The sequence below is a fragment of the Ambystoma mexicanum genome, chromosome 6q, assembly GCF_040938575.1.
Source record: "Ambystoma mexicanum isolate Mex_15411 chromosome 6q, UKY_AmexF1_1, whole genome shotgun sequence".
Classification (NCBI taxonomy): Eukaryota; Metazoa; Chordata; class Amphibia; order Caudata; family Ambystomatidae; genus Ambystoma; species Ambystoma mexicanum.
Genome location: NC_090937.1, coordinates 914,482,418 through 914,554,506, shown reverse-complemented (window position 1 = coordinate 914,554,506; position 72,089 = coordinate 914,482,418).

The window sequence follows — 72,089 nt, the reverse complement described above, 5'->3', positions numbered from 1 at the left end:
TGTACCTCATCACCTTCAACTTGTAAACAGGGCTCCCCAAATGCTTTAATTGCTATATGGCATATAATTAATGGGACATTTGTCTAAATACTCTGGTGTCATTGTACTCACTTTCGGTTTGTCTTTGAAAGCCCCGGACAGACTTCAGGCATCACCACCAGATAGGTTCTTCCTTTCAGTCTGTCCACCAGCTCCCAAAATACCTCTCAGGTTTTCTGGTTCTGCCTGGGTTTCCCTCTATATGCAGTTCCATCTAGAAAGGCTCTGTTAGGGAGCATTTCCATAGGCTACTTCCAAATGGAGTCTAAATTAGCTTTTCTCCCATTGGAAAGGCCTCCTTTCTTTTTTGCTATCCCAATCCTCCCCCTTCTTCCTATGTGTTTGAGTTTAAATAACCAGGAAACTCCACTGATGCAACATCATTTTACGCAACATTTTTAGAATTGATAGAGCCTAAAAGAGATTACGTCACTTACACCCACTGGGCTCCTCCTCCTTGCTTCGATTGGCTGAATTCTCTGTGTCATAAAGTGATGTGTTAGCTATGGGGTAGCACTCCCTTTAGGAATATGGAATCAAAATTGTATTGGGATATTTATTTTTCTTATCATCCCGCTATGTGATGTTAATAAGAAACATATATATATATATATATATATATATATATATATATATATATATATATATATATATATATATATATATATATATTTATTTGTGTGTGTCCCAAGGGGACTTTACAATAAGAAAAGTCTTTGTTTACATTTAGAATGTCTTAGAAGGGCGGTATCCTAGTTATTTTAGCAAATGCGTTGTGTGCTCCAAATGTTTACTGTTGCTAGTAACCAGGTTGTTCGGTCTCCTCCAATTAATCTACACCACCATTTTTCTTCGTCCCACCCGCGTTCTTCCGCTAGTAGGTGGTTTAGGACTTGTGTCTGAGTTGATGATTTTTGGGGCACGACGTGAGAAGGTGGCGGATTGACTCAATATGGTTGTCACACAAGCGGCATTTGTTTGTTTTTGAAAGCCCTCTAATGGCGCGGATTTCATTTGTGTCCAGAAGATTGAGCCTTATTCTCAGTAGAGAGTTTCGAGCCGCCCTGCTTGGAAATGTTCTTATGTAACTCATTGGATCATTTAAGTTACTAAACGGTTGAGGAAGTTGTTGCAGCAATTTGTTTTTTGTAGCTGTCTCTTGTGTTTCGATCCAGTCAGAGTTTTTCAATTTTTTGGTTACTCTTGATGGGTTTGTGATGAGGTTGTCTTCATAGGAGGCAACTGACTCCAGTAAGGCCCTGTTGGCCATTTTCCAGTCAGATAACATTTTCACTCTGTCTGCTTGTATTTCTTTGTTTAGCAGACCATAGAGTTCTTTTCCTTCCTCTGTGATGCATTTTCGGTATAAACGCAAGCCATTTATGTTTACTGTTGCCGAGAGTGATAGGAGGCTGAGTTCCGGCCGTATGGCTGCCAATGAGTGGATTGTGGGAGGGACAAGACCGCTTTCCAGAACTGCCCTTCTAGTTTTGGCCAGAGTTTCTTTGGTAATAGGGGCATTGCCTCTGCTCCGTAGGTGATTGAAGGGCCGACCTTTTTCTTATAAAATTCGATAACAGGGATGGTTGAAAATTTCCCAAATTTCCTGTGAGTCGCCTTGCCCTGTGCTGTCAGCTTTTTTATTTTGTTTTCAAGGTTTTGTTGCATCGAGGCTTCCTTATTCGTGCTGTCCATTATCACACCCAGGTATTTGTATTCGGTTACTTTTTCAATTTCTGTATCCTCTAAGAACCATCTAAATGTCTCGTGTCTTTTTTTCTTGGGTCCCCCCTCTAAGAACATTATTTTGGTTTTGTCTTTGTTTATGTTCAAGTTGTTTTCTGAGGTATAGAGGAGCAGGTTCGTTAGCTGTCTCTGGAGGCCGATGTGCCGATATTTCAATGTGCAAGAATATTCTAAATCTGGAAGCATCCTTTATGTTTTTAATAGAGTTATTAACATGTGTGAATATATTATTGTCATACATTTTAGTATATCATTTTATATGCATGTAACCCATGTTTTCCCAAAACAGGCCATTGTCCTTGGTAAACACAGATTTTCCATTTGCCTTTTAAGTATTTATCAAAGTGAATGAATATTGTTGTCTGGTAATTCCTGTTTCAATAAAGCTGATACTTGCACAAAAATACAGATTGGGTGAACCAAAGTTCATATCTTACATTCGCAGTATTAGAAAAAGATACATGGGATATATTATGTACCACGTTGCAGAAATGTGCTATTTATGCCTTTTTATTCATAATGTTTATACATATATTTCAGACCTCTCCTATTGTTTTGTAACTAATTCTGACCATCATTTCCTTGCAGAAAACGAAAATACAAGTTGTAAAGTTTTTATATTCCCCATTTCACACAGTAGCATAAATAAAGAAGTTCTTTTGAATTAGCTAATTTCATTTCCTGTAAATCATTTGGTCTTGTGTTTACGATTAATAACATCATATTTTAGTGTAAAACCATTCTTAGTTTCCATTATTAAATGATGAGAATTACATTTCATCAAATAATACATAGCTGTGGTCTGGTAAGTGTTTGCTTGAGTTACACAGGCTTTTGTCTTCAGTTGCAAAACCAGTGGAAAACAGATCTCTTGGGATTGGGAGGAGCAGTTTTTTTTGTTTTACAAAACTGCTTTTAAAAGGACATTATTTAATTGTACTAACATTGCAAACTGGCTCTTTTAAAAAAAATGACATCTATGGAATATATTTAAATGTTTAGTGATTAATTAATTCATGGATTTAATACTCCAGACCACACAATCACACCCCATAATCTGGGACAAGAAACATGCTCCTTTTAATCTAAATATCATGTTGTATATAAAATAATGAAACAGCAAATTAGATTGAGGCAGCCTGTTTACAGAATTAAAAATTCATCCTGCCTATTGTTGTCTCACTCATTTGTGTCATGCCAATTCACACAAACATCAAACAACAATTATGAAACAGTGGAGTATGTCATGGTATTACCACCAGGGCAAATATTTCCCTTGTCCAAAAGAAAAAATAAATTTTCACTGCATTTTTGAACCTGGGCAAAGTCTGCCCTAGTGCTAATATGAAAAGGTATTAGCAATAGGTCAAACTTTGCCTTGGAGCAAAAATGCTTTGAAAATGTATTGTTTTTGCACTAGCGCAATTTTGCTCTGGTGCTAGCAGCATGCCGAACTGCACTTTTCATGGTGCAAGGGTTTTCTAATTTGCTGCAGTGTTTTTAGAAATAGGGCACATTTTGCCCTAGTGCTAATACCGTCCATTTCTGCACTTGCACCAGTGTCAAGTTTCTGTAATATGGCCCAGGTGTTCAAATTTTCATTATCAATCACAAAGCACATAAACCTTTTACCTCATCACCTTCAACTTGTAAACAGGGCTCCCCAAATGCTTTAATTGCTATATGGCATATAATTAATGGGACATTTGTCTAAATACTCTGGTGTCATTGTACTCACTTTCGGTTTGTCTTTGAAAGCCCCGGACAGACTTCAGGCATCACCACCAGATAGGTTCTTCCTTTCAGTCTGTCCACCAGCTCCCAAAATACCTCTCAGGTATTCTGGTTCTGCCTGGGTTTCCCTCTATATGCAGTTCCATCTAGAAAGGCTCTGTTAGGGAGCATTTCCATAGGCTACTTCCCAATGGAGTCTAAATTAGCTTTTCTCCCATTGGAAAGGCCTCCTTTCTTTTTTGCTATCCCAATCCCCCCCTTCTTCCTATGTGTTTGAGTTTAAATAACCAGGAAACTCCACTGATGCAACATCATTTTACACAACATTTTTAGAATTGATAGAGCCTAAAAGAGATTACGTCACTTACACCCACTGGGGTCCTCCTCCTTGCTTCGATTGGCCGAATTCTCTGTGTCAAAAAGGGATGTGTTAGCTATGGGGTAGCACTCCCTTTAGGAATATGGAATCAAAATTGGATTGGGATATTTATTTTTCTTATCATCCCGCTATGTGATGTTAATAAGAAACATATATATATATATTTTTTATTTGTGTGTTTCCCAAGGGGACTTTACAATAAGAAAAGTCTTTGTTTACATTTCGAATGTCTTAGCAGGGCGGTATCCTAGTTATTTTAGGAAATGCGTTGTGTGCTCCAAAATGTTTACTATTGCTAGTAACCAGGTTGTTCGGTCTCCTCCAATTAATCTACACCACCATTTTTCTTCGTCCCACCCGCGTTCTTCCGCTAGTAGGTGGTTTAGGTACTTGTGTCTGAGTTGATGATTTTTGGGGCACGACGTGAGAAGGTGGCGGATTGACTCAATGTGGTTGTCACACAAGCGGCATTTGTTTGTTTTTGAAAGCCCTCTAATGGCGCGGATTTCATTTGTGTCCAGAAGATTGAGCCTTATTCTCAGTAGAGAGTTTCGAGCCGCCTGCTTGGAAATGTTTTTATGTAACTCATTGGATCATTTAAGTTACTAAACGGTTGAGGAAGTTGCTGCAGCAATTTGTTTTTTGTAGCTGTCTCTTGTGTTTCGATCCAGTCAGAGTTTTTCAATTTTTTGGTTACTCTTGATGGGTTTGTGATGAGGTCGTCTTCGTAGCAGGCAACTGACTCCAGTAAGGCCCTGTTGGCCATTTTCCAGTCAGATAACATTTTCACTCTGTCTGCTTGTATTTCTTTGTTTAGCAGACCATAGAGTTCTTTTCCTTCCTCTGTGATGCATTTTCGGTATAAACGCAAGCCATTTATGTTTACTGTTGCCGAGAGTGATAGGAGGCTGAGTTCCGGCCGTATGGCTGCCAATGAGGTGGATTGTGGGAGGGACAAGACCGCTTTCCAGAACTGCCCTTCTAGTTTTGGCCAGAGTTTCTTTGGTAATAGGGGCATTGCCTCTGCTCCGTAGGGCCGACCTTTTTCTTATAAAATTCGATAACAGGGATGGTTGAAAATTTCCCAAATTTCCTGTCAGTCGCCTTGCCCTGTGCTGTCAGCTTTTTTATTTTGTTTTCGAGGTTTTGTTGCATCGAGGCTTCCTTTTTCGTACTGTCCATTATCACACCCAGTATTCGGTTACTTTTTCTATTTCTGTATCCTCTAAGAACCATCTAAATGTCTCGTGTCTTTTTTTCTTGGGTCCCCCCTCTAAGAACATTATTTTGGTTTTGTCTTTGTTTATTTTCAAGTTGTTTTCTGAGGTATAGAGGAGCAGGTTCGTTAGCTGTCTCTGGAGGCCGATGTGCCGATATTTCGATGTGCAAGAATATTCTAAATCTGGAAGCATCCTTTATGTTTTTAATAGAGTTATTAACATGTGTGAATATATTATTGTCATACATTTTAGTATATCATTTTATATGCATGTAACCCATGTTTTCCCAAAACAGGCCATTGTCCTTGGTAAACACAGATTTTCCATTTGCCTTTTAAGTATTTATCAAAGTGAATGAATATTGTTGTCTGGTAATTCCTGTTTCAATAAAGCTGATACTTGCACAAAAATACAGATTGGGTGAACCAAAGTTCATATCTTACATTCGCAGTATTAGAAAAAGATACATGGGATATATTATGTACCACGTTGCAGAAATGTGCTATTTATGCCTTTTTATTCATAATGTTTATACATATATTTCAGACCTCTCCTATTGTTTTGTAACTAATTCTGACCATTATTTCCTTGCAGAAAACGAAAATACAAGTTGTATAGTTTTTATATTCCCCATTTCACACAGTAGCATAAATAAAGAAGTTCTTTTGAATTAGCTAATTTCCTTTTCTGTAAATCATTTGGTCTTGTGTTTACGATTAATAACATCATATTTTAGTGTAAAACCATTCTTAGTTTCCATTATTTAATGATGAGAATTACATTTCATCAAATAATACATAACCGTGGTCTGGTAAGTGTTTGCTTGAGTTACACAGGCTGTTGTCTTCAGTTGCAAAACCAGTGGAAAACAGATCTCTTGGGATTGGGAGGAGCTGTTTTTTTTTTTTTTTTTTTACAAAACTGCTTTTAAAAGGACATTATTTAATTGTACTAACATTGCAAACTGGTTCTTTTAAAAAAAATGACAATTTTTATTTCTAATATTCCTTTGCATTATATATTGTAGTCATAATATAAATGTACACATCTTTTAATGAGCAAAACACATTCTCAAAATCCAGAATAAACATATCAATTATTAGTGATAGGAGGAAATTGTCTTGCAGTCAGAAAACCATAACAAAGTTCAGAAATCCAGATTTATGACCTTATTTTGATGACTTTGCTTGCCAATCATAGATGGATATGTGGTTTAGGATTGAAAAGCAAGTACACATTTGAAAAAAAGGGAAACAGGAAAGAAAAAGGGTGTGGAAAAGGGAGCTGGAAAAAGGAGGGATGCAGGGGTAACAGTACGGGCAAATGGGGGAAGGGTAGGTGGGTGAAAGGTAATTAAGAAGAAATTAAAAAGTCACTAAAAGTACAAAGTTGAACACTTTGTTAATTTCTTCTTTTAGTCGTAAAAATGTGTCTATCACACATTTGACATATAATCCGGTTATCATTCAAAGAAGATACAAAGAACAGTAGTAAACGCCAAAACTATTGGCATTGCCAATGCTTGTTTTGTCATGTTTTCAAGTTAGTTAATACTGTACATGGGGTGTTTGATTAAAGTGCATATATTTTTATAGAAACTTGATTGGTCATTCCTTTATTTTGGACTGTTATACTTCGCTGTTCGGGTTGTTACTGAACCACATTCACACCACTCTTGAGAGTATGGCCTGCACCCACCCAACATTACCACAAAAGGCAAAGGAGGTATATCTCGTAACCGTGCCTGTTTTGCCTTTATGATTCTATTGGCTCTTGTTTGGTAGAAGGGTGAGGGCCAAGTGGTTTCTTTAGCCTCTACTCATCTTTGTTGTGGGGTGCATTTAAAGGCCCCAAACAGAAGTCCCTTTCACCCGAACAGCATTTAAACACTGCAACCAAAAACTGCCTTGTTTTACTTTTATTTCACATGAGTGGCAAGAATTTTAACACTACAACCAAAAACGGCCTTGCTTTACTTTTATTTCACATGAGTGGCAGGAATTTCCATACTGCAACAGAAATGGCATGGCTTTTTCTTTTTGTTCTTGTAAAATTAAAAGAACCATGGGGAAAGGGTTCTACCCATCATTATCAATAGACAAGCAGCAATGTAAAGTCACCCAAGAAGGAGGGATCAAAACATCCTGTGACCTGCAAAACAGGGTTTTTAAACATTAAAAGCAAAAACGGCCTCCACGTGTAGTTGCAAATAAAAAACAGCTTTAAAAAGCCACAATGGAAAAAGATATCACTGCTCACACATAAAATGTCAGGGAAGCAGAACAGGATGTGGGGGGACCAAGCTAAATGTATATTATGTTTCACCCACAAAACTCCAGTCACATTTGAAGAGACACTTACTTCAGGATAAACCTGTTCTGGCTGAGGCTGGAAATTCACAATGATAAGCCCCACTTCCAGCTGAATATCACACCTCTCCTCTAATCACCCCACAATAAACTATGATGCTTCTGGAGGCGTCAGAATTCCCCATTCTGCAGAATGGCTGGCAGTAGACCAGGGAGTTCAGAGAAGGCAAAATGTGGCTGAAGCATAACAAGAATGTGTGAGTGATTGTAGCAGCCAATTCAAAGAGTCCACACTAATTTCAATGGGACACATACAAATCTCCGGTCATAGGCTGAGCCCAGAGGAAGACAGATGGCTGTGGGGTATGAAGCGGCCCTCCCACATGTTGAACAGACACTCCCAATTGATATTAAAAGACTGATTTCATTTTTAGGCATGTTGCACAGCAATCAGAATGAGGCTTAATTTCATTTTGTGCCATTTTTCATGTAATTTACAGAAGGTTTTGGGGATATAAATTGCATTTGCCTGGGACTTTGAAGGCTGTAATGGCCAGTTAGACTAGTTTTCTGGCTGATCTGAACATGTGACAAATGTAACAGTTGGTAAAAAGATGGAAAATGAAATTAGGAACATGCTTGATCATTTGCAGATTCATAATTGTTGTATATTTGATGAAAATGACAGAAATGTGCCACATGGCTATGTTTATCTAATTCCCCATGATCAACTAAAACCACATTATTGTTTCATATGGCATTGGCTAGTATAATTATGAAGTTATGATACATAAACAGTTTTTACCAAAAGTTGTAATGAGAACAAAGAATGGCAATAAATGCAAACAGACAGATGGTGCTCTCCTCCCCTGAACCAATCCTGACAGGGGCGGAGAGAGGGATGGTAACTGTCCAATTCGAGCAGCAGGGATAATTACAGGATACTCCCCCTAGATTGTAAAATTAGTGATGCCATTTCTGCTATATAAAGTGGGACTGTACTAGGACTCAGGACAGACACATAGGGCCTCATTATATGGACGGCGGTAAGGGTTTACCGGTACCGGTAAGGGCACCGGTACCGGTAAACTCTGATGCCTTACTACGAGGACCCTTTGCAGGTAGGTACTTTAACGCAGGCGTTAAAAACCAACCCGCAAAGGGACCTTGGTGCTAATTACGGTACCGCAATTTGTGGCACTGTAATTAGTGCCTTCCCCATTCCCATAGAGCCCTATGGGGCAAAAATGGGAATGGGGAAGGGCAATGGGGGAAGGGAGAATTACCGCCCCGCCAACCTTGGAATAGGGTGGTAATTCCCCTTTCCACCAAGGCGGTGCCGGTATTTTACCGGCATGGACCAAGGTGCTAATAGCACCTTGGTCTCCCGCCTACCGTGTAATGAGGCCCATAGACACAAAAAAAACCTGGGGGGACAGAAAAGGAGAACGTAGAGAAGGCTGCTGAATCTTACCATCTTTGAGAGTGCAGTGACCAGACCCTTGCCCTTTCTTTCCAGAGTGTCCTGAGATGGCTTTCCTGAATCTTAAACCAAAGTTTGCTATGTAAGTAGCAATACCCCCAGCTCTACATTGCATAAGCCCTTCATTTTTGTATCAGTGCATCCAATATCCCAATTGAAACCCCAAATTGCCAGTGCAATTCAGTCACCTCCCCATATCCCCATATAAAAATCTCTTGTTTGCCTGTGTATGTTAGCATATCTCCCTTGAAAAACCTCTAAGTTGTCTGTGTAAATCCTTAGTATTTTTTTAATTGCCCCATTGAAATTCACGGTTCAAGATTGTTACAATTCAAAATCAACCATCTTGTTCTTGGTGTTTTTATTTAATTGTTATAGTCATTAAAGTGTTGCCTCAAAAGAATGATTCCTCTTGTAACTAAAAACCGAATTTGTATGTGTATTGTGTGCATTACCAAACAAATTTCTATTTGCATCTATCCTATTAAACCCAAACCGTTGTTCCCAGTGTGAGCAATCCATTTTGCCTAGAAGTCTACCGGTTATGAGCCTCTGTCCTTGTCATTGAAAAAAGATTTTCCTATTGTAAGTTAAACCCCTTCCCTGAGCTGCCTGTCATTGTAAGCTTCAGTATAAACTAATTTCCATTTGCCACTGTATTTTCCCTTTGCATTTGCTTTCTTCCAGGAACTGAGTTCCCTACTTCATGTCTATTTTGCCCTGGTGTGCCGATTAGTATTCTCTTATACTTTGCCTATCTCCTAAGTGTAAGCAAATTAATTTTCTTCTATTCTGTCTCCTAGCAGTTGTGAGTAATAATCAAAATCCCATTCTTCCATGTTGCTCCAAAAACGGGTTTTCACTTTCTTTGCTGGCTTCCCATCTTGTGGTGGTGGGCTTCACCCCAAATCTCTCTTCTGCCTTCGACACGGTCAACCATACCACCCGGCTTCTCAAGAAACCCACTTCTCCATCCTTCTTGTCTGGCTAACTATCGCCCAATTTCCATCACTCCCTTTTTGGGTAAACTCCTGGAAAAGCTGTCTGTCTCTCAGCTTAACCTTCATTCCGATGCTGTTGGTTCTCTCCATGACCAGCAGTCTGGCTTCAGAGCTGCCAGAAGCATGGAAGCTGCTCTCCTGAACATCTGTGAAGATCTGCTATCCAACCTTGACTCTAACATTCCCTCTGTCCTCATCCTACTCGATCTCTCTTCTGCCGTCGACACGGTCAACCATACCACCCTACTCAACCGTCTCCGTGATAACCTGGGTATCACTGATCAGGCTCTTTCATCTCTGATCGACCCTCTCAGGTCCAACTTTGGTTGGTTCCATGTGTTAAAGTCACGGCAAAAATGGCTGTGGACACAAAATATCGCTGCAAAAAGGCTGTGGTTTTGCAGCCGCAATCCATGTAAAGGATGCAGGGCACAACCCAGCAACCCTCAGTCCCATTATACCATTTAAGGGGAGCCAGGGACACCCCCACAATCCCCGCTCCCCTTAAATGGTGTAATAGGGTACACCTTTAACGGGTCAAACCACTGCATTTTTTATACAATTTTTTGTACAGGCGACATGTCTGCCACGATTTTATCACTGCATACCCTTGGGTCCTTCCTGTCATCTGTCTCCCTCTCTACCTGTGGTGTTCCCCCGGGGGTCTAACCTCTCGCACTGGCTTTTCAACCAACACCTGGAAACTCTCGCACACTGCATTGCCATTTTCTGATGAAATTTCTAGTGCTACGCTGATGACACTCAACTCATTTTCAGGTTGCCCTCAGCCACCTCCTCTCCTTCTCTCATCTATGATTGCCTAAGTGCCATTCAAGATAGGTGTGCCGCCAATCATCTTTGTCAAAATGCCAACAAGACTGAGATCCCCCTCATCGGTACACCTTCGCCATCACCTACCCTCACTCTCTGGCTGGCCTCCCCTAGCCCTCCTCCTAGCCCTACCTGCGAGTCTAAGAACCTCGGGGTCATCTTTGATTCCACACTTTCCTTCTCCGCCCACATCTCTGACATCTCCAAAAAGTCAAACTTCCTACTGCACCTCCTCAGAGGTACTCTTCCTTTCCTCTCCTTCCACCCTAAGCTCATTGTCTCCCAAGCTCGGGTTCTCTATAGTTTGGACTATTGTAACAGCTTCTTTCTAAATCTACCTGCCTCTACTCTCTGCCCTCTACAACTCATCCAGAACAGGACTGCGAGACTTTTCCTTGGCCTCAAGCCCTGGGATTATATCTCTCCAGCTCTGACGTCCCTTCATTGGCTCCCAGTGGATGCAAGGATTAAATTAAAAACCCTCTGCATTGTCCACAAGGCTTTCTGGGGCCTTGGTCCAAAATACCTTCAATTATTCCTCTATAAATACCTCCGCTCTCGAGCTCTTTGCTCCTCTACCTCTAACTGCCTCAGGGTCAGTTGTTTTTCGAAGAAATGAGCTGGAGATAGATCTCTGTCTTCGGCAGGGGGCTGCCTCTGGAACAGCCTCCCTTGCCTCTGAAATTTGAGGAGAACCATCTCCGGCGCTGAAAGCACCTCAAGACCTTCCTCTTTTTTTACATTTTTTATTTGTGTTTGGTTTTTCACAAAAAAAACCTTTACAAAACATACATAAGTTATCACGCTAGATTATATTTACAAGTAATTAAAATTCATCAATTTATACAAACATGATAAGAACAAGTGAATACATACAACACATAAACATAGACCTTCCTCTTTGCTTCTACCTTCGCCTCCCCTCTCCCCTTCTGATCTGTTTCTCTCTCGGCACTGTGCACCTTGCCACCCTCTGTACTCCGGGCCCAGGTACCTGCTCACCCTGCCACCCTCCTGTACTGCTTCCAGGCCACCCTTTGCACTGGGGTCTGTATATGTACCAGTACAGTCCCCCACCTCCTTTCTTCCTTTCTTTTCTCTCTGCACTTATCAGACATACCCTGTCTGCTGCCTTAAATCCCATAACTTGCCACTTGCTGGCTGCACTTCCACCATTTATTGCCTTTATTATTTATTTATCTATTTAATTTAGTATTATTTATTGTGTTTCTCCTCTGCTCCGCATTTTCCACTTCTCCCCCTTCCATGCACCTTTTCCCTTTTTCCTTTCCCATGCACTTGCGTGTTCTCAATGTCACTGCGCCTAGTATTATCGTTGTTTTGTTCTCCATTGTTCCCTTCCCTTGCCTTGTCGCGCTCTGAAACACTTGTGTATAAGTGTGATATAAATAAAATATCAATATCAATATCTGATTTTCCACCTACATGCCTACTCTTGCCACTGCCTTCCATCCTAAGGAATCAAGTTTAATTGATGTTTGGGAGGAGAGTTGCAGGGGGGAGTTCTTAACCGCTGGTGCTATCTCCTTGTGGTAAATTGCTCTTTTTCTGTACTGCCATTAAAAAAACAGAATCCACGATAAAAGTATATCTTAACCTGATGGCTGTGTAGACACTATTGCATTTTGTGTTGCCGCAACATTGGTGGCTGTGAAATTGTTTGATTTTCCTTCTTCATTAAAAAATACATTAAAAAATATCTTATTGATACACACCAGCCTGGTTCATAGTCCATTGTGACATGGAGTGTTTGTGGAGGTTGGGTACGAGACGGGTTGGAGGCCTCCTCAAAAGAATCTGTCGTAGATTCAAAATAAAAAGTGCTTTATTCTGCACCACATCCATTGTAGGGGAAGGAGTTCCCTAGTTGGCGTGTGCCATGTAATAAACCATGACAAAGTGGGGGCTCGTGCCGGGATTGAGAAAATTGTTTTCAACTGTGTTGGTGGAGAACAGCAGACTACCCATTGAAGGTATTGTTACTTTTAGTGGATAGAAAGCTTGCTTGCATTGTAAGACGCCATTCAAAAACTTGTACCCTAGCTATCAGGGCTGTGTCTCAAAATAAAGTATTGTAAGCATAAACTAGGCAGGAGCAGGGTGGAGTTTTTGCCCTTCCATAGACAACCCACCAGATGCAGAACATCTTTCACAATGAGCACCGTGGAAATTAACATAACTAGGAAGCACCTTCTGTCCAAATTGTTCCTCAGAGGGGAATGGGCAGAACAAAAAAATGACGCCTGGCAATCTAGAATGATGCAAGAGGTGACCCCTATAAATATGGATGTGTGGCAGGACAGTGGACTGTTACATCAAGCCTTGACAGCATTTTATATGACGCAGAACATCAAAGATGAGAAAATAAAATGGTCCAACTCACTGCATATCTGTACTTCCACATTATAGTTATGGAAGAAAGGTACCAGGAGAGTGTAACCTCTGTGCAAAGTCAGTCTGAGCGTTCAGATCAAACACAGAAAGATTTAAAGCAGGTAGAGGAGAAAGTGCTACAGAGCCATCATTCAACTGCTAAAAGATGAGTTGGCAGCACAGCAACAAATTAATTCTGAACGAGAATCACGATTCTCTACACTGAAAGAGGAGTGCCAAGAAGGGGTTGAGAACCTTAAAGAGAGTCAGCTAAAATTGAGTCAACAGGTGACGTACAATATAATTTTCTTAGAGGATATATGCGCTTTGCAAAACCATATTAAGCAATTAAAAGAGGAGAATAATCAGTGGATTATTAAAGAGGTCCATTCCCAAACAGATTTTGACCAGGAGTGCCAGAAGTTGGGCGCTATGAAACAGCAGAGAGATCACCTTAGTGAACAGAATAGAAGGCTGTGTCAGGAAAAAGATTCCCTGTGACAGGAAGTGTGCCAGTTGAAGGCAGACCTGGAGAAAAGAGAGTCATGCTTGCAGTTACTGACAGACATAAAATTATAGAATGAAAAATTAATGTGAAAACTGCACAGAGTGAGGAGATTAACCTCCTGCAAAAGAAGAGGTCTGAGTGTTCCCAGATCCTGCAAGAGTTACAGAAAGAAAGTGAGGCCCTGAATGAAGAGAACATGGGACTCTAGGGCCAAGTAGTAGCACAAGGTAAGGTCATAGAAGCCAACCAAGCCCTGATAGCAGAGTACAAAGCTCAGGCCTTTGCATACTATCATGAAATAGGGCCTGAGAAAGTGAAATCAGAGAGATTAGAGAAGGAGTGTGCTAGGGTTAATAAGGCATTGGGGAACCCAGAACTGGTATCGAACGGAAGGGCAGCCCCTAATCATGGTGTAGGGCCCTCTGTACCAGGGGCCTCAAGCCAACTTACCACCATGTATGCGCAAGACACTGCTAAATTCACACCTATGAGTTCACAAGAACCAGGAACCATGGGGCAGCCAGACTTAAGTATGTTTAGCATGACTGAGCTGGAAGGCCGGCCCCAATCAGAAATTGATGGACGTGTATTACTGCTTAGGTTCAAAAATATTTTGGAAAATGTATCTGACCAGCAGCACTCCTATGAAGAGAAAATCAGGGAATTAGACTGGCAGAGACATTCGCTACAAAGGGACCATCTGGTCCACTGTGCAGATAAAGAAGAGTCTGAGTTTACGCCCCAAAAGAGCATCCTGAAAACGTCCACCCGTTCAGGGAGGTGGGGGGAGTACTCCACCAACCCCGGAAGGAGGGATGAGTTGGATGAGTACTCCCCTGTGCGAAAGAGGAAATCCAAGGGAAGTGACCCAGGGAGCCTACAATACAACATGGGAGAATAGACCAGGCCCCGTCATTCTGGGAGAGACTCCCAGTCTCACAGAATCAGGGAGCGCCTAGATGATAGGGACCGAACCTCAAATAGCAGCAGCTCTGAGTATGAGGGTGAATGGACTCAGGTGCAGCGGAAGAAGAATCATGCCAAACAAAAAGAGAACTTTGGTAAAAGACCCCATTAGACAAATAAAAGCCATTAGCAACTACATGACCCTTTGCCATAAAAATGCCAAGTACTCAGTCTGGGAACATTTGGAGTTGTATGACCAGATGATGATGTCATCTGTCATAAAAAATTACCAGAATTCTATGGAGTTTGCCAAGTGGATATTCTCCCAAGAATACTCCAGCTTCTTTGCTGGGCTGGAGTTTCAAAATAATTCAAGGTAGTCTACTTACAACGTGGCCATCTTGAATCACTTCTCCGTGCACCAGAACCCCCAGGAGGCTCTCAAGGCGGCCTACAATCTGCAGTTCGGAGAGGATCATGCACTGAGAGAGTTTGTCCAAGTGTTGAAGCAGGCATTTGCCCAAACCGCTAGACGGGAGCGCACAAACAGTAGGGAGTTCATTAACACCTATTTCCATGCCCTCCCTAAGTACATAATGACACAACTGGTTGGGGACTTCCACGAGGAATGGACCCTGGACTGGGTAATAGAGCAAGCTACCCGGATCTATTAGGTCCAAAAGCCTGTGGAAAATAAGAATCCCCCCAAAATCCCAAACCAACCAACACCCCTGTGTTAGGCCCCCCATTTTGGACCTAGAAATGGGGGGCCTAAAAATACACCTCCTCCTAACAAACCAAACCAGAGGCAGAGAAGACCCTCTTACCAGTCCCAAGAAAGTGGTAGCAGGCAGGGTACCCCACAAATGTGTCACCTGACTCTGCCGACTACATTAGCCCAAGGTGTAAGGGGAACAGACCCATCTTGGGGTACATATGGACTCCCCCGGCTCAGTGGGGGATCCAATCAAGTAAGTACGGCCCCAGGAAACGTTCCACCAAACCTCCCTCCAAACTTCCCTCCAAACTTCCTGCCAAACTTCCCTCAGGTGGGCAGTAATCTTTCACCCTCTACTTTATTCTTCCCCAGGTACCCTCCAAACCCCAACATTCAGAACAATCCTTCTCTCTCTCGCAGCTTTCAGGAGTATAGACCCCTAAATCAGGGGGAAGGGAGACCAAGAATGGAGGGCTACTACGGAAACCCTCAATACCCAAGCTATGCTGGTAGAAGGGACAGTTACCCTTCCCGAGAGCAGCAAAGATTTGACCCGAGACCCCTGTATTAGCCAGAGAGGGTGTCACAACTGGACGCCAGGTCCAGAGCTTGACCCAAGACCTGAGATGCATGTTGAGGGCTCAACAGGGCCCTCAAATGAACATGGCTGCCCAGAACAGTGTGATCCAAGGGTCTGGCACCCCAGAACAATGACGGGGAGAGAACCCCGGCAACCAACAGGTTCCAGAGGAGGAGGCTCGGGAGGAAGGGGGATGCAAAGCCCTAGAGGAAGCTTCTTTCCTCACCCGTGAAAAGCCCCTAGAAACCTCTGAACCTGAACCCAAATCTCCTACCCCTGAAAAGCTGCAACCTAGGGAACAGAGGGTAAGTAGGAGAAACCGAGGGACAAAGAAGACCCATCTTGTGGAGCAAGTCAGCGTCCTCCTTTTTTAAGGGAAGAATCCCTGGAGAATTCTGGGAAGAAAGTCTTTTCTTTCAAGGATGGGGGATTACTCCCCAAAAAAAATGGGCCCAAAAAAGACCCTAACATAGACTGGGTAAGTATGGAGGCTGACCCAGACCACAAATCCTTGAATCACAAAAATGTCACCCCCAATGACTCAGAAATAAATGTTGGATCCTCCCACCAAACCAGTTCAAGTGACTGTCTCCAGGAAAAGGGGGACAGCACCGAATCAGGGGAAAAAGGGGATTCCCACATCCCCCAAACTGGTTCAAGTGACTGTCTCCAGGTAAAGGGGGACAGCACCGAATCAGGGGAAAAGGGGGATTCCCACATCCCCCAAACCGGGTAAAGTGGCTGTCTCCAAGAAAAGGGGGACAGCACAGAATCAGGGAAAAAAGGGGATTCCCAAACTCCCCAATTCTCAGGCTGACAAATTTTCTTCAAAGATTCCTGAACTCCGAAATAAAGAAGTTAACCACCCAGCTGGCCCAAATGAACATTTTCTTTGCCCCCTTGAGGAGAAAGAAGGTAGATTGTATGCTCCATCAGGGTGCAAGGACAGTGTGCCTTTTCAGCTCTGGTGGATACAGGATCCCAAGCCACCCTCCTGTCTAAAAGGGCATTTGAGCAAATCCATTCAGGAAGTTCATGGACAACTCCAGAACTTCGACGGAAATTACATTTCCATCGAAGGGACTGCAGATCTGGAGATCAAAATGGGGCGACACAAGGTGAAACACCCGGTTATAGTCTTCACTCCATAGGGAACCCCATGTCTCCTAGGGATTGGCTTCTTATGGAGGTTGTCACCCCTAATAGACTGTGTGAACAAGGTCCTCTGGACACAGACTAACCGACCAATAAAAAACAGAGCACCAACTATGTAAGCTTAAATGGCACATGTCTTATGGTTGAGCAGCAGTCTGACAAAAGTGAGTTCCACTTTAGAAACAATCAGGTACCTGACATAACTGTAATTGCTGTAGGAGGACAAACTGGTGATGGGAACCCTTCTCCATTCTTGAAAATTAACCTTCCTACCAGTTTTAAGTGGCATTCCACACTGAAAGGAAATACCCCGAAATATTATAATATTATACTGGCGAAATATTATAATATTATGCTGGTGAAATATTATACAATTTGAGGAAATCGCAAATCCCATGATAAAAAGTAATGAAAAACCAGCTCAAAGCTTGGCTGATATTCAGAAAAGGGGCGAACAGCTGTTCCTCCCCATTCAGGTAAATGAGGGGTGGAGGGCCTGTTCTCGCCAAAGTATCGTGAATAATGGAAAAAGCTTCATAGCGAAGCATTATTCAGGAAACTTCCAAAAGATCAGCCCATTCCCACATTTTAATCGATTGATAACTGGGAAATGGCCTGGAAAATTCCAATTCCAAACATCTCCTGCCTAGCAGGTGCATGCTAAAAATGTCAATTGATGATAAAAGCATAGAGCATAATTGTTGGGTTGTGCGAGATGTCCCCTCTGCCTTCTACTTAGGCAGTGACATTCTCAATCGATTCGTAATTAATTTGGACTCAAGTCATTGCCAAGTCTGAAGGTGGCACTAGAGAGCCCGACTGTGATGGCGGCTCTACTGTGAGCTCCACACAGAGCACCTGAATAACCTGTAAACACTGCGTCTGAGGTGGTAGAGAAGACTCACTGACACTGGCAAAAGTCTCCCAAGTCCCTCCTGACCCCAAGTCGCAAGTAAGATGGTGTGAGAGGATCCCCAGCAGTAAAAAAAACAGCAGCTGTGCCTGGGTGGGAGCACAGCCTCGGCTGTGGGGGAGAACCAAAGGGTGACCCGAAGATGGCGGTGGCATTCAGGAACTGGCAAGCACCTCAGACCCAGTGTGTGACTACGAGGGTGTGGGCCGAGGAAAAGCTAAGACACCAGGACCGTAACACAGACAACACTATCACCAGGACAAGCTCTGTGGTGCTGCAATGGCGAATGAGGAGGTACAGCAGTCTAACCTTCGGAACAGCGCAAGAATCAGCTGATGCCCTTGCGGGGCATCCTTGTCGGCCAGCAAACTGAAGCAGGCGACGGGTGCTGAATTGTTGGGCGGCTAGCATAGTCACTACAGCTGCCTAACAACACCTGTATGCCCTGTCAGAGAGACGAAGGGTGGAAATCGACAGACGCACGGATCCACCCGGGCTGACACAGTGTCCCCGCCGCATACCTACCCAGAGTGGAGGCAGTGGGGAGCCTGTTCTAATCCTACAAATACACAGTGGCAGGCAAGTCCACCGGAGTGGGAGTGAAGCCGACGGGGGCTTGTGGGCACGCATGCATTAAACAGCATCAGGGCACCGTCCAAGCTTAGTCAGCAGCCCGGTAGACTCAGAGTTCATCCGCCCACCAAACATTGAAGCAACACAACTGGAGAGGTGAGCTCCCCTCTTCCACCCTCCTTTTCCTGTGCAAGCTGCAGCGCTGGATGCATTGTCCACCGAGCGGCAATAGCGGCTCTGAAACAGCTGCAGATGGTGGGGAATCCCGGCTGAAGATCAGCCCAGTACTGACAGGACCCACTGTACATCTGGAATGATTGCTCCCCGTAGCCCCTTCCTGGTGGCGGGATTCTTTGGATAAACCCAGCAGGCTGTTGTGACTCCTTTGTGCAGGACCTAGTGTTGGAGGCAGTTTGGAAGCCACCCCAGGGTTCCCCTGTGAAGCCCACCCCTAGGGCAGCCCGAGACTGTTTGGCCACCCGCTACCACACAGCCCCTCCACACTGCAGCACTCTGTATTAAATCGTAACAGCACTCACACACACAACGTCGCCTGAAACCAGATGCTGCAGAACGGTACAGTCTCATAAAACAGCAGCCACAGCAGGCAACACGGTGGCAAAAGGCCACACCAAAAGTTGACATCCAGCTGCAAGATAACCCAACCCAAGTAGGGGGAAAATAGGAACGCCGTCCACACAGCAAGCAACCCACAGCATTACACACACTTGATTAATCTCTTGGCTGGTGGTGCTCAAGTGACCCCCTCACAAACAGCTTAAACTCACCCATTTCATGACTCGCAGGGGCTTAGCAGAACAAACTCAAAAGAAACACCCAGGTACTGACAGCGACTGACCAAGTCATGGTGCAGTGGCGCACAGCGAGTGATATACTCGTGTGACTGTCAAAACAATAGACGAGGTTCGGTGTGCCAACCATCCAGGATGCACCCCAATCAAGCAGCTTGCGGCAGCAGCAAATGAACACCACTCCTATAAAAAGCTCTCCAGGAGGACAATATTTAACACCCGGCCTCGTTAAGTCAAACGTGGAGGGCAAAGAAATGGAAACACTACAGCAATATCCCAGCATTCCAAGCACAAGCGACGGGGAGCCACCTTATACAGTCACCTAAACGAATGGGGTATGAAGAATACTAATTGGCAAGCTGCCACACGTGCAGAGCACTGCAAGTGCAAGTGAGAACCCTGCAACTGGCGCAGCCCGTGGGGCAAAGTGGCACAAATGTTCCTCAATATGGCGATTCTGATCAGTCAACTGCCAGGACCTCCTGCCAAAATCGTCGCCTGGCCTAATACTCCCCCAAAGAGGGTGCGAAACAAAACCCCAGGCTTATCAGTCCTCATTTAATACCTGGTGGCCAGCTGGGTCAGCACCTACGGCCACAACCCGGCAGGGCAGTTCGACACTTAGGCTCAAAAACGCTGATCCTACAACAGATTACAGCGGTGGAGGCTTGAACTCCCTCAGCCGCCGCGTTCCTGCCCTGACTTCCACTGAAAATGGGAAAGTGGACAAACTACAACATAAGCTTAACTTTGAGAGCGGACCCTCTACCATTACCCCCAGACCACAACCCCTGCCGGAATCCACTGAGACAATGGCAGAGCCTGAAGAAAGCGCAGCTCAGGCCCTGGAGATGGATATTCAAGAGATTCTGTTAGACCTTAAGGCCGGCATCGGAAACCTTGACTCCAAATTCGACTCGCTGTCCTCGAAGGTCGATTTGCTACATCACTGGCTGGATAAGCCTGCCGACTGTCTGGACACAGCAGAGCAGAGGATCTCCGGGTTGGAAGACGGGAGCACCGCACTGGAGGCCAGATTGTCGGCACTGGAAGCCCAAATAAAAATGGTTGCGGCCAAGAACGAGGATCTAGAGGGGAGAACCTGCCTTAACAATATCGGTTTGGTCGGGGTGAGAGAGCGTCAGAGCCTTCACAAAATGGACAAGTTTGTGAAAGCCTCACTGTCTCATCTGTTTGTAGTTGAAAGAGCCCACTGAATACCTTACACTCATCCGATTTCAGGAGCAACCCCATGTACAATCATTGCGCGGCTTCTCAAATACAGAGACCGTGACACAATTCTGCGGTTGGCCAGAGAAAAGGGAAATCTTCAATATGATGGAGATCACATTCAAATATACCCAGACTTTTCAACAGCGATGCAGGCGTCACAAAGGTCCTTCGCACGGGTGAAAAGACACCTTAGAGAATGCAAAATACAATACTCTATGCTCTTTCTCGCAAAATTCTGCATCCAGCACGCGGGGCGAACACATTTCTTCACTTCACCAGAAGCCGTAAATTAATTCCTCGATGAGATCAGCGGCCATCCACCCTGCAACAATCTGAGACCCAGGAGGCAGGACCGAGACCGGAGAGACCTGCCCTGAAACAGATCAGTAAGTGACAAATAAGGTAGCAATACTAGGAATACTAGTTATTGAAACCGTATAAGCTTGTACACAGGGAGGAGCAATGACGCAAACAATGCTAGCAAAGTATATACTTTAAATATATGTCTTAAAACACCACAGAGGCACCTATCCATTAGTTAAAAAGGGAGCTTGCAGTCCCGGCTGGGCTCTAGCGCCCCGAGTTCAGCAATGTATAAGGGATCTGGGTTAAGGGTGAGGGTATCACCAATGAGCGGGTTATGATATGATATGATAGGTTATTTATAACACGCTTAATACTCAGAGGTTTCTAAGCACACACCCAGGGATCGAACCTGTGTTGCTCCGTGTCATCTTGCTTCCAAGGCAAGCACGTTGCCGTTGAGCTATCCTCTCTGCCTGTGGAGGAGGGATAAGGGGAGGCACTCAGGAGAGGGGAAACAATAGGTGGGGAAAGGGAAGTTTAAAAGTAGTTATTTTTGTTGGCAGTCCGGTCCTCACCAACTCACTCCACAGACACATCCCAGAGAAAAGGCAGTGATCATCTACATCCAGAGAAAAATGACTGAAAAGTCCCAAATCGCATTGAATAGAAACACCAGGGTCAGATAGAGTTCAAAATAGCAACATGGAACATAAGACGGGGAACAACCCAGCCAAAATTCACAGAATATCCCAGTATCTTAAAAGACACTTCGAAATGGTATTAATACAGGAAACACACTTAACCCCATCCTCTGAGGGTAGATGGGGTGCACAACGGGGATGCCACTGATATTACTCCTCCTTCTCAACCTATGCGAGAGGAGTAGCAATTCTGATCAATAAAGGAGTGCAGTTCCTGCTAATATTAGTAGCAAGAGACGAGGCAGGGAGGGCACTACTAGTGCACAGAGTACTCGAGGGGGTACTGGTCGCTATAGTGAACTCATACGGCCCAAACAAAGACAGCACCAACGTGTTTGACTGGGTAATGATGCCTATTCTTAACAGAGTTCAGAATAGCCACGATCATCTGGGGGGGATTTGAATACCACCTTAGACCACCTGTGGGATAGATCAAACACGAGCCCAGGTGGGAGGACCAAAGCTAGCCTCCAGGTACAAGAAATGTGTATGGCATATGACTTAATTGATGTATGGAAGTACGGTCATAGGGAGACCCAGGACTATACATTCCACTACTGGGTCCATGGCTCCAGCTCCAGGCTGGACTATTTACTGGTGTCCTGAGAAGGGGGATTTCGCTGGGGGGAGAGCTCTATTCTCCCTAGAACTCTTTCCGACCATTCCCCAGTGACCTTTGAATGTATACCTGAAACGATTGGGAGGGGAAGATACTCTGGGAGGTTTGAGGGAGGAGCGCTCCAAGATCCAGTGTTCGCCCAGGAACTGCAAGCTGAGATTCAGTCCTTTCTCACACTGAACATGGGATCAGTCTCTTGGAATGGGGTCCTACTGGAGACCCTCAAATGCTATGTATGAGGGATCTGTATGTCCAAAGAAAATGGAATCGGGCGAGTCATTCAAAGGGAACTCGCAGAAGGAGAAACCCAGATTAAAGCAAATGAGAGGGAATATGCTGAAAACCCAGAGCCTCAAATGATAGCCCGGCTCCGGGAGGAACTAAACAAATTCCGGGGCGAACGCAGACTGAGAAAACCAGTTCTTGGTGCAGGGACACCAAGTGCGTCAGTACGGCAAAGGCCAGAAAACAGGAGCGCTCCAGGCACGGCTGATAGCCTCTGATAGACAGCCCACTATGGTAGAAAGTGTACAGAACTCACACAGAGACCTTATTCACGCTGAAGAAGACATTGTGTAGGTGTTCTGCATCTTATACCAAGAGCTGTACAGCTCTAAATGCCCGAGAGACCCCGAAGCCCTGCATGACTGCCTAGAAGAACCGGGCTTCTACTGGGTGGAGGGAGACATAAGAGAATCCCTCAACAAGCCAATCATCTCAGAGGAAATAATAGCAGCAATCAAAGAACTCCCAGGTTCCAAATCACCTGACCCGACGAGCTGACTGGGGAATTCTATAAAGCACATGCCCATACCCTGGCACCTCTCCTCCTTTTGGTGTATGAAGAGGCATTGATGAATGGAATGCTACCCCCCACAATGTGTGAAGCAAATGTGATATTGCTCCACAAACCTGGGAAACCCCCCCAAGTGTTGCGCCTCCTATAGACCAATCTCATTAATAAACATCGATAGCAAAATCTTTGCTAAAATCATAGCAAGCAGACTACTTCCATTGATGCCCGGACTGGTGTTAGCAGACCAGGCGGTATTCTTACCTGGGCGAAACACATCATTTGTTATCCAACACCTCTTTGGTATCATGGAGGCCCTGAACCCCTCCACTGAGGCTGTTGCAGTCCTTTTAGACGCAGAGAAGTCCTTTGACTCTGTCAAATGGCCTTATCTCTTTGCAGTCCTTCGGAAATTGGGACTCGGGGCCAACTTCATCAGACTGGTTTCACTTCTATATGGGGATCCTCAGCCAAAAGTACACTAGGGAGAACACAGTTGAAGCAATTTGCAATGAAAAGAGGGACCAGACAGGGCTGCCCTATCGGCTCTGCTGTTTGCCCTCATGATGGAGCCACTTGCCGCAGGCCTGAAAGACCAACAAATTGAGAGGGGGCTCACCCTGGGCCAACACAAACTAATCCTATCATTATAAGCCAACGATGGGGCACTTTTCGTCAGCGCCCCAGAAATCAACCTGAACCCAGTAATGTGGGAGGTTCTCAGGTTCGGGATAATCACGTGACTTAAAATCAATCATAGTGAGTCAGAGGTGTTCTCTCTAATGGCAGGGACCAGGGAGTTCTGCGATGAATTTGAATTTCGGTGGGAGTCCTCCGTTGTAAGGTACCTAGGTATAATGCTATCCAGAAATCGCGATTAATTGTTTCGTGATAACTATGGGAGAACCACTGAATTGCTCCGTAGGAAAATAGTGAGGTGGCAACACCTCCCCCTCACACTCCTAGGTCGGGTATCCCTTGTCAAAATGATTATATTACCCAACCTCCTGTATCTATTCGTCAAAGTTCCACTATTGCTGTCGGGAGGCTTCTTTCAGTGCCTGCATGACTAATCTTGGACCTGATATGGGCCGGGAAACCAACAAGAGTAGCCCACAACCGAAGAGAGGGTTCGCCTTACCAGACCTGCAGCGCTATTATTGGGCCGCACATGCACAATTCCTGGGACACTGGTACGGCACCCACTTTGTTCGCCCACATGTTCAAATTGAGCGTGATCTGATGACTCCGAATCTGTTACGGCAGCAATTGTATGCGAGCTTCAGGTCCAACCAAACACACTGAATGTAGTTCTGATTATGTATAAGATATGGAAAAAGATAGCATCCAAAAGCAAGGTTGCCAGCATATACTCACCCCTTCTCCCGGCAACACGTATCCCAGGAGTACCCATATCGCACAAACGGGTGTATCTGCAGGGAGCGGACAAAATCAAAATTGTGGCACTAGGAGGCTTGTTTGTGGACGGAGTGTTCAGCACATCCCAACAAGCACGAGAGCAGAAAACCATCAAAGCCCTTGATGTATTTGTGTATTTTCGGCTGCGACACACACTTAAGTCCTTATTCCCCTCGTTCCCAGCACAACCACCAATATGGCAGTTACTCCATGGGGTGATCCAAATGGAAGGGGAAGGATGGGAAGGACGGTTAATTTCATGGATATACAGGTACCTGGTGGGAAACGAGACGAACAGGTCGGAAGTCCCGAGGAGGAGGACTGAAACTACATACTTGGGCAGGCCCAAAAGGTCTCTCTTAACTCGAGATACAAACTGATACATTTTAACTATGTCCACCAGGTGTACCATACTCCAGCCAGGCTCCACAAATGCTGTTAGTCCATCTCTGATGTTTGTTTGTTTGTTTGTTTATTTATTTGGTAATGCGCTCCGAGCCCGTGGGCATCTGGGCGCAGCAGTACAAGAGGACTCGAAACTTAGTTACAAAGCCTGACACAGGCTATTACAGAAAAACAGTGGTTGGTTACAGTAGGTGATACAATGCATATAAAATATCAAGTTTAAACGCAAAAAGAGCAGCATTATAACAGGTTGTGCCGTTTCCACTAGGGTGAGGGACGTTGCATGTCGTTGTTGTGCAGCCATTTGAGAGCGTAGGATCTGAATCTTGTGTAGGGTAAAGGGCATCTAAGGTCGGGTGGGAGTGTGTTCCATGATTGTGCAGCTCTAACTGGGAAACTTGCACCGCCCGCTGTGGTAAGTTTGAATCTGGGGACTTCCAGTAGGAAGGTATTGGCAGATCTCGTCAGTCGGTTAGAGGGTCTCCAGTTGATTCTTTCCGCTAGGTAGGGGGGTGCTTGATTGTTGAGGCATTTAGAAGTGAGGGAAATAGTTTTAAGAAGGATTCTGTCTTTTATCTTTAGCCAATGGGCTTCAATCCGGTGCTTGGAGATGTGTTCTCTGCGTGGGATGTTCAGAGCTGCTCTAAGAGCGTTATTTTGCAATCTCTGGAGTTTGTCAGTGACCGACTTGTTGGCACCTGAGTATAAGGCGTTGCAATAGTCGAGTCTGGACATGACAAGGGCATTGGCCAAGGTGAGGCAGCTGGCACTGGACAGGAAGGGTCTGGCGGCACGGATGAGTTTACACGTGTAGGTGGTTGAGGATCGAGGGAATTCACTTGCTTTTTGAGGGTGAGAGCTGAGTCAAGGTAAAAACCCAGCGTTTTGACCTCGCGCATAACCTTAATAGTTTTGTTATCAATGTTAAATGAGGTGTAGTCCGGGGTGAGTTTGGATAGTTTGTGGTCTGAACCGAGGAGCAGGATTTCAGTTTTATCGTCGTTCAGGCAGAGGCCATGTGTGGCCATCCATGCTTGAATGAAGATGTAAATTTTATTCACCAGAGCCAGGTCCACTTCGTAGTTGCCCGAAAGGGGTATGAGGATCTGGGTGTCATCTGCGTAATTAGTGTAGGTGACGCCCAGACTGTCCAACTTGTCGAACAATGGCTTGGTGAAGATATTGTACATAGTGGGTGAGACACAGGAGCCCTGTGGGACTCCACATGTGATTTGGATGGGGTCAGCACAGGTGGTGGAGGAGAACACTCTCATAGTCCGGTTGGCTAGAAAGGATTGGACCCAAGCTATAGCATCTCCTGTGAAGTTGGCAGCCAGCTTGAGGTGGTTGCATAAGACTGCATGGTCCACCAGATCAAAAGCTGCTGACAAGTCCAGTAAGAGTAGCAACGCTGTTTTCCCGTTATCCTTAAATTCCTCAATTTTGGTTTTGAGATCTATCAGGGCAGTTTCCGTGCCATGGAGAGGGCGGAAGCCCGATTGGCGTGAGCCTAGTAGATGATTAGCTTCTAGGTACTCTTGAATTTGGAGATAGGCTACTCTGTCGATAATTTTTAGTAGGAAGGGCACCGTGGTAATGGGCCTATAGTTAGTCGGGATAGAAGGATCGAGGGTTTGTTTTTTGAGAAGGGGGAGGACCCAGGACTCTTTTAAGTTGGCTGGCACTGTGTTAGATTTGAAGGATGAGTTAATAAGCTTTGAGATGAAAGGGGCTAAGTCTCTGGCAGCGTCCTTTATTATTTGAGCTGGGCAGCTGTCGCCCTTACAGTTAGAGGGCTTCAGTGAGAGGATGGCCTTTTCAGTGTCGATGATGGAGATCGGTTTAAAGCTAAAAGGGGGGATAGTGGTAGGTTCAGTTACTGGAGGCAGTTGTTGATCAGTAAGAGAGAGGGCGTCTTTTTTGTTTGTTATTTTAAGTTGGAGGGTGGAGATTTTGTTTGATAGGGCATTCTGTATATTAGTGCACCATATCTTATCCTTTGGGACCGTGTCAGATGGTTGGATAGGGGATTCCAATTCCCGGAGGATGGCAAATAGTTCCTTGGTATTCGATTTGGCATTGGTAATTCTGTCATTGAATACGTTTCTTTTGGTGTTGATGATTTCAGACTTGTAGTGTTTTGTAGCTTGGGTTAGCTTGGCTTTGTTGTCGTTAGTGGGCGAATTACGCCAGATGGTTTGGAGTTTTCGTTTCTGCTTTCTAAGGTCCTTAAGGTGGGGGGTGAACCAGGCGTTGAGGTGGGCTTCTTGCTTAGCTTTGCGTAATTTTGCAGGTGCAATGGTGTCTAGTGCGTGAGACATAGCTTTGTTAAAGGTGTCTACTGCATGCAACAGATGCAATTATGCCCCGGCGAGCTTTCTCCACCTTGCCTAGGAATGCCCGGGAGTTAGCCAGCTCTGGACAGCGGTTTTGGCTAAGAGCTCAATAATTGTTGGAGAACCACTGGAATTGATCGCACTTGTAACTAGGACACTAGCAAGGTTGCTGCTTGTGTTGGCACGCAGGAGAGTGGCAGTGTCCTGGGGAGAGGGCATCCACCCTCTGTACGACTGTGGCTCCAAGATGTTGCGTATTGTCACGACATGGAGACAGCAATCATCCAAACTTTACCCCTTCATGCATGTCCCCCAGACACTTGGGGCTGCTACATTAACTATCTGCTGACAACTGCGGACCGATAAAGAGTCGAGAAGTGAAGTGAATCGGCCAACCTCTACATAGACTAACAATGCACTGCAAATGTAATGATTGTAATCGATGTGAATATGAGACTACAGAGGGTGGGGGGAGTGCTGGACGCCTTGTTGTATTATTGTTGTTCTTGAAAATAAAGTATTACAAAAGAAAAAAGTAATTGCCAAGTCTGGTCCCAACGGGGGGGTAACCCCCTGGGCTTTGACAATCCTGAAAGGGCATTTCGGTCAGCTCGATTGCTGCTGTATGCAGTTGAAGTTCAAACTGGAGAAGGGGTCACCATCCCAGGACTGGTCTGGCCATTCACCATACGCCTAGAAATTAAGAGAGCAGGACTTGTGGCTGATTAAAGAACCCAGTGAGGGTAGAGTCCAGGAATTCTCTGAATAGTACAGGTAAGGAATTGGAACCCAGATGAAGAAAATCAAATATATCTAACAGGGAGTTATTTACTTGGTGTTATTGTACAAAAGAACAAAATAAAAAAATAAGATACAAATTGTTTATGAAACTAGAAGGTATTGTAACTATAAGTTATTGTTTTGTAAATTCTTCGTAAATCTTCCGGGAAAAATGTTTGTAAAAAGTACTGAAACCTGTTTTTTTAAAAAATATTCTTTTAGAGAATTTACATCCTTAAATTCCAGCCTGGACAGGAGAACCCTGGGGACCTGAAAGGGAAGGAAGAAAGGGGGTACCATGTCATACCCCCCAACCCAGAGACGGAAGGCGATACTGCAGTGCCCACTCCCTGATAAAGGAAAATTACACCTAAGGAAACCCCGCTCTGCCTTGCTCTTCCCCAACAAAGAGTCACGGAAAAGCAGAGGGGAATTTGTGCGGTGCATTTAAAGTCCCCCAAACAGAAGTCCTTTTCACCTTAACAGCAGCATTTAAACACTGCAACCAAAAACAGCCTTGCTTTACTTTTATTTCACATGACTGGCAGGAATTTCAACACTGCAACAAAAACGGCCTGGCTTTTTCTTTTTGTTCTTGTAAAATTAAAATAACCATGGGGAAAGGGGCCTACCCATCATTATCAATGGACAAGCAGCAATGTAAAGTCTCTCAAGAAGGAATCAAAACATCCTGTGAGCTGCAAAACAGGTGTTTGAAACATTAAAAGCAAAAATGGCCTGCACATGTAGTTGCAAATAAAAACGACTTTAGAAAGCCACAATGAAAAACGATATTACTGTCACACAGAAAATGTCAGGGAAGCAGAACAGGATGTGGGGGTGACCAAGGTAAATGTATATTATGTTTCACCCACAACATTCCAGTCACATTTCAAGAGACACTTTCTTCAAGAAAAACCTGTTCTGGCTGAGGCAGGAACTTCACAATGACAAGCCCCACTTCCAGCTGGATATCACATCTCTACGCTAACCACCCCACAATAAAATGTGATGCTGCTGAGGCGTCAGAATTCCCTATTTTGCAGATTGACTAGCAGGAGCCCAGGGAGTTCAAAGAAGGCAACATGTGGCTGAAGCATGACAAGAAGGTGTGAGTGATTGTAGCACCCACTTCAAAGAGGCCACACTAATTTCAAAGGGACTCATAAAAATCTCTGGTGACAGGCTGAGCCCAGAGGAAGACAGATGGCTATGGGGGATGAAGCGGCCCTCCCACATGTTGAACTGACACTCCCAATTGATATTAAAAGACTGATTTCATTTTTAGGCATTTTTTGCGCAGCAATCAGAATGAGGATTAATTTTGTTTTATGCAATTTTTCATGTAATTTCCAGGCAGTTTTTGGGATATAAATTGGATTTAACTGGGACTTTAGGGGCTGTAATGGCAAGTTAAACTAGTTTTCTGGCTGATCTGAACATGTGACAAATGTGACAGTTGGTAAAAAGATGGAAAATGAAATTAGGATCATTTGCAAATTCATAACTGTTGTCATTTCTGCTGTATAGGGGGACTGTACTAGGACTCAGGACTGACACAAAACAAATGGGGAGATAGAAAAGGAGGACGGAGAGAAGGCTGCTGAACCTTACCATCTTTAAGAGTGCGGTGACCAGACCCTTGCCCTTTCTTTCCAGATTGTCCCGAAATGCCGTAGGCTTTCCTGGTTCTTAAACCAAGGCTTGCTATGTAAGTAGCAATACCCTCCAGCCCTACATTGCATAAGCCCTTCATTTTTGTAGCAGTGCATGCAATATCCCCATTGAAAACCCCAAATGACCAGTGTAATTCAGTCATCTCCCCATAGAAGAATCTCTTGTTTGCCTGTGTATGTTAGCATATCTCCTTTGAAAAACCTCTAAGTTGTCTGTGTAAATCCTTAGTATTTTTTTTAAGTAAATAAATTAATTCCCCCATTGAAATTCCCGGTTCAAGATTGTTGCAATTCGAAATCAACCATCTTGTTCCTGGTGTTTTTATTTAATTGTTATAGTCATTAAAGTGTTGCCTCAAAAGAATTATTCTCCTTGTTACTAAAAACCAAATGTGTCTGTGTATTGTGTGCATTATCAAACATATTCCTATTTGCATCCGTCCTATTAAACCCAATCCATTGTTCCCAGTGTGAGCAATCCCTTTTGCCTAGAAGTCCACCTGTTATGAGCCTCTGTCCTTGTCACTGAAAAACTATTTTCCTATTGTAAACTAACCCCCTTCCCTGAGGTGCCTGTAATTGTAAGCTTCAGTATAAACACATTTCCATTTGCCACTGTATTTCCCTTTGCATTTGCTTTCTCCCAAGAACCGAGTTTCCTACTTCATGTCTATTTTGCCCTGGTGTGCTGATTAGTATTCTCTAAAACGTTGCCTATCTCCTAAGTGTTAGCAATACAAATTTTCTTCTATTCTGTCCCTTAGCGGTTGTGAGTAATAATCAAAATCCAATTCTTCCATTTTGCTCCAAAAATGGGTTTTCCCTTTCTTTGCTGACTTCCCATCTTGTGGTGGTGGGCTTCAATCCAAAACCGATTTTCCACATATATTCCTACTCTTTGCAACTGCCTTCTATACAAAGGAATCAAGTTTAATTGATGTTTGGGGGGGGAGTTTTGCAGGGGGCCCGCTTAACCGTTGGTGCTATCACTTTGTGGTAAATTATTATTTTTCTGTTCTGCCATTCAGCAAAAGCCATCCCCGGTAATTGTATATCTTAACTTGATGGTTGTGTAGAGATTATTGCATTTTGTGTTGCCACAACATTGGTTGCTGTGAAATTTTTGATTTTCATTCTTCATTAAATGATACATTAATAAATAACTTATTGATATACTCTGGCCTGGTTCCTAGTCCTTTGTGACACAGGGTGTTTGTGTAGGTTGGGTGAGAGACGGGTTGGAGGCCAACTCTAAAGAATTCGTCGTAGATTCAAAATAAAAAACGCTTTATTGTGTGCCACATCCATTGCAGGGAAAGGAGTTCCCTAGTTGGTGTGTGCCGTGTAATAAACCGTGACATTGTACTCCTGCAGGGCAGACGTCAATTCATCACAGAGAGGCTGTCATTTTTCTGCATACGGTATGGCTTGGAAGCAGCGAAAACGTTATGCTCTGTCGCCCAACTCCTTAAAGCAAATACTATCGAAGTGTTTACTCGCTGAGCTTGCCTCCACCAGTAATACACGTTTTTTTCTGTTTCTGCACGCCTATACTATGTTACGTTCACATGGCACTCATTAGAAGTGCTGTCTTTTCCATGGAAATTGAGTTTAACTGTGGCACCAAGAGATCACCAAGAGAAAACATGATCGGAACTATATGGTATTCTTACTTTTGAGTCCCTGAAGTGGAGAAGCAAGCAATTGGTTGTTTCTGTCTGAGTAAAACAGCTGCCAAGTTAGATTCCAATGTATCAGACTGCATTGGACAATAACTGTGCAGGTGAAAGTTCACGCAAATCCGTGACTTGGCTTTCATATTTAAGGTTCAATGAATTATGGTACAAATGATACCGGGAAAACATACTTGCCACTTGAAACAGTTCAAAGCCATTGCTCGGCTTATTTAGCATAGTGAACTGAAGACTCCATTCTTAAGAAGCAAAAGCAATATTTGTGCAGATATTTTCTATTGATAACACAAGAGCAAAATGTGAGAATGCGCCCCTGTGCTTTAGATTTTGTATGACGCACGGAAGTAACCAACACAAAAGTTGATAGATTCACCCCTACTGCTGAGGTCCTACCACCAACCACAGTGATCCCTAGATTGTTGCCAAGAGAGGTTGGAATATTGTGTTAGCCAAATCAATAGTGCAGGTAGTTATTTTAAAGAAAAAAGTAAAAAGCAGCAGAGATGAAGATGATACCGTTATTTGGCCAAATCCACTACGTTAGTGCTGTCACTGGTCTGAGCCTCTGGAACTACTGTTGATGTTGGGATGTTAAGACCCTTTGGGGCACCCTCATTATTGCTGCTGCTAGGGCCGTGTTGTGACTGGACCGGCGTTCACGCAGGCCAGTCCGACCATCGCTGGGGGCACCCAGCACACACGTTAGCCTGCACAGTTTTGGGCTGGCCCACAGGCCACAAGCCAGCCTGAGGACTTGCTGGGGGCACCCAGCCGACATCATGGGACAGGGGTCACCCTGTCATCTATGGTCACACGGACACACACCATAGTCATCATCACACAACGGGACCATAGCCTGGGGACAGTGTTGCCCAGCAGTGGCACTGTCCTCATGTAGGAGGTTGCATGGTAGGCCCTCTGCCTGCTACGCAGCACCGCCACGCGCTGCCAAGAATGACACAGCAGGCAGTCAGTTGGTCCAACACTGATGCGCGGGAGGCCGCTCATTCCTTTTATTGATACTGACACCTGACATGACTACACGCCCTGGGAGATACCATGCTCCCAGGAGGGGTGACACACCACAGTTCGGTGCAGCATGGTTCTGATTCACTTCCAAGTGCCGAAAGCCTGTGCTCCTGCATGTGGGCTGCATCACCTGTCACTAAGCTTGGAGCACATCACTGTAATGGGTGGCGATCAGGGCACCAAATCTTGGGACCAACAGAGAGGAATGTTTCCAACTCTTAACTTTATTGTACTTGGACGTCTTCCTCCTCCCCACGTCACTTCCTGTACATGTGGTTCAAACACAGTTCCTCCCTTGACATAATGAGGACGACTGCATGCACAATGTTACAACCCCAACATTCCAATCACATTGCTTGCCGGCACATCCACACATCAGGGTCGGACTGGGACAAGAAATAGACCCGGTCACTCAAAAAAAAGAGGCCCACCCCTCGCCTCATGACCCTTGACCTCTGATGACATCACTGGAAATTATGTCATTTGACCCCACCCCAAAGTGACATCCTGGGAAGCGATGAAACGCAACCTTTCACCCCTTGACAAAACAGGAAGTGGGATCAAATAGCATTGTTCCTAAGTACACTAAATTACTGTGAATAAAAGCAAACGTCCAAGGCCAAATGATAATATGTTATTGTATAGCACTTACGCTTAAGCTCTTTTTTATAGAACAAATATGCATACAATATCACCCAACCTGTGTTGGTACTCATTTATCGACCTAAGAAGGATGAAAGGCTTTTTGAAAAAAAAAGAAAAAGAAAATGTGAAAAAAAAATTATAATTCTTCCAAACCGGCCCAGGCATTGGCCAGAAACTGGCCCCCACTCCCCAGGGACGATTTCGGCTCGGTCACCGGCCGAAAGGCCGAGGGGCCAATCCGACCCTGCCACACATTGATACATTGGAATCCTGAGCAAGCTTCACAAGATTATTGTCAAAAAGATACACAAGAGATACTTCATCATGGGAGATTGTGACATATCTGCGCCCTCCTTCAGAGTATTCACAGACTTATACCTCTGCATACAATCCCATGACCACCCCACAGGCACATCCAATCCAATGGGCTGGTGTCCATTGGAATATGTAGTTCTTTGTTTTCCCTTCCTAATGACATTTATGTCAGACATGAATTTCTCTCGCCAGGCACAATTCAATTTATGTTTGTTTGTTTGTTTATTGATTTGGTACTGCGCACTGAACTCTTATGTAGCTGGGCGCAGCAAATACAAGGATACTTAAAGCATGGTTACAACAGACAGTTACAACATACAGAGAATAAAGTGGTAGTGCAGGTATATACTGTAGTACGGTAAATTAGATAGAAAAGGTAAAGTACAATCATGCATAAGGCATGTTTATGTAGCAGAGTGTTCACGTGATAAAATGTTATTCAAACGTAGCCAATTTAATGTGTTGCATCTGAGGCTAAGATTTGGTTGAACCGTTCAAAGGGGCAGGGGTGGTTCGTTCCAGTATTGTGCCGCTTTTACCGGGAAGCTAGTTCCGCCAGATTTAGTTAGCTTAAATCTAGGGATTTCTAGGCAGTGGGAGTTGCTTTATCACCAGGCAAAATCATGAGACATAGAAGGGAAGCTTCAACAGGTGTTGCAAGTGGAAGCAAAGAATACCTCTGAGACAGTGGCAGAGCCATGGTGGGGTTAGGGGGACGGCTGCCCCCACCGCCTCCCCCATGGTGCCCTATGCGCCCCTCCCGGCCTCCCGCTGGTGTCCTATTAGCTGCCCCCCTCCCCGTCTCCAAATGCCACCTCCGCTACTGCTCCGAGCAAAATAAAGAAAAAGCATATATTAGTCATACTCAAGTAAGCAATGCTCGACATGGCAGTGGTTTTGCTAGGTCTGGAAAATATCGGGGGCATCACTAATGTCGGGACTGTTGGGACTTGGGGCTAACTAGTCTTTTGGTAATTGTAAATGGATTGTACGTTGGTATAAACACGAGGGTAAGGTGGTTGTAGCCCCTAAACTTATATTCGGGGCTACAACCAAAAGACCCGGGGCTATAGCCTCCTTGCCCCCACAGCCCCCTCCTTGGAAACGCCTCTGCTACATGGAAACATACATATACCCTCAACTACACTTGGATGGCTAACCAGCTTTCCAAATCTGAAACGAAGTCAAATCAAACACGCTTAAATTGTGTGGAGAGACCATTGACTAATGAATATGGCTAGTCATGAGAAGTATTCAACTTCTCTCATCCCTAATGGGGGTCCATTTGTTGGAATGGCGTGTCCTAGAAAGAAAAGACACGGAAACCATAAAAGAGTAAGCAAGTTACCATGGTTACTTATCAAAGTAAGTCAGGTCAGCTAAAAATAATCCGGTGAATAACTTATATGCTTACAAGAAGGTGGATCTCTGTTCTGCTCCTTAATGGGCACTGGCACACCGATATCTATTTCGATGTTTACTTGAATCCTTGAACTAGGTATATAGAATCCTTATTAATGGAACTATTTCTTGCAAGGAAAGAGTTCAGAAAAAACGAAACAGTAAGAGACTTTAGTATAACATGAAGTTCTGCACCTTAAGATAGACCTGCTAGTGCCTCAGATGTTTTGGATGGTTCCTGCCTTCACATCGCATTGTACACTTCACGGAAATGGCGGGTTATGCATGGAACTCTATCACCATAGCTGGCAGAAGGAATACCTGAGGCATAACGATATTTTAGAGAAACACGGGCATACTCATGAAGGGACAAAGAGAGAGCAGGAGACAAAACGGACTCTAGAATATTTTGGTAAGCATGGTCAGTGGTGGAAAAGACATGACTAACTGTCCCCACCAAAAGTCAATATCTGCGTCGGTATAACCACGAGGGTAGGGTGTTGACTGCAATTAATTCCTGTTTGAAAGACATCCTGACTGTCTATATAAATATAAATGAATACAAACTCCATCTGGTCCTTGGTAGACTTTCTAAAAGTTAGCTCCTGAAGATTCACAGGTCCGTAGCATAATATTAGGGTCAACTTCTGGATAATTGGAGGTTTACTGGGCTTCCAAATTCCACTGATAACTCACAGTGCAATTTTATAAGCCAGTAGTTGCCTGCCCCTGCCACCCGAGCAAAGGAAGAGTTATTTTTTTCTACTTCTAGAGAGCGTTAGGTAGGGCTTTAAAGAAGGGAAAACACGTTTTACTCTCTTGATGATTACAGTTCAAGTCACCCATGGCTGTGACAAAATACATTCTGCTCATTCTACACCACTTGCTCAGTGCTCACACTTCTACAAACCAACAGTGATCCCAATCATAAATGTAAAACAGACATAGCCTTTTGTGGTGACATGGGACCAGGAAAGGGTGTACTCTTAAGAGCAGTGTGAATAAGATTCAGTAGAAACCCAAACAGCAAAGTAGAACAGGTCAAAATAAAAGGAATGTCCAATTAAGGTTCTGTTAAAAATGTATACACTTTACTTAAGCACAGCATCTCCATGAATAACTAAATAGTAAAACACTGTACAAAGCGCCCCCTGTGGAAAGAACAGAGAAGAGTCAGAGAAAGATGCTGCTCTCTGCATATGAATATGCAATTGGTAAATTGCCTGATACTTGCACTTGTGCTACTTTTACGAGAATGGTATTTTTTTATTTTTCAAACACACCCTACCCTTTCTACAGCTGGCATTTTTCCCCAGCTGTATACTTCGAATTGATTTATAGGTCCAACCTCCGTATCGTAAAATGCACTCTTAATGGTCACATTGACCCCTGTTTTGTTTTTGTTGCCATATCCTGCTTTTGCGAAGGACCTGTGCACTGTCCAAGTCCTGTCTGCAAAATTACCTCCTGTGCCTAAAACACTCGGCCCACGGAGACATTTCGAGCACTGTCCGCAACCTGTTTGGGCTGAAAAGGTCCTAGGGCCAGGACTTCGGCTGTGCTTGACCCCCGCTTCTCCCCGTTTTATTCACCGCAGGACATAGTTTTAGAGGCACGTTCCTCTTTTGGGCCTTTGAAATGTCTTTTGACCGCCTGCTTGGGCTACATCCATCACCACTTCACTTGCCTACTTCCACCCATTTCCTTTACACCCCTTTTTTCTCGTCTCCTTCAGCCTCAACTTCTGCCTTGCCCTATTCAAACACTGCTCTCCCAAAGGTCACCAACCTAATCCTCCTCTCCGACTGCACACATGTAATCCTCCCCCCCACCCACCTCTCATGACTGATTTGAATGCACAACAGTATTTTAAATTGAGATACGAAGAGCGGCATCACCCATTAGGGAGGAGCTACCAGCCATAACCATTTAGTATGAACCATTGTGTGAACATTTGTATTTGATGCTTTGCAATACACCCAAGTTAATGTCACATTTACATGTTTGGGAGGCACCAAATGGCCCTAGGAGCCAAAAGCTGCTCCTGGTAGCTGTTGGTTTCAAGCTAACCAGGCTCTACTATGCTAGAAGCAGGAGAAAAGGGCTCCTAGCTCCCCTCAATTTCGAACCTTGCACAATCTCTGCAAAAAGTCTCCCTATTTCACTGATCTTTTACTTCTTAATCGGCAACACTTTTTGCCATCACAAACAATTGGTCGCCACTCATTGATGCTAGTCTAGTGCCTCCTCACAGACGCTACTTACTTCTCCCTGACTTGTTTTGGCAAGTGTTGGGTTCTTTATTAATATGACCCTCCACCTTGCCCCTGTACGGACCGCTGTCTTTAATATGCTATTATTCAACACCTTCCTGCTTCTCACTGTTGTAGCTCTAGTCAACACTTCACCTGAACAATCTTGTTTCACTGTCTTCTACAAATCATGCAGCGTTTATTTTGGCTGGTGTGACCAGCATGGTATGTTTATTTCACCTGCATTGGATTTAAAATGACTTTTTTTCGCAATTTTGCTGTTCCTACATGCCTGTTTAGGCCATTCCAAGATGGCCATGTCCTCTTTGTTGTTGCCACACTGTTCTGGTGTGGGCCAGCTCCTGACTCCCCTCCCATTGGCTGCCTTGGCCCCTAATAGCCAATGGCTGCAACCGGGAGGCGGGAGCCGGCCACACCATTCGAAGGCCCACTTCTGGGCCCTGCCTTCATCCAACTCTTCTCTCACTGCCTCTTCACCCTGATGGAGCCTTCTTCCCTCTGCCCTCCGGCCCTCCATCGCGCCCGGAACATCTTGATGCGCATTTTCTGGGGGTAAGGAATGCTACAATTTGAGGACAAAATCACGCTATTACGAGCGACCCTGTTTCTTTTTAGAATTTGCACTACAAATCGTGCAGCGTTTGCTTTGGCTGGTGTGACCAGCATGGTATGTTTATTTTCACCTGCTTTGGGATTAAAATGACTTTTATTCGGAATTTTGCCGTGCCTACATGCCTGTTTAGGCCATTCCAAGATGGCCGTGTCCTCTTGCCACACTGTTCTGGTGTGGGCCAGCCCCTGCCTCCTCTCCCATTGGCTGTCTTGGCCCCTAATAGCCAATGGCTGCAACCGGGAGGCGGGAGCCGGCCACACCATTCGAAGGCCCACTTCTAAGGCCCTGTCTACCGCCGTCCACCACGGTACACCGGGTCGCCGCCCCCGTGTGTCTGTGTGCCCCCATGGCCCCCCATGAGTGTCTGTGTGCTTTCATGCCCCCCATGAGTGTCTGTGTGCCTCCATGCCCCCCGTGAGTGTTTGTGTGCCCCCTTGCCCCCTGAGTGTGTGTGTGCCCCCATGCCCCCTGTGAGTGTCTGTGTGCCCCCATACCCCCTGTGAGTGTCTGTGTGCCTCCATACCCCCCATGAGTGTCTGTGTGCCCCCATGCCCCCCATGAGTGTCTGTTTGCCCCCTTGCCCCCGTGAGTGTCTGTTTGCCCCCTTGCCCCCCATGAGTGTTGTGTGTGCCCCCATGCACCCCGTGAGTGTCTGTGTGCACCCATGCCCCCTGTGAGTGTCTGTGTGCCTCCATGCCCCCCCAGTGAGTGTCTGTGTGCCCCCATGCCCCCCGTGAGTGTCTGTGTGCCCCATCCCCCCATGAGTGTCTGTGTGGCCCCATCCCCCGTGAGTGTCTGTGTGCCCCCATGCCCCCCATGAGTGTCTGTGTGCCCCCATGCCCCCCGTGAGTGTCTGTGTGCCCCCATGCCCCCCCGTGAGTGTCTGTGTGCCCCCTTCCCCCCCCTGTGAGTGTCTGTGTGCCCCAATCCCCTCGTGAGTGTCTGTGTGCCCCCTTGAGTGTCTGTGTGCCACCATGCCCCCCTGTGAGTGTCTGTGTGCCCCCATGCCCTCCCCTCCTTGTCTTCTCTTTCCTCCCCCCACACCTGCTCTATTAATTTTGTCGCTGACAAATTTGCACAGTAGCGTGTCTTGTTCATCTCCTTCTCCCACTCTTATCCCCCCCTTCCACCCCTCCTCTTGTATACCTCTTGCACTAAATCAATTGTCATCAGGCATAGTAATGTTACTGCTTGTTCTGTTCTCCTTCTTTTCCCCCTCCCTCTTTGTGTTATTTGTTCTATGCACTTGTACTATCCGAAATGTCGACAGGCCTAGTACAATAGTTATTTCTGTATTGTTTCAAGGACTTTAACTGAATGTAACTGTATTTTCCTATGCTCCCCTCCCTCCTTGAAGTGCTTTGAAACACATTGTGTATAGGCGCTATATACATAAATAAACAATCAATCAATCAATCAATCAATACAGGGGTGGAAAGCAATTAAACAACCACAATGCTCTTTGAAAAGATTATGTTTTTGAGGAAACAGTGTGCAAGTGACCTGACCATACTCTATGGCTCAAAATGGGCCTGGCGGGCAGTTACGGGTGAATAGCTCCTTTTTTGGAGTTGTGGCAGTTTAACTGTGTTGAACAAGGCTTTGAGCTGTTTTGTGAGCAGGCCAAGCTCAGTTCAGTTGCAGCGAAGTGTGTTAGCCCAATCAGCAAGATGGCGTTCACTGTGTTTGAATGGGGACGCTCAGAGCAGTTCGAGTGCAGCATACGATGATGCAGGTTAGAGTGCTCAGCAGGTTGGAGTTGAGCCGGTTCGAGATGTGTGGTAACCACTGCGTAGGATCTATGCGTGACACTGCAGTGGTTTGATCCAAAGATCAGCGACGGTTCAAAGTGGTGATCCTGATCTTGTGGTATGCAGTTTGGCAATGCAGCAATTTGAGATTGAGCCAGCTCAAGTCGTTCAGTATCAACTGGTTCAAGTTGATGAGTGACACTCCAGCGGTGCAAGTCGATTCCAGCAATGAGCAGTTTATTCTAGCAGAGCAGGTGACAGGCTCTGAGTTGACATGCTGCAGCGTTGAGTTGGTTTGAAGTTGCAAGCATGGTAGTTCACAGGATTGGTTGAGTGCCAAAAGTAGCACTGACAAGTCGCTCTGGTTCGATGGCGCCAAACATTGTTCGAATGCAATTTGGCCGGTTCGATTTGGCAGAAGCGAGAGTCTTCATTGATCTGGTCCTCCAGTTGCTGTGAGACGCACTCCAGGATTGGTCCATTCAGGGTCTGCTCTGACAGTCTGGGGCGATTTGGTGCAGAGTCTGAGGACATGGTCCAGAGCAAGAGTCACCGCCAGTGTGCTCTCAGAGTCGTAAGGGAGCAGAGTTTGCCTCTGCCTTGGACTGCTCCTTCTTCACCTCACTGGTTGAGTTCTTTGGAAAGAGCAACTCTCCCAAAAGAGGTCCAAATCAATTATTCCTCAGGTGTTTGTCCAGGAGTTAACCATAGAAGGAGTTGAAGACCCCTTCTGTTAAAGGCAAACACCCACAGGTGATTGGACTAAAGCAAGCAAGTGGAGTTTGCATTCTGAAATCATACACAAAATGCTTCTGTTAAAGGAATTGGATGAGAGAGGAAGAAAAACAGATATAGGGCCTCATTCTAAGATTGGAGGCAGCCATGGTGCTATTAGCACCATGGCTGCCTCCAATACCGGGTCCGTGTCCGGTCTGGTTGAATGGGGACTTACCGGGACATTCCGTCCTGTGCAGACCTGGTAAGTCCCCATTCAACCAACCATTCCCATTCCCTTTTGAGCCCCCTTAGGGCTCAATGGGAATGGGGAAGGCGGTAACTATGGGCCCGCGAATAGCGGCCCGTAATTAGCGCCCTGGTCCCTTAGCGGGACCACACGTTCTTTGCGGTTCCCTTACCGCCCAACTCAGAATGACCCCCATAGACAGAAAACAAGATAGTGGTATCTTCCTCCAGCTTGTCTGAGCTCCCCCTATCTATACTAACTCTGCTTCCGTAACTTGCCAACAGCTTCAAAGGCCCTTTTGGTATGCAGCTCCCAGGTGTGAGGCTGGTCCTTTTGGGATGGGTGTGTCCTTTTATTCCTGTTTTGCAGGCCAGCTCCTTCTCACAAAGGGTCATAAAAGAGGCACAGACATCCAGTCACAGCTGCCTGCCCAGGGTACACATAACCCTTCCACAGCTGTGCTGAACTCACTCTGCTGACATTTATATGATTTCAAATGGATGTAGCTGTAAAAAGTATGAGAGATGCTTGCCACCATACTCTAACTTAGATATATATGTGTATATATTACACAGCCACATTAGTGGCTGTGTAGTTATGGTTAAGTTGCTGTTTCCATGGGAAGAGACCTTTTTGGGCGGCTTATAACTCTGCTCTCCCTGGACGAATCCTCACCAAACTTTGCAAGAAAAGTGTATGGGTCACTCTGAACTTTTCTTTTGCAAAGTTTGGTGATGTTTGGTCCAGGGGGGGCAAAGTTATAGGGGGAGTCCCAAAACTTCTTTTTTCCCCATAGACTGAATGGGGAAAAAACTTTGCTCATGCCTACAGCCCAAACCGCTGGACGGATTTGGTGAAAATCCGTCCAGAACCTTTTAAAAAAATGACCAAACAGTAGGTCACAAAACATGAGTGATATCTATGTATGATTGGCCAATCGGCTTGCGTCATGTCCGCAGACGTAAACTGTGTTCGCTGATTGGACAGTGAAGAGCGTGAAGTGCGTCAGATTTTTGGAAACGCCCGCCATCTTGGATTCGCGGACGTCCACGGACAGCGCAGTGAAACTTGGTGTAAAAATACTATTTAGTAAAGTGTTTTGGTGTGTAAGACTGTTTAAGGGAGGGTGGAGGAGTAAGAGATGGGTTAAATGGTGTATTTATTTAGGTGGCAGGCACCCCTGTTGTGTTCGTTCTGACCACGGACAATACGGGTATCCTGAAATGTTCGTAAATAAACGAAATGGGGGTGTCCTGAGGACACTACGCCTGTCCGTATGGTTCGTAGGCAAGTTGAAACTGTTCTAAGAACACATCAAGTGTCCTGGGATGTTCTAAATAAACAAAATGGGGGTGTCCTGAGGGCGCTATGCCTGTCCGTACTGTTTGCAGGCAAGTTGAAATTGTTCTAAGAACACATCAAGTGTACTGGGATGTTCGTAAATAAACAAAATGGGGGTGTTCTGAGGACGCTAGACCCGTCCGAATTGTTCGCAAGCAAGCTGAAACTGTCCTAAGAACACACGCGGTGTCCTGAAATGTTTGTAAATAAACAAAATGGGTGTGTCCTGAGGATGGTATGCCTGTCCGTTTTGTTCGCAGGCAAGTTGAAACTGTTCTAAGAACACACGCGGTGTCCTGAAATGTTCGTAAATAAACAAAATGGGGTTATCCTGAGGACACTGTCCGTATTGTCCGTAGGCAAGTTGAAATTGTTCTAAGAACACATTATGTGTCCTGGGATGTTCGTAAATAAACAAAATGGTGGTGTCCTGAGGACGCTATACCTGTCCGTACTGTTCGTAGGCAAGTTGAAACTGTTCTAAGAACACGTGAAGTGTTCTGAACTGTTCGTAAGTAAATGAAATGTGGGTGTCCAGAGGACGCTATACCTGTCCGTACTGATCGTGGGCAAGTTGAAACTGTTCTAAGAACACTTGTCATGTTCGCAGACATTAAAAGTGCCCATATGGCATAGTTAAAATGTTTGACTCTATGGGTGTGATATGCTGCGGTGGTTGTGGCCAGGGCATAGAGTCTTGGGAGCATGGCCGTATGGCCATGCACCCAAGACTCTATGCCCTGGCCACAACCACCGCAGCATATCACACCCATAGTGCCTTTTCCAGTCTTGGGTGCATGGACAAGAGCAAATTTATAAGCACCAAAGTTATAAGCTATTATGGGTGTGGTATGCTGCGGTGGTTGCGGCCAGGGCCTAGAGTCTTGGGTGCATGGTCAAGACCAAATTTATAAACACTGAAGTTATAAGTCACTATTGGTGTGATTTGCTGCAATGGTTATACTTATTATAATATACTTAGTGTTTGGTTTAGTAACTGGAGTACATGTATTCCTTGTTAATTTCTGTGATAAAAGAAAAGATCATGTTAGTATTGGTATTTTGTAACGACTTATAACATTGAATAATCAACATTTTTTTTTACCCTCATATTTAGTAGATTACAAACCAGTGTACTGTGCAATTTGCTCAGTTTCTGTGTTTGTTGCTAAAATCATTGAGTCTGTGGGAAAACAAAAATCCATGTTGGATTACCTTTTTTTGTTATGCTACAGTCTATTTGTTTGTTCGTTTTCAGTGTTCACTTGTTGTTTCTGGCTAATGTTCTATATGTTGGCTTATTGCAGATTTTTGGAGCAGTTAGATACCTGTTTACATATTGTAACTGTCTATTTTTTTGTTATAATGAAGTGGTATTGATTTATCTGTCTGGATATTGTAAAATCTTGGGGCAGTTAGATACCAGTTGGCGTATTCTAACTGTCTATTTTTTGTTATAATGTAGTGGTATTGATTTATCTGTTTGGTTATTGAAAATCTTGGGGCAGTTAGATACCAGTTGGCGTATTCTAACTGTTTATTTGTTATATATAATTTAGTGGTATTCATTTATCTGTTTAGTTGTTGTAGCATCTTGGGGCAGTTCGATACCTCTTGACATATTCTAACTGTCTATTTTTTGTTATAATGAAGTGGTATTGATTTATCTGTTTGGTTATTGTAAAATCTTGGGGCAGTTAGATACCAGTTGGCGTATTCTAACTGTCTATTTTTTTAATATAATTTAGTGGTATTAATTTATCTGTTTAGTTGTTGTAGAATCTTGGGGAAGTTAGATAGCTGTTGGCATATTCTAACAGTTTATAGTTTTTTAATAGAAGTTTTGTTAATGTTTAAGTACAGTTGAGTTAATATATTTTGGTTTTAAGAAGATTAAATAAGAGTTTGTAAGATTTGCTGGTAATCTCTACTTTAAAGTAATGGTACTATCATTACATTTGAACCATCCACATTTTTTTTTTATTTATGCAGTGTAGTGACCGGAATTGGTTGTGGCTCCTGCGTGGTAGATTATACCTATTGTTGTGAAGGTTTTCTTACCAAGTGATACTTGACCATGTGTGAATCCAGTCAGCTTGCAGTTGTTTTTGGTACCATCTGCATTGTAACGTAGAAGCATTACTATTACGTATTTACTATGTGTTTGTATTAGTAAGGTGGAGCGATTATCCGAATTGCAGGTAGTACATAATCTACCATGGTTTGCATTTTGTACAAGTTGCTGAAATGGAGCAGATTCACAATTAGGTGTTGATACATACACAAAGCGCTCATTGGGGATTTGTTCTTGTGTCACATTGTTGCAGAGAGTGCATGTATGTTTCCACATGTATGAAATCTGGAAGATTTCATTTATAGGTATGTTTTTGTTTTCCAGTACTTGTAGTAAGTACATTAGAAATTCTTGTGGATCTTCCTGTGAGTTTATAGTGAATTTCACCATTCCAATTGTTGTCTTATTCCATAAACACTATACGTGTTGTCAGGATTGTTTGTTGCATTTCTATGAAGTACTAACATTTGCAAACACAATTGGTCTGTACTGTGTAAGTAAATGGTGTCAACAATTGGTGGTAATTGAAATAGAACATTCATTGCTACATTTGCATAGCAACTTACACCAATTATATTTGACCGTTTAAATGGACCAGGTAGTTCTGTATCTGAGTGCTTTTTTTTAGTTTGTCTTCCTTCTTTGAAGAAGTACCTGGTTTACTTTCCCTAATAGTTTCTTTTTTGTTTGTGGTACTTGATGAAGTATTAGCTTTTTTTACTCTCTTTGGAGGATTTGCAGTGACATCCTGTTGCATTTCTGTTTGATTTAGTTTTCTTTTACAACATTTTACTTTTTGTGGAACAGGATATGTTTTTAGATGGGGGGTGTATAGTGAACGAAGTCTATTGTATTCTAAAATGCAAGGAATATCAGCGTTTACTTTACTTGCATCAAAGTTGATTAGAAATAGACCGTCAAGTGTACGTAAGCGTGATAGTGCTATGTAGCTCATGTCTTCTTTAAAGACTGTGTTACCAATGTCTATCAATGTCTATCAATGCTTTGTCTAGGGTAAGACCTTGTGATTTATGAATGTTGACTGCGTATGCAAGAGTTAGAGATAATTGTTCTCTGCGTACATACATGTCTTTGAAGAGAAGGAATCGAGCTGTTGAGCGCCCTATCCTTTTCACTTCTGAAAGTTTGTCAAAGAGAATATTGACAAACTGAATGTTGTTGTCACTTGGGCATGTTTGAAAGCCAACAACTGTACCCAGTGCTCCATTAACTAGTCCTAGATCCACGTCAAGGTTACGTTTAAGCATTACTCTGCAATTTAAGGACAATTTTAATATTTTTTCCAATCCAGCTGGGTTGGAGATTGAATTTCCTAAACTATTTAGTCTTGTTGTGGCTTGTTCACACATGGGTAGTGTCATACCATGTATGTCTAGTTTTTCTATGGCGCTAATTTCAATTATTGGTTGCATTTCTTTTTTTAACATTGTTTCATTGAATTTGAAACAGCTTGCAAGAGTTGGCATTAAGGCCATACAATTGACATTTTTGTGGGCTAATTGTTCCATAACATCCGTAGCACATGCATTATCACCATAAAGTGCATGAATGTGGCGGGTTTTCAATATTGCTTGTGCTTCTTGAGATAGTATACCAACTATAATACTTTTTAAGATGTTGGCATAAGTGAGATCTGCAGATTGCTGCATGTTTTTTGTTAATTCTCTGTATTGGAAATGTTGCCAAAGGTTGACATTTCCTATGCTGCCAACAGTTTTACAGCAGAGTTTGTGTCATAAGGTTTTAAAAATAGGCTCACCTTTTACTGGTGTCAATTGAAGAAGATCTCCAAAAACAATAATGTGTTTTCCTCCAAAGAGCTCTTCGTAGTTTGTTTTGAGTACTTCTTGTAATCTGAGGTGAATCAAAGCCAACATTAGGTTGGAGACCATACTCACTTCATCTATTAGAAGCATTTTCTTTTGTTTTAATACTCTGCGTAGTTCCATTGCAGCTTCTGTAGAAAGTTTGTAATAGTCTAATTTGTTTTGGTGTTCTACTGGCAGGAGTAGTAATCGGTGAAAAGTGACATCGCCTATGTTGTAAGCAGCTAAACCTGTGGGGGCAGTGACAACAGCTGACAGTTTGTTGTTTGTCAAGTTTTGAAGGAATTTGCTGATGATTTTGATTAAGAATGTTTTGCCAGAATCAGCTTCACCACTGACGTACAGTAGTATAGGTTTGTAATTTTGGCAGGTGCACTCTTTGTTTTCATGTTGTACACCATGTGCAATTTCTTTTGTTACTTCTTGAAAAATGCTGCGTTGCTCATTGTTTAGTTTTGATTTTAGTATAGTTAAGTCTCCTTTATCTTCATACTGACACATGGTGTTTTCTACTTCCGTCATAGCTAATTATGCCTCATTTGTTATTAGTGGCTCTCCCAATGGTTCTTTGCTTCCTGTTACAGAAGGTTGACTACTGTCAGGAGTGTCCCTATCTATTTGGGCCGGGAGTTCTTCTTCATGTTGCTGTTCATTGTGCAACATTGTTTTGTAGTGTGTAAAGTTTACATCGGTAATAATGCTTTCATTTGCTTTGAAAGCGTCTTCATAGGTGACATAGTTATCTAGTATTTCTTCTTCTTTTCTCCATGGTTTAAAGAGTTGTAGCAGGGACATGTAATATAGTTCTTTATGTTGAGGAGTCTTTAATGACAATTTGATATGATTAATTAAATTTGGTTTAGTATCTACCTTTTTTTCATCGGGTTTTATGTTATTTTTGTATGTGAAGTTTTGGGCTATGTTGTATAGACACATGGTTTCCAAAGTGGTACTTCTGTTTGGGTAGTATGTGTCCAGAAAATTGTCTTTTAAAATGTCTTGGCTGTTGGGATCATGTTTGGCTATTGTTTCTATGTCGTCGTATGATTTCACAACTCTTTTTCTAGATTTAGCAGTACCAAGATTTAGCCATACTATATTTTCAGATTTTCCATACAAAGTAGTACCGGTTAAACGATCTGCTGCCTCATAGGAGCCACATTCTCTATGGGAGAGAATTTTTATGCACAAGCTGTATAATTTCTGAGACAGTGTTTTGTCTGATTACAGGTCATTCCAGAGGTCTTGGAGCTCTGTTTTTTCTGCTTTGGTTAAGTATGCTGTAACATATCGTGCAACTGCAGTGGAATTGTCTGCAATGTAATGCACATCTATGTTTACATTCCATAAGTGGGCAATGATTGCATTGTAATCATTGATATATTTTTCTTCTTCTGTTCTTTTTATGTAATATGTATTTATAGGTGATTTACCTTTAATACTATGGGCCTCATTACACGGTAGGAGGTAAGGGTTTACCGTTACCGGTATTTTACCAGTACCGGTAAATCCTTACCGCCTTATTACGAGTTCCCTTTGCGGGTTGGGAAATTTAACGCCTGCTTTTTGCAGGCGTTAAAAACCAACCCGCAAAGGGACCAGTGGAGCTAATTACGGTACCGCAATTTCCGGTACCGTAATTAGCGCCTTCCCCATTCCCATAGAGCCCTATGGGGCAAAAATGGGAATAGGGAAGGGCAATGGTGGAAGGGGGAATTACCGCCCCGCCAACCTTGGAATAGGGCGGTAATTCCCCTTTCTACCAAGGCGGTGCCGGTATCTTACCGGCATGAACCATGGTGCTAATAGCGCCATGGTTTACCGCCTACCGTGTAATGAGGCCCCATGTCTGACTGAAGACATGAAGTTGTTTACTTGACCTGTTTTGGTAACTGGTCTAGGGAAAGCAAAGCGGCATTTGGTGTAGTATTTCACTTTGTTTTTGTATTTGCGACGACAATATTTGCCACATTTGTGTCTTTGAAATTGTACAATTTGTGCATGAAGATCACTATTTGTTGCTTCCGATGGAATTTCACAAGTGACATATTTTTCGATAAACTGTAACACAGTGGCATCATTGTCTTGACCAAATTTAGGAGCATCTTTAATCCATAAAAGCATGTGGATATGTGGTGCTCCTCTGGCTTGGTATTCTTTTCTCCAAAAGAAGTGTTGCACTTCTCCGAGGGGAGGAACAGTTTTATTACAAATAAAGTGTAGCATAGAAAGGAAGCGATGGTGAAAATATCTTGAAACATTAACAGGATCTAGAGAACAAAGTTCTCCAGGTGTTAGTATATCTATGTTTGTTTTGTTTTATTGTTTGATATGCATAGGAAATCATGTAAATCTTCCCATGCATATTCTGCACAACTTAATGTAACAAACCAAGTGGGTGGGCCAAGGTTTCTTATCATACAACATACATCGCCATGACGTCGGAACCAGTACTCTTTAGTACCACGCATGTTTGCTAATAGATTTGTAATACTTGATTGTAAAACCTCATCTTTTTATTGCACTTTTTGTAATAATTGTGTAGCTGACATATTTTGAAAGTGGGTTCCTGATTTTAATGTGTGTGCAACTCCGTAACATAGAGTTGCTAGTTCACTTTCAAAGAGTAGGTGGAATATGCATTCCACATTTTGTGTAAATCTGGGATCTTCAGAATACATCCGTTACGAGCGGTATTCTAATGCTGTTATTTGAATAGGTCTATCATCGTACCACCCTCCTTTGCCAGTAGGAAAGAGTAGAGGAAAAGCACGTGCTTCTATACTTTTTTCCCATATGCTGATTGGTGATCCTTTTGTTTGTCGCATTTGGTACATTTCTAGTGCATCTTCTAAGGCATCATTAGAGTGCAATGGATGAATTGTATAATGGTCTAAAGTATTGGATACTGTAGTAGGATCTAGAAGCTCAAATTGACCAGCTTCTGGTGACTCTTGAATTATTTCAGTGGTTTCCTTCAAGTTTTCTTCAATATTAATTTCTTTGTAGTATTCATTATTGTCTTTTAGATATTGCAAGGCTTGTCTAACTTTATGTAAATCTACCAGTTGTTGCCAAATTTCTTTGTCTTTTGTAGGTACACCATTTACTAAGATAATTAAAGATTGCTCCATTGGACGTTGCACTCCCAGAGTGTGCACATTTTGTTTTAGATCTAATGGTAAATACACTACTTTTCCACGAATGCCTTTCACCAATTCAGAGGGAGGTAATGTTTCTGTTTTTGGTTGAAGGCGTATTATTGCTTGAAAGGGGTGCACTGTTTGAATTATGATGCTCTCATATAAAATGAGTTGTTGTAGGGGTTTTGGTAGTGGGAATAATTCCAAATTATTTGTGATAGCACGTGAGGGAGTTTGGTTGTTGTCAAGTTTTGTAGTGCAGTAACTGCAAAGTATTAAGGGGTCAGTTATTTCGTATGTGTTTTCTGCTATAAGGTAGAGAGCTAATTCAAACCATTTAGAATCTTCATTGTCTTCTATTTTGTATGTTAGGTCCACAGTTTTTGTGTTACTTTTATAAGAAGTTCTGCAGCAACATACACACACATGGTTTGGTACTTCAGCAGATGTACTTTTAAATTTCAGTATTTCTTTTTTGTATGTGTGTAGTAGAAGGTTGCCATGCATAGATTTGTTGCTAATTTGTTTTAAAGCCATTTCATTCTGTAAGTGGCTTTCACTTCCAAAATATTTTTTCTGGATATAGTCGATTTCTTCAAGTAGGTCTTTTGCTGTACCATGTATAAGAATGTTATTTAAATTGTCTAGTGCTAAAGCAGGACTTTTAGCATAGTACAGTTTATAGACTAGATTTCTTATAGTTGAATGATGTGTTGATATCATTTTGATATGATGGAAGGTGGTTTTGCAAGTAGGTCCTGAAATGCAGGCCAATGAATGTCCTTGTAGTCCTGTGTACTTGCGCACTGGACAGGTATCCATATTTTGCAGTAGTTTAATTTTGATTTTGTATTTGCCTTTCACATACTGATTGAGGAATTGGTGTAAAGACTTGAAAGATTTTTTGGGAATGTTACACATTGACGTGTATGGACATTTGTATACTAGACATTCTGATTCAGTTGAATGGAGAGGTAATTCTAAGTTTTCTGGGGATATTTTTGTAAGCAGTATTTCTTGTTCCATTATGGTATTATTAACTTTTTCATAACCTCGTCCACTGCTAATGATGGCAATAGTATTTGCTTGCTTCTGTTTGTATGTTTCTTCATTAAAATATGGTTCTGTGCTTGTAGTGTGACTCCACTCACCTCCACAGATATTTAAGAAGTTATTGTTTATTGAGAAGTCTTTTTTGTAATTTAGTAATTAGTTTTGTTAGTGGTTTCATTTTGTTTAACACTAAAATAAATAACTTTCTTTTGAGAAGGATTGCACTGTCTATCAAAGCTTCTAAGATTAATTTCCTACGGTAGGTTTTAAGGGCTGTGCATGATTTCTCTCCTGTTTGTATAATATTTTGAAGGACTATGTGGCGGAAAATTTTTGCTAAAATACTTTTTTTAGTATGCTTACTTGGCACTATATCAAGATTTTTAGGAGCAGTTTTATCAGTAGTGGTAGCTGAATTCTTGTTAATTGTTTTCTGTTTCGTTTTACATTTTGATAGAGGAAGCAAAGTTTCTGTACTTGAAGCTTGTTTTGTTTCGCTAAATGACTGTATTAGCTGTTTTGTTTGAACTTTTTTTACAAATTCTGCTAGAGATGGATGCTTATTTTGGACACTTCTATTTACATTTGCTCTACTTCTGCGTTGCTTTCTATGGACTTGATTTTTGGTAGGCCATCTTTAGGGTCTGTTGAAAAAAATAAAGAAGGTATGGGTTGGGGTGTTCTGCAATGTATGTGTGCATGAGTGTCTGAGTATGATGTGATGGTGTGTGATTGTGCATTGGGCAACTACAACTAGTTGGGATGGGTATTCTTGAATTTATGTGCTACTAAACTGGGGTTCAGATGACAGTAGAAAGTAAGCTGGTGGTGAGGAGAAGCACGAATAGTAAATCTAATTGTATCCAATTAAAACAGTTGTTTGTTCTATAATATTAAAATTCTAGGGGGAGTTATGTCATTTGTGCGCCGAAAAATGGGAATTTGTGTGCCATTCTGCCTGTAAATCTTTGTTTAACAAATGGGGATTTGTGGACAGAATGGTGCACAATCTCTGTTTTTAGGCACAGAAATAGCATGAATTAACCCTACAGTGTGTTTGACTAATAGTACAAATATTATGGTGGTATTTAACTTACTTTTTTTGTGGAATGAGCAGGTTTCTTCTTAGTTGTTGTTTGTACTTCAAATTATGCTGCTACCTTTCAGGAGAGTGGTCTTCACTGCAATTGTAAAGGAAACAAATTAGTAATTTTGTTTGTATATAGCACTGATGTTAATTTAGACATTGATTTTTATGTTTTTGTACAAGTATTGTTGTTTGATATTTGAAGATAGTGTGTGCATGCAATTTTGTTTGATTATGTGCACTCTTCATGTTTTACTTTAAATATGTTAGTTCAACATGCTTTGCAAATTTGTGTATACAAAGAAATTAAATAGCAGATAGGTTTGGAAGTGACAGTTGATTATAGCAGATGGGAAAAATGACAGTAAGTTCATTTTATACGTTATACAAGCTAAAAGTTAGTTAATCTGTTTATATGAATGTATAAGAATTGTACATGTACTATACAGAAAATATGCATACCTTTAGTTTGTGTTCATGCATATGGATATGCATGCAGCTGCAAGTAGAAATCTTGGAGACTTGTACAGTATTTCTTGTAGAAGGGGCTTTCCAATGATATGACACTTGTACTCAGAGTGATTAAAGGATAGTTCCGGGACTTTTTTTTTATTGTCCCTACGGGTCGGCCATGTGTTTGTAAGCATAAATCGGTAGATCGTAGGAAACTTTCCTATGGACCTTACCCGACTTTTTGCCCATTATCGCACTCGAAATCAGCCTCCATTTTGTGATAATCCTATCATTTCGCCCCATCGACCTGGCTCACCTGCCTTTGCGGCACTAAATCAAATCCCCCGCCCCTGAGCCTGACATCAGCAGACGCGTACTGCCCATTTCAAGCACGTCTCGTGTCAACAATCGCTGCGCCTCAGCTATTGACGTGTTGCCATGGAAATGGCAGGACGCCTCTTTCCCCAATAAGTATAAACAGACCGTTTCACAACATACAGCAGCAGATTTTCGATTCCATTCCTCTCTCTGTGTTACTTTGAGTATTCTGTGACTCGTTTCAGTGCTCTGGTCAGCTACCTTCGCCGCTTGTAGCCCGTGTGAACACCTGTACCATCTCTGTAAATTATTTTACTATCTTTACCGCACAATGGCCACAATAATGCCGTATATGTACGAGCCCGAGTACACCGAGGAGGAACTACTGGAAAGGCAAGCACGCGAAAACGATGGGGATTCGGACGGCAGTTGGGAGGACCAGTCAACGGATGAAGAGCCTGGACCATGTCGCATGGACGGCGTCTCCACCTGGTGCACGTGCAATCGGTGCGAGCTAATGCCAACTGAGGAGGAGAACTGCTGCTGCCGTGAAAATTCCGGGTGCTTGGCCTACATTTCGGAAAGCGAGCAAAGTCTGCAGGAAGGCGAGCAAAGTCCGCAATGCATCACCGAGCTGCCAGAGTTCAGGGAAGCCTGCCTCTCACGGACAGTGTTGAGGATGATGATGGTGCTTATGCACGAACTTCGTGGCACTGTTCGTCCGCGTAATCCGAGTAACGAGTAAGTATACTCTGTTTGTGATGTCAGTGATGCCACCACTATTTCATGGTCGTCTCCCACATATAAAATTACATTTACTTATCATTCGAACGCATGTAAATTGGTTCCATATAGTGCATTTTCTAGATATAATTTTTTTCTAAGAAAAATGACATGTGTTACCTGAATCGACATTGATAAGAAAGTTTGGTCAGTTTAATACAGTTTGCATCTTTTTTTTTCACAGGTGGTACAGGCTGGTGGCCTATCGTTGCTTCACTTGGTGGCTTCACGGGAGGCTCGGACACCGCGTTCGGAGAGTAATACCTGCCTGTGCGGTACTTGCCATTAGACAACATTTCCCCAGTGACAGTGGACAATACCGCGGATTTTCCCTCGATGTGCTGCAACCTCAACTTTACAATGTGTAATGTTTATTATTTATGTTTAATTAAAATCTAAAATAAAGCCCAACATATATTTTAACAATGGTTGTTTTGATTTTTTAAATGAATCTAGTGTGTCTCCGTTGAATAGCCTTCCAGTGCCTTGTCTTGTCACACCACATGTCTCCGGCCAGCATCCTCCCTCACGCTGGCCGCACACCTTCAATCCACATAACCGTTGAACCCATATATGCAGCAGTCATACATATATTATTTTGTGGGTTGGCATCAAGCGTTGGCAATAAAAAGCTGTTGGATTTTATTGATACAAAACATGGTTATAGGTAAATAATAAATATGGTTGATCATAATAAATCCTCTTTTTGGGCACCGGGTACAGAGATGACCCCCATATATTCTCCTGGGAGGGTGAGGTATTTATAAACTCACCCCCCTGCCTTCCATGTAGTAGATCCTGCAGCCATCCTCTTACATTCAGTTAGATGGCCTCTCCTTGGTGAGGCCCTGCGGCAAACGGGTCTTGTCTGCACGACCACCGCCCCGATCCACCCCCCGCCCTATCAAAGGCAGTTCGCACCAGGGTACTTGCGCTGCTGGCAAGTGGAGCTGTCAGGGAGCGATAAAGGCCAAGAGGTGCCAAAGACCATGTACACTTCAAAGTGGTCTATAGAGCATGGGTTGTTGTTCCCATGTCTACCTCCAGACCCCGTGTCTCCTGCCAAGCATCCCCCCTCACGCTGGACGCCCCCCTGCAATCCACATAAGTGTGTCTCCATTCACGAGTCTTCCTGTGTCTTGTCTGCACGACCACCGCCCCGATCCACCCCCCGCCCTATCAAGGGCAGTTCGCACCAGGGTACTTGCGCTGCTGGCAAGTGGAGCTGTCAGGGAGCGATAAAGGCCAAGAGGTGCCAAAGACCATGTACACTTCAAAGTGGTCTATAGAGCATGGGTTGTTGTTCCCATGTCTACCTCCAGACCCCGTGTCTCCTGCCAAGCATCCCCCCTCACGCTGGACGCCCCCCTGCAATCCGCATAATGCCACGACATATACACGTCATTCATTCACAAACACACCCCTGTTTCGAATTCTTTATAACCCACTTCATATTTCTAATGAGAACTTCTTTGCGCTTTGCTAGTCAACCCGTGAAGGTGCTGGTTATCTGCTCTTCGTCTCTGTGAACTTCCGTGACCACTTTGAGCAAACTCGTCAGTTTGCAACCTGTGAACTGCTCCCTGTTCTACGACAAGAAACTACTCTGATCCCTGCATCTAACTGTTTGTTCGTCAAGGTAAGTCCATGTACCATAATCATTTTGCGTCCAATTTTTTAATTTATATCTATTTGCTAGTAGTCATCAAATTGCATCCATGTTTTCTTTTCGTTCACGACAGTACATGCAAGGAACTAGTCACATGTTCTGAGTTTAGTCAAATTACTTTTTCTATTTTTTGAAAGTTATTGAAATACTTATCCGCATGTGAATAACGTGTATAGTTCCAAGAACCAAAACGGACCTTGCATTGAACCTTTTATGTGTCATTTAATGTTTTAACACATTGGTATTCATAGAGAATTGTTGATCTTTACTTTTCAGAACTTTCCATAATGCCTGCCTGTTCCATTGGCGGTTGCCCTTCGAAGACCCATAACAAATCTGAAGGTACTATAATGCATGTTTTCCCTAAGACAATAGATCAGATAAGAGAATGGGTCCGATATTGCGGATATCCAGCCTCTGAGATAGAAAGTAGAGTCCTAGAAGTCTTTGCGGACAAGAGGGGTGATCGATACCGCATCTGCAGCAGGCACTTTAGCCCAGACATGTACTCCACATCATTGCTAATAAAGAAGAAAACACCGCGAGCGAGGCGAAAATTGCTCTCAACCGCTATTCCCACTCTATTCGTCCACATCCCTCCACTGGTGAGTCAAGTTTACGTATTTGTCTCTCGGCCTTGCGGTAGTGTGTAGCATTAGCTAACAATAATTTCCCCATTTATGTATCCACTCAATATGAAGGCGGAAGATTCTCCATCCGTGTCGTTATTGCAGTCATCAGCCACTTCAAGCGCCTATCGGGTAATCTTACTTAGCTATTCTGACACTGACTTGTTTTAGGCATGTAAATCAATAGTTTTAATTGATCGTGTAATTATTTTACCTAATGGTACACCACAGTACTCGTCCTCTAGTCTTTGTTTTCAGTTATAATTATTGTTATCCAAAATAATGCAAGTACTGTCTTTCAGGGAGATGCTGAGGAGTCCAACGCATTGACGACAACCGTAGATGTCACTCAGATGCTCGAGGTACGTTTCCAGACAGTTCCATCGATGGAGATCATCAGATCTTGCATTCTTGTAGCGTGATTGTTACACACAATGTTTCTTTCGTTTTTAGCCATTGGTATGTCCTTCTGTCGTCGCCCTCCTATGTGTCTTCTTTTTTCAATATTGTGTTCATTACTAATGAAAGTCCTATGTTTCAGGGAGTCGATGGAGCATTAGTCCAAGAAGAAGGGGGAGCATGCAGTTACGGGTCGGCGCAACAGCTTGCAGAAGTGTGCACGGCAGTTACAGCGTCCCTTGATGTTCTTATGCATTTCGAGGTATGGATACTGACAGATCAATCATGCGAGATCAAATGACGTGATTACATCCGCTATACTTCCTTCTTTATTAACGCAAGTACTATGTTTCAGGGAGCTGACGGAGCTTCTTCAACAAGAACATCACCCCTAGTAGTTGATGCAGATCTCTGGGTGGTGACACTTCCAACGATGGAGCAAATCGAATCATATTTAGATATCCATTATTTATTTTAGACAACTGATCATTTGTGCAGGTCTGTTTAGATGAGCCGTTGACGCCTGCAGAAAGTTTATGTTCTTTTAAACAAAATAGAAAACCATACTAATGCAATTACTGTGTTTCAGGGAGTTGCTGAAGCGTCATCTTCAATAATATCATCAATGGAAGTCTATGCGGAGCCCGAGGTATGGATCTTGACAGTTCAATCTAACTAGATCAACAATGCGTGAACTATTGTCGTTTGAATGTTCTACACAATGCGTTCATTCGTGTTTTGCTATTGAGATGTACGTATGGGTATTGGTCCCCAAGTACATTTTGTGTTTTCAATATTATTATACATACTAATGAAAGTTCTATGTTTCAGGGAGTCGATGGAGCCTCAGTGAGTGATGGATGTGCTTATCATGAAAATATAGTCGTTGCAGCGCGAGAGGAAGTGGAGACATGCACACACGAGTCGGAGCAACAGCGTCCAGATGTTGAAGTTCGAGGCAAGAAAGTTTCAAAGAAAAGAAAGCAAAAGAAGGTTAGTGTCCTGTTCACTATATTATGTTGTCTTTCACTGTCAATAGTTCAATACTGTAAGTTGTGTTTAAACTGAACATCCCTTTTCTAATCTGTCCTCTAGTTGCGAGTGGGTGTAAGAACTAGATCTACACAGACAGTGAAGCGAACGAGAGATGTTGCTTGTCAAACCTTTTGGCAGGGACTTGAGACTGGAGATGCATCGTGCCAATGGGAAGAATATGAAGTGATTGACAACGGAGCTATACCACCACCAGCCATTGATAGTGAATGTCCTCCTGGTAGTTTGGATGCCGTCGGAGATCAATTCACAGAATCCACACCCGCAAAAAATAAGAGCGCGCGAAAGTTGAAGACATTGTTTTTTTCTCCCATCTCCGGACAAGGAACAGTTGTTGCAGTGGAAGAGAATGACATGGACGACAATGAAACACCATCAATATCACTCAGCATAGCGGAAGACGATATCAGAGATTGTACCTTTCATGCGAGTGACATGTCCTCAACGTTACAGGCCGAACCAGCTGGGATGCAGAGTGACAGTATAAGGAAAGAGGCCAAATTCATTGTATTCGATAGCTGTTTGATGGATATTATTATGATGATGAAATGTGGGCATTGGGTTGGTGGGGAAGTATGTGGGGAGCCATTGATTAATGTGACTCGTGCAATTCGAGGCACTAACCTTAAAATACATGCCACCTGTACACAATATCATCCGTTCGCATGGTCTGCACAACCCATGCTGGGGCAACTGCCAGCAGGCAATCTACTTTGTGCAGCGGCCGCACTTTTTAGTGGTTCAAGTTTTAAAAAGTTACAGTATTTCTTTCAGTTTGTGGGAATCCATTTCATTGCGAAAACTCAGTTCTACAAATACCAAACCGATTATCTATTTCCAGCCATCAGCGAAGCTTGGAGAATGGAAAAAATGTCAATGGAAAGTACATTCGCGGGCAAACGCTTCAGGCTAGCCGGTGATGGACAGTGCGACAGCCCAGGATTTTCAGCCAAGTACTGCACCTACCACTTTCAGGACATGGAAAGTAAGAAAATTGTGAGTTCGGTGGTCGTGCAGGTGTCACAAAGTACATCCTCAGTGGCCATGGAGAAAGTTGGCTTTGTAGCATCATTGCAAGAACTACAATCGCGGGGAATGGTGATCGACCTGATAGCCACGGACAGACACGTTTCAATTGCCAAGACAATGAGAGAACAGTACAAAAATATAAATCACCAATTTGACGTTTGGCATCTTGCAAAATCAATCAATAAAAAATTGTCGGCTGCAGGTAAAAAAAAAGAATTGCAAGGTATTTCACAGTGGTCCAAGTCAATCAGCAACCATCTTTGGTGGAGCTCAAAAACATGTGAAGGGTCGTTGGAAATTCTACTGGAAAAATGGCGGTCAGTAATGTTGCACTGTAGCAACGTACATCGATGGTCGACAAATGAACATTTCCACAAATGTGAACATGGCCATTTGTCCACAGAGGAGGCACGGAAGAAGAAGTGGTTGATTCCTTCATCACCCACTCACAAGGCCATTGAAAAGATTGTATTTGATAAAACTATAACAAGAGATTTGAGGGGACTCACGGAATTCTGCCACACAGGAGATTTGGAGGTGTTCCACAATATGTGCCTAAAGTACAGGCCCAAAAGATTGCATTTTGGCATGGAAGGCATGATAAATCGGACTCTTCTAGCGGTCTTGGCACATAACCATAATGTTGGCCGTCAACAAAGTAGGACGACCGGAACTTTAGGGACGCTTCGCTACAATAAGGCCTTCACTAAAAGAAGTAAACAATGGGTGATCAAACCAGTGTTTGAGGATATGCAATATGAGTTTAGTGAGAGACTTATCGTAGATGTCCTCGATAGGCACATACATGGAGTGGTGAACGAACCTATGCAGGGGACAACTGCATTGCCACCCAACATTGCCTCTGTTCCATGTCCACCTAAAGCAGAGCTCATTGAGAAATACACATCACGGTTTAAATGATTGTAATTTGATTGTCTGTTCTCTCGAGTCTCCTCATGTTGCAGGCCCATTGCATATGTGTAGCTATGTATTGTGTAAATAAAAGTGATTGCTCAGTGTAAATGCAATGTGTCTCTCGAACCTTGTTCATTTGCGCATTAAATTAAACCAAACAGTAATATAAATCATTTTTACAAAAATTATAGAATGTTTCCGTATTACAAACACATGGCCGACCCATAGGGACAATAAAAAAAAAGGCACGCAGACAAGATGCCCTTACACTAACTGCAGCTAACTAGAAATGTGTGCTCGCTCAAAGTGAAGGTCAGCTGCTTTGATGTTTTGCTCGGGTGGCGGAACGGCCCACGACCCAGTATAAGGTTCTATTGTGATTTGACCTTGACAGGCCGGGACCATCCTGAAAGACTAAGAAAAGATAATGAATAAAATTTCAGAAACGAAACGATGAGCCACGTTCATTAGAAGAAGTAACGTCGGCAAAGAAGGAGTGGTGTTTCGGGTCTGCCCTACACAGAGACACAATGGAAAATGCAAATATAATGTAAGTAACTTTTGATGAGTTTATACCGCAATTTCATTACTATACAGTGGCTTTAAAGACGGGTTCAGTTGTACTTGTTCGTTCTATGTGGCATATTGTTTTCTACCGCGCACTATCTTGAGGAGAAACATCTGCTTTTACTGAAGCACCTCAAAACCTTCCTCTTTGCTTCTGCTTTCTCTCTCCCTCTCCCCTGCTACAACTGGTCCACTGTCTGCGACCTCGGTCCTGGGCCCTTCCACTCTCCACCTGCACTGCCTCCCTGTCAACCCCTGCACTGGGGGACTGTCTCAGTATCCTACAGCCCCCCCTTCCCAGCACTTGTTCTGCACTTACCTTGCACTTGCCACCAGCTGGCCCTATTTATTTATTATTTTATGCTACTTACCTTTTACTCCACTCCCCCCCCCTCCCTGCCTCGCCACGCCTTTAAACACTTGTGTACACCCAGTAGCGCTGTCCTCGCTATGATTTTAATAAGGATCTGATGGTGAGACTAATTTCATTTTTTATGTTTTTAGGTACATCATTCACTACTGTCTGTGTCACGAGTACCAGACACCGGCGGACGGCTTCTACAGCCGCCAGTTGCTTCTCCGCGTGAACAACGTTACCACCCTGACCATTTTATGGGACGATCGCCAAGTACAAGTATGCCCTTACGCGGTACTAACGGTTAGATGCAACATACCTACCGTTGTGGTGGCCTAGTGCCTCGTTGTTGGAACAGCCATGCGATTATCAGTGCGACCGAAGAGCTTATTTTTATCGTAAACCAACACCCTGTGTACTGCACACGAACATCGCTTCCCTCAAGACGAACTAATTTGGATCGAGAGCAAAGAAAAATGCAAATCGCTGAATATTCTCTAAACATTTGATGTCCAATAAATGTACTTTACCACATTTACAATCTTGCGGTTTGATTTCAAAGTACAGTTTCATATTCCGAATTGTGGTGCGCTGTATTGTGAGCTGATCTGTGTTGATTTCCGGGGTCTGTGTGGAGTCGCGTAGAAGACGCCTGGGCGCGTTTGCCTACGCAGCTCAGTCACGTCACGGATAGAGGCGGGGAATATGAATGTTTTGATAAAGTCTGTTTCAGGGGCGGGGGATTTGATTTAGTGCCGCAAAGGCAGGTGAGCCAGGTCGATGGGGCGAAATGATAGGATTATCACAAAATGGAGGCTGATTTCGAGTGCGATAATGGGCGAAAAGTCGGGTAAGGTCCATAGGAAAGTTTCCTACGATCTACCGATTTATGCTTACAAGCACATGGCCGACCCGTAGGGACAATAAAAAAAAAGTCCCGGAACTATCCTTTAACAGTACATTTGAAGTGCTGATCTATGATGATGGAGTTAGATGTAGAGGTCTTGGATGTGATTGCTGGATGGTCGTGTGACTGCTTAGCTATATCCAATGAGGGAATGGCACAGAGAGTGAAATGGAAATGGTAGTAGGACTGTCCATGTTACGATATGTCTGCGGACATGGCGGTAGTCCACGGACATCGCGTGTTACATCCAGGAATTTTGGGGTTTGGGGTGGGGAGGCATGCAAATGAGAATGAGCAGAGCAAGGGATTGGTCAGTAAAGTTTAGTGGGTGTGTTGTGCCAGGAGAGAGTTTGTCAGATAGTCTTTTTCCTGAGAGAAGAACAGATAGCTATAGCTGTGTGTTTCAGAAAACAGATTGTTTGGATTTTGGGAGACTCGTGGAAACATTGGTTGAAGGTGCATGCAGAAAGCTGTGGAGTAGCTGTAGATCTTGGATTCCCACATGTGGAAGTGCACTGGCATGGAGTACGTGGAATGAAGTGGTTGGACTTGCTACCTCTCTGTGCTACTTTGGAGACAGAGCATCATCCAGACATAATTGTAATTCATTGTGGAGGGAACAGTTTTGGACATGTGCCTGGAATTTCTTTGCAATTTGCAATGAAAGAAGGACTTGGGAAGGCCATGGACATGTTTCCAAATTCTCAAGTAATTTTTTCACGGATTGCGCAGAGACAAATGTGGCTGCGTTCTTCTTCATTTGGTCCACAAATGGAGAAAGCAAGGCGCAATGTCAATAACGCTGTTTGTGCCTTTGTAAGAGATGTTGGCATGTCCTCTTTTCACAATGAAAATATTATGTTTCGTAGGACATACATTTTTCGCAGAGATGGAGTCCATCTTACTTAGGCTGGCAATCAGATTTTTCTGAGAAATGTACAAAATGCATTGTGACCTTTTTTGGAATTACAGCATCCATTTTGCAGTAGGTGTTGACCATTTCAAGTTTTTCAAACACAAACAAACACTACCAAAAGGCTCTTTTCAGAGCCACCACTTCCTCCCAGACAAAACTGCAATGGTTATGATAGGGCAGCACCCCATAATTTTAGAAGTTCGCAAACTGTCCGTGGACTTCTAAAAAAAACACAAGGCCCTGCTCCATTTATTTTCCACTTCTATTTTTAAACTGTGAAAGGTGGCTCTGAAAAGAGCTTTTTTTATTTTTGTTTTTTATACTTATTTTTTTTTTTACCACACGACACACTAGGAGAGGAGGGAAAAGGAGGTTAGGGGCGACACCAACCACGGGGATAAGAAAGGGCGGATGCAGAGAGGAAGATGTAGGGTGGGCCTTACTTAGGTAGTGACAGGTCTTCTCGTGCTCTGAGACCAGAGTCTCAAAAGCACTTAGAAGTCTCTCCCCCCTACAGAGTACTGCGTCACAGTACATACACACAACTGTGACCCTCAAAAAGTAAGGGTCATCAGCATTGCGAATGGCCTGTGAGGCAGCTGGAGGAATACGCTGTCCCACAGGAGTGTTCCTTGTGGTGACAGGATCGGAAACAGAGGATGTAGTAGAGGAAGTCAACCTACTATGCTCTTCGCAAAGGTACAACCTTGCGAATGGCCCCAGCGTGGAACGCCCTTAGGTGTCTCTTCATAGTAGTCGTACCAAAGCTGAATGAACCAAGCCTCCCGCGACTGAGCACCATTTTGCACTCTTTGCAGGTGACTTGGTTCGCACGCGTCTTAGTTCCTTTACCACGAATGGTAAATAACTGCCACACCCAAGACTCACGGCGAGTGCTGGTAGTAGGGGCTTCCACTACCTCATTCTCGTCATCCTCTTCATCCTCCTCTGCATCCCTACTCCTGTTCCCCTCTTCAGGCTCTTCAGGGAGGTGGTGGTGGTGGAGGGGGTGGGGGTGGTGCTGAGGCAGATGTAGCACCAGGTGGCAGTAGTGAAGCCAAGGATGCGATCAGGTTTCAGAAATAAATCTGGAAAATTGGCTGCAGAAATGTACTGTGTTCTGTAAGATAGCCAGAAACACAATGAGGATGAGCTCTGGGGTGTGGCCTTATATAGGCGTTCTTGTGCGCGGTTCGCGGACAACCGCGCTGTCCGCGGACAGATCAAACACTAAGAAAAGGATCAAAAAGTCCCAAAAAGTATGTAGAAAGTCAGGATTACTGTCTGCGACTTGTGCTATGGTGATTTATTATTGAAAAATATTGTGGATTGCCTGAAAAAGTAGTTTTAAATTGTTCGGGGACAAGAACAGTGTCCGCAGTCAGAACACAAGCTCAGCGTGGGAGCGGTCACATGATAGCTTCGCGAACATGTCCGCGAAGGGAATGGGTGTCCGCACGGGAACTGTTTTGCGCATGCGCGTTGGGGTTCTACGGACACTTTTCGGGTCCTGAAACTAATTAAAAGTTCGACACAAGCGAAACAAACAGTTACGAATAGCCGTTTGTTCTTAGAACAGTTTCAATCCACTTGCGAACAATACGGACAGGCATAGCGTCCTCAGGACACCCCCATTTTGTTTATTTACGAACATGTCAGGACACCGCGTGTGTTCTTAGAATAGTTTCAACTCACTTGCGAACAATACGGACAGCGTCCTCAGGACACCCCCATTTTGATTATGTACGAACATTTCAGGATATTGCCTGTGTTCTTAGAACAGTTTCAACTCGCCTGTGAACAATACAGACAGACATAGTGTCCTGAGGACACCCCCATTTTGTTTATTTACGAACATCCTGGAACACTTGATGTGTTCTTAGAATAGTTTCAACCTGCCTACGAACATCATGGACAGGTCTAGCATCCTCAGGACACCCCCACTTTGTGTATTTACAAACTTTCGGGGATACCGCGTGTGTTAGTTTGATTACGGACATCCCGGACACCGAATGTGTTCTTAGAACAGTTTGCACGTGTTTGCGAACATTACAGACATGCATAATGTTCTTAGAACATCTCCATTTTGGTTAATTGTGGATATCCCGGACATCTCGTGTGTTCTTAGAACAGTTTCAACTTGCTAGCGAACAGTACGGACAGGTATAGTGTTCTTAGGACACCTCCATTTTTGTTTCTTGACAGACATTCCAGACACCCATGCTGTCCGCAGACACCTCAACTGCTTTTTTTAAAAAAAAACAAGAAATGAATTAGGACACAATATAATAATTTTACTTTATTATATATGGATGTTAAATTTATGACAGAGAAGTTGAAGCAGAAACTGAGACAAACACAGGAGAATTGGGGGTTTTAAGAGGATTCATATGAGGTGAAGAAGAGATGGAAGTCTCATCAAAATGTTTTTGTTAATGGAGAGGGTTTGGGGAAAATTGACTGGGATATGCTGAGGGGGGACAGGTACATGTGGGACAATGGTATCTAGTTTTTGTTTCAAGTGATCCTCTACAAGTTTTTTAAATTGTTGACATTTTCCATGAGTTGGTCCAATTTTTTCTTCCATGTGCTGGAGAGTCTTATCTTATATTTCTTTTTGTTTACTATTTTCAATGTTTGTATGGTCTGTACAAAAAAATAAATGTATATGTTAAATGTATATAAAATAATATTTATTAATTGGTTTATATAGAAAAGTGTCTACCATTAGGTTCACTATCTTCAGACATTTCCTCACGTGGGAAATGCTCCTCTAGCCACTCCAGAGTACTAGACATTTCTGTGAGAAAAAAAAATAATATCACTTTTTTTGTATCTAATAAAGACATTTTAGAAATAAATGAGTAAAATGAATTACACTTACTAGCTTCTGGTAAGGTGTGTCCTTACTGGTCTGTACATCTGCTGTTGCTCTTAGTTATGGAGTTTCTGGGAGGTAATCATGTTGGAAGCCTATCTTTCTTGTTTTGGTATATTCCATTTTAGAACATATTGTATTTAAATGAATGGTTGATGTGTTATATATATGGGTTACACTTCTTATTTATTACTACATATAATGTGTATGTGTGCGGGTTTGTGAATTTGTGCAGTGTTCATATGTTATGATATAACAATTAAAGATACCCCACAGACTTTTTGGGTAGTGCTGCTGTTGTCCGCACGTGTCTGCGGATTTTAGAAGAGTTTGCGCACATCAAATTCACTAGAGGGGGTTCAGTATGTTCCATGTTACATGTACATAAAGTCAGAGATATTATTGTTAAGCTGTGCTACTAACAACCTATGTAATTCAGTAAAAAAACTTTGTTAAAGGGACGTTATGGTTAAGTTGCGCTACTACAAACCTATGAAATTCAGTAAAAAAATGTTGTTAAAGGGCCGTTATGGTTCCAAGTAAAACCGAAAACCCCCTGAAATTTGCCAGTTATGGTAAGTTAAACAACCATAATTCGCGCCACCACTGTGCACTGCTAAGACTAACACCCAGGACATCAAAGATGACATCACAAATGTCATTGATGACATCACTGATGACATCACATGTCTGGCTTCCCCTTTATTCCTTTACTGACATATTTAGGGCACATGGTTTTCTTCAGTAGGAGGCAGGAAATAACAATTGAAAAGGTACTATATTAGTAGAGTTATACCTCAAGTTTTTTTTTATAGTAATTCTCTTAGGGTCCAGTCATATCATAAGAAACATATACATAATGGAAGACATGGGCTTGAATGACAGCAATTGTTTCTGTGCATTAAGATAATCATTAGGGTTATCAGCACGTTTGATATTTCTTTTTTTTATTACTATACTTACCCTGTACATATTCATATTTGTACACATTTTACTCAAACTACTTTCTTTAGGGTGCAGTCAAATCATGTGATACATAGGGTAAGTTGCACCTTTGAAACAGAATAACCATTTCTCTACAAAATGATAATTAGTTAGGTTATGAACACTTTCTGCTACTGCTATTGTTTTTTTGCTTATTTCACTTTTCCATGTATATACTCATATTTGTATGTGTTGTTATTTATTTGTGTTTTGTCTGTAGTAAGTAGGTTTTATTAGCTCCTTATTACATATGTAACAGTATGCAAAACTGAAGAAAGTAGTTATAATTTCAGTATTGAATATTGCAAAATTATGTATATTACACTTCCATCATGTATGTTGCACACAATGCGTATGTTTCTACATGAGTATGTTAGTACACTTGATAGAATTTATAATAATAGAATGTATTTATATCAATGTATTGAAAATGCACTAAGTAGCTCATGATATTTATGCAAATGATCCATGACACTTTTTTGTGAACATTATAATAAGAATGCATTGCACAGACTTTTTCTGAAAATTAAATGCGCATGTGATGTCATCAGTGATGTCATCAATGACATTTTTGATGTCATCTTTGATGTACTGGGTGTTAGTCTTAGCAGTGCACAGTGGTGGCGCGAATTATGGTTGTTTAACTTACCATAACTGGCGAATTTCAGGGGTTTTTCGGTTTTACTTGGAATCATAACGTCCCTTTAACAACGTTTTTTTACTGATATATATATATATATATATATATATATATATATATATATATATATATATATATATATATATAATACTTTTTTGCTAAGTTTGGTGAGGATTCTTCCAGGGAGAGCGAAGTTATAAACCACCCAAAAAGTGGTCTTCCTATGAGTTTAGCAACTTAATCATAACTACACGCCCGCTACCGCAGACCATGTAATATATACTAGCTGATATACGTGGCATTGCCCGGGCTTTCACTTCCTCAAAGGTGAAGTTGACTCTGCACAATTTGGTGCAGATTGGTGAAACAGAGTGGAATTGTATAGGGAACGTATGCGAAGCCACAAACCCACCCACACATTTTCACTTTTGCTGGAATCCAGGGAAAGGGGTGGGGTGTCCAAATGTCATGTAGCCAGTAATGTCCCGAGGGTCCTAACTGGTGGCTGTGCAGAATTTGGTGCATATTAATGAAACGGTGTGGAATTGTATAGGGAACATTCGAGAGGCCACAAACCCAGTGGCTTTTGCTGAAATCCAGGGAAAGGGGTGCGGTGTCCAGATGTTATGTAGCCAATAATGTCTGGAAGGTCCTAACAGTTGACTGCGCAACATTTGGTGCAGATTGATGAAACAGTGTGGAATATCATAGGGAACATACGCAAAGCCACAAACCCACAAACCAACACTTTTTTATATATATATAGATAAAAGTCACAATTTGTTGGTGGTGGGATTTGAGGCGAAGCGTGGTCCTTATACAATTCCACACCGTTTCACCACTCTGCACCACATTTTACAAAGACCAATGTAGACCAATCATCAATGGCATAGGTTCATTAACAGAAAGAGTTTCCCAATATATTGATTTACACCTTCAGCCTTTAACAACTAATCTGTCATCATACTGAGAGACAGTAAACATGTCATACAACAACTGGAAGAAATACCCTGGGAAGAAAGTTTTCTTTTTGTAACTATGGACGTGGTATCCTTATATACCAGTATTGAACATTTAAAAGGGCTTGAAACAACAGAGTTCTTTTTGAAAACAAGATCAATTTCGTTCCTCCAAAAAAATTCAATGATTCTAGAAATGTTGCATTTTGCTTTAACCAACAACATCTTTTTGTTCAATAAACAAATTTACAGACAAGAACGAGGCACAGCAATGGGGGCCAAGTTTGCACTGCCCTATGCAAACTTATTCATGGGACACTTTGAGATCAACCACGCATGGCAACATACAGCATTTACAAATGGATACATAACCTATTGGGGAAGATATATCGATGATATTCTTATGATATGGAATGGAGATAAAAAAGAACTTTCTGACTACATCAGATATCTGAATGCGAATGATTATAATATCAAATTTACTGAAAAAATGACTTCTGAAAAAATTGAATTTTTGGATCTGCTAATCTATACAGATGGGGAAAAGATCCTAACAGATCTATATATAAAGCCAACTTCAGTAAATAAAGTACTACATGCTGAAAGCAATCACGTGAAGCATATAATCAAAAATATACCATATGGTGAAATTCTGAGAACAAAACGTAACTGCAGTTCAAATGAAAAATACGAAAATCATGTTAAATTGCTCAAAGAAAAATGTATCCAGAGAGGTTACAAAAATCAAGATGTGGACAAAGCCATCTACAAAGCTGAAAAAGTACCTAGAACTGAACTACTAAAGGACAAACCAAGAATGGTGAAGAATAGAGAAGAAAAGGTAGACTTCATAACGACTTTCAATAGTGAAGCTCACCTTTTGAAAAAATTCCTGACAAAACATTGGAACATTTTGCAAAGAGATGAAATGCTAAAACAGTATATAGAAGCTAAACCCAGGATAATTTATAGAAGGGCACCAACTTTAAAGCAAAAAATTAGCCCCAGCCATATGAAAGAAGAAAAAACCGAAGTGCTAAGTCAATTTTTACAAGTACCAGCACCAACAGGAACCCACAAGTGTGGGAGTTGTGGAATCTGTGACCAAATCGAAAATGGTGTAAAAGAGATAAGGCTACCAAATGGAAAAATTCACAAACTAAAACAATTCATTAATTGTAACACTAAGTATGTGATTTATACAATTACATGTATATGTAATAAGAAATACGTGGGAAGTACTATCAGAGTACTGAAAATCAGATTACAAGAACATATTAGAGCCATTAAAAATAAGGACACAAGATACCCTATGGCAATTCATTTTGATCAAGAACATAAAGCAACTGATATTAAGGGTATCAAGTTTCTGGGTACAGAAAAAATTGAAAGCATGGAGAGAGGAGGCAACAGAGAGCTACAATTAAAGAGAAGAGAAGCGAAATGGATCTGTATTTTGGACACTTGCAATACAGGGCTAAATTCAGATAATGAAATGAGTTATTGGTTGTAATGATTTATTTTTTGAAATTCTGTTTGAAATTTAAAAATTGTTTGGGGGTTGTGAAAATGTCTAACTAAATTCAAAAGAATTGCTGATATAGTGAAAAGTAACCTGAGAGAGTTTAAAATCCCATATATTTTTTCTGGAAGATAAGAAAGGATAAATGTTTGCTATAAATGGAAAAAATAACTTTAACAAAAGGATTTAAAAGTTGAGAATATTATCGAATTTGAAAAAATTGGTGAGTATGTTAAATGAATATTTCAATTGGTGGTTTGCCTCTACCACCTAATTTGTTGTACATAAACAATGCATTTGAGTTGATATAGCTAAGCAAAAAAATGTTTTTCTTGTTTTATATTAGAAAACTCTCCTGATGAACCACGTGCGTTAAACGTGGAGAAACACGTGTTGAGAGACAAAAGGGATATGGTTATTTGAAGAAGAAAGTTTATGTTTGAAAGGAAATAAAAAACAAAGATGTGCATAACCAATCAAAGACGTATCTTTGTATGATTTAAAAGTTCAGAAAAGGAATACCGGAAGCGCACTCCAATGAAGTGTACAGTTAAAAAGAATTGTTTGTTTAATATTGCAGCAGCCGCAACATACACTCCAACAGGTGCAGCATCCAGGTAACAAAGAAATCATTCATTACTGCACAGTAAGAAATCGCCAATTATAGGAAATCAAAGCCGCAAAGGACTGCAAAATTTATACAAAAATCTTGTTCATAGGCTTTCCAATAGGCTGACTTCGTGCATAGAATCAATTAAACCCAAGAGTAAATCAGAATAAATCAAAAAGAAGATAAAAAAAGCAAAAATGTCAGATATATTCGAAAAAAGAGAGGCAGAAGCTGAAGAACTTTTCCTGAGACACAGACAGACACCTGGCGATGTATGTTCAACTCAGACATCGACGTCATTGAGAAATCTATTTGAAAGATTGGAAACAGTTTCGAAAAAAGAATTGCCAAGTGGTGGGAAATGAAAACCGTGAGAATGTATATGGATATGGAAAGAATTCCACGAGGACTTAGAATATGTATTTTTCCTTTCTTTGAAGATGAAGATATAGAAGACTTGAAAAATTGGGAGGCTCTCCTCGCAAAAACTTCAAAAGATATGATGGTCAGAATAATCAACCATTCGGCAATAGCCCATGAGAAAGCATTGGAAGAAATTAAGATACTAAAAGAAACAATTGAGAAATTGAACTTACCTGAAATAACGTTTAAAAATTATCAAATATAAGATGATTATTTAAATAAATTCACTGAAGAATTAAAATCTAAAAAACAAAAAGCATTCCTAAGAGACGAAATAGATTATAAAATTGGAAGAGTATACACATATCAGAGAAAATATGACATCAAAGGAAGAACTACTCCTATTTCAAAACCTTATTCTAAGGCAAAAAATGTGAATATACCATCTTCAACTACTCAATCTTCTGACACAGAAACGGTTAGTGAAGCAGAAAGAGAAATGGAACCAAGTACATCAGGTAAAACACGTGAATTCAATTTTTTAGCAGAATTCAGAAGGCACAAGTCGATCACGAAATCGAATTTTCAACAAAGTACCATCAATACAAGGGGCACAAGACCTGGTATAAACAAAGGTATATCAATCAACTTACCAAAAACAAGAGAGGAAAAAGAGGAGGAACGCAAAAACAAAGGAAGCGGACAAGGGGGAATGCAAACCAGATCACAAGACAAGAAGATGAAGTAAATTTAGTCATGAATCTAACTGGACAAGAAGTCGACACAACAATTAACAAGGTGTTGAATAAAGGACTAAATTTCAGTCTATCAAATAAGGCAGATTATTTTCACACTAATGTAGATCTATTCAAATTTTGTAGAAAATTAAAATTGAAAAAATACTTTGCTGAATCAATATTCGAGAAACAAAAGAAGACGAATCAGGATATCTCACCTCTGTCAGTAGAAATTGTAGAAAAGACAATAAATATCATGAATCTCACAGAAGAAAATTATACTACAGAAATGTTCCTGGATGAACAAAATATTGATCCTTGTTTATCGGAAGAAGCAAACTTAAAACTAAAATCTAAGTTCATTCCTAAAATGGCAGAAAACAATGTAATTGATGTCTTTCAAAAAATGGTGAGTGCAGATCTGAGACAAAATTTCCTCAAAAATAAACAAACGAAAATGAAACACAATCTTTCACAAAAAGAATCGATGGCTATTGAGACCTTATCAAAAAATACACAATGGATAATTAAGAGTGCAGATAAAGGAGGCAATATTGTCCTGATGCAAAGAAAAGACTATATTACTGAAGGAAACAGACAATTGAATGATAGGAATTGTTATTGTCTACTACAGAAGAATCCAATTATGGATTTGCAGTCAGAATGGCACAGCATGATCAAAAATTGGGAAGAAATCGGCTTACTCTCTGAAGATGAATATCATTATCTGAACAACACTCATCCAATTATGCCAATAATATATTTTTTGCCAAAGATCCATAAAACATTTGAACAATTTCCAACCTGTAGACCAATCATCAATGGCATAGGTTCATTAACAGAAAGAGTTTCCCAATATATTGATTTACACCTTCAGCCTTTAACAACTAATCTGTCATCATACCTGAGAGACAGTAAACATGTCATACAACAACTGGAAGAAATACCCTGGGAAGAAAGTTTTCTTTTTGTAACTATGGACGTGGTATCCTTATATACCAGTATTGAACATTTAAAAGGGCTTGAAACAACAGAGTTCTTTTTGAAAACAAGATCAATTTCGTTCCTCCAACAAAATTCAATGATTCTAGAAATGTTGCATTTTGCTTTAACCAACAACATCTTTTTGTTCAATAAACAAATTTACAGACAAGAACGAGGCACAGCAATGGGGGCCAAGTTTGCACTGCCCTATGCAAACTTATTCATGGGACACTTTGAGATCAACCACGCATGGCAATATACAGCATTTACAAATGGATACATAACCTATTGGGGAAGATATATTGATGATATTCTTATGATATGGAATGGAGATAAAAAAGAACTTTCTGACTACATCAGATATCTGAATGCGAATGATTATAATATCAAATTTACTGAAAAAATGAGTTCTGAAAAAATTGAATTTTTGGATCTGCTAATCTATACAGATGGGGAAAAGATCCTAACAGATCTATATATAAAACCAACTTCAGTAAATAAAGTACTACATGCTGAAAGCAATCACGTGGAGCATATAATCAAAAATATACCATATGGTGAAATTCTGAGAACAAAACGTAACTGCAGTTCAAATGAAAAATACGAAAATCATGTTAAATTGCTCAAAGAAAAATGTATCCAGTGAGGTTACAAAAATCAAGATGTGGACAAAGCCATCTACAAAGCTGAAAAAGTACCTAGAACTGAACTACTAAAGGACAAACCAAGAATGGTGAAGAATAGAGAAGAAAAGGTAGACTTCATAACGACTTTCAATAGTGAAGCTCACCTTTTGAAAAAATTCCTGACAAAACATTGGAACATTTTGCAAAGCGATGAAATGCTAAAACAGTATATAGAAGCTAAACCCAGGATAATTTATAGAAGGGCACCAACTTTAAAGCAAAAAATTAGCACCAGCCATATGAAAGAAGAAAAAACCGAAGTGCTAAGTCAATTTTTACAAGTACCAGCACCAACAGGAACCCACAAGTGTGGGAGTTGTGGAATCTGTGACCAAATCGAAAATGGTGTAAAAGAGATAAGGCTACCAAATGGAAAAATTCACAAACTAAAACAATTCATTAATTGTAACACTAAGTATGTGATTTATACAATTACATGTATATGTAATAAGAAATACGTGGGAAGTACTATCAGAGTACTGAAAATCAGATTACAAGAACATATTAGAGCCATTAAAAATAAGGACACAAGATACCCTATGGCAATTCATTTTGATCAAGAACATAAAGCAACTGATATTAAGGGTATCAAGTTTCTGGGTACGGAAAAAATTGAAAGCATGGAGAGAGGAGGCAACAGAGAGCTACAATTAAAGAGAAGAGAAGAGAAATGGATCTGTATTTTGGACACTTGCAATACAGGGCTAAATTCAGATAATGAAATGAGTTATTGGTTGTAATGATTTATTTTTTGAAATTCTGTTTGAAATTTAAAAATTATTTGGGGGTTGTGAAAATGTCTAACTAAATTCAAAAGAATTGCTGATATAGTGAAAAGTAACCTGAGAGAGTTCAAAATCCCATATATTTTTTCTGGAAGATAAGAAAGGATAAATGTTTGCTATAAATGGAAAAAATAACTTTAACAAAAGGA